General features: G+C 35.6%; 1 non-coding gene and 1 pseudogene across 1 annotated transcript; one reads left to right on the top strand and one right to left on the bottom strand.

The window, feature by feature from the left end:
- Positions 1-16,508: 16,508 nt before the first annotated feature.
- On the bottom strand, positions 16,509-17,191 carry LOC107531131 (GTP-binding protein Di-Ras3-like; annotated as a pseudogene).
- Positions 17,192-39,782: 22,591 nt separating this feature from the next.
- Positions 39,783-39,889, top strand: LOC148090473 (U6 spliceosomal RNA). The gene has a single exon (XR_015713792.1). It is a non-coding gene; the product is annotated as a U6 spliceosomal RNA (small nuclear RNA).
- Positions 39,890-72,089: the final 32,200 nt, after the last annotated feature.

Genomic DNA, 72,089 nt, shown 5'->3' with positions numbered 1-72,089 from the left:
GTTCCAGGAAACAAACAGAACTTACAAAACATCTTGACAATCACAATGAAAACCAACCAAGAGAAGGTAAAATTGAGAGAGTAAATTGAGAACACAAATACTAAAGCAAAAAAGAGAGAAACAGATATTATTGCCAATAGTAAATAAAATAAAATAAAATCATAAAATAAAAATTAAAAAAAAAATAGAAGCTACTGGGATATAAAAGGGCAGAGAAAATATCCTGAAAAGAAAGTAGGGCAAGCAAAAAAAAAAAAAAAAAAAAAATAAGGGCAGAGAGTAGAAATAGGAAAAGGTTTTAAAAATAAAAAGATAAAAATGAAAAGACAAACACAAACCCAAAGACAGCAAGACAGAGACTAAAAGTGAGAGAAAAAGAAAAAAAAAAGTTATACCAATGAAACAAAAAGAGAGAGTGGTAAAGCAAGGGCAGGGAAGGAGGTCTCTAAGAGACATGGAGGAATAATAGAGAAAAGCAACAAACATTGATTATAATGATAATATCCTAGTATTAAAGCAGGCAATACCAAGAAAATCTTGATAATAGAACAAAAAACAGAACAAAAACAAAACAAAACAAAACAAAACAAAAAAATGAGCAAAGGAGACAAAAAATATCCTAAATATCCTTAAAAAAATTATTAAAAAATTAAAATCAATTAAAAAATTTGAAAAAAATATTTTTCCTCTCTTTTCTAAAATAAAATTAAAAATAAATATAACAAATTTAAAAAGTCAACTAGGTGAGTTTTGTCTGGGCAGCTTATGTTGTCTGAAGATTACTGTTTTGTGTGCTGATTTCTGGTCTTCAGGGAGGTACTTGTGTGTCAACCAATGTTAGGAACTATCTAGGTTTGGCACTGGTGGCCTTATGTAGCTGGCTGATCTGAGGTTGTCTGTGGACCACTTCCTCCTATGAGTTATTTTCCTTCCCCGCTTGTGGTTGCCTGGTCTTTCTCCAGAGTCTTCTGAAGAGAGTCTAGGGTGTAGTCTGGCTAGTATATCTTGGGCTACTGTTCCCCTTACTTAGAGATTTCCCTGTCAGGCACTCACTGTGAGAAAGTTAGTCTCTGATTCAAAGCCAATTCTTCTTTTTTTATTTTTATTTATTGATTTCAGAGAGAGGAAGGGAGAGGGAGAGAGTGATAGAAATGTCAATGATGAGAGTCGTCATTGATCGGCTGCTTCCCCCACCCACTGGGGATTGAGCTCTAAACCCCCACATATGCCTTTACTAGGAATCAATCTGCAATCTCCTGGATCCTAGGTTGATGCTCAACCACTGAGCAACACCAGCAGTGAAAGCCAAGTCCTCTGTTTCTACCAAATCCTTCCATTCTAGTTCCCCATACAATGACCTGCTGCAGTTTCAGAATGAATTCAGTCTGTTGCCTTTTCTGTATGGGCAGTTTCAGAGGCTTGAGCTCAGTGGGTTTGATCAAAAGAGACTCTGGTGATCACATTTTTTGCCCAGCCTCCAGAAAGGGTTTTATTCTTTTTCTCCAGTTCCCAAACAACAGTGCCTGAAAGTCTTACCCTTATCTTATCTTGTGAGCTGTTCTCCCTTCCTCCTCTGAACTGTGCCCTGTGTGGGGTATCTGGGTTTTCAGTGAGTTGAAACAGCCTTTTTCCTGTTGGGGGTGACTCTCCTAGCCTGAGGGAGTGGTAGGTGTGCTCTGCCACTCCTTTCCCGGTTCTGGTTGGCTGATCTCACAGGATGCTCAGTTCAAACTTTCCACAATTCATGAACAAATCCCAGCTTTTGCAGGTCTGTCTCCCCAGTGCAAGCCAGGAAAGGTGGATGCCCATCCAGCAATCAAAAATGAACAAAGCAACAAACAGAGAGAAAACTTGCTTTGGGAGTATCTGGCACCCTTGTGATTCTGATCCAAGCAGGAGGGCTTACATTGTCAGCCCCACACAGGTCTCTTGCACAGCTGATCTTCAAAAAGCTTGAGTAGCTCCATGTACTTTATCCTGGCTCTCTTCAGAACATATCAAAATCCCCAATTCAACACACCAGCAGCTCTGGTCTCTCTCTCTCAGTTGGTGGGAGGGCTCTCTTCCCCTTCCCTGTACCACACAGTTCAAGTGATCTCTGGGGATCTACACAGTGCCTTACAGGAAAGCAGAGGGTCCCTTTAGGTCACTCTTGAGTGAAGCTCTCTGGCCACTTTCTATTCAGAAACCACACCCTATGTGACAGCATTTCATGTTGTCAGCACCACAGATGAATTTATCCTGCTTGCACTGCTGCCATTAGGCTTGTTTCACTGGGAAGATGCAGTCCCCTCCTCACAGGCATACTGTTTCCTTGGCTCCCTCTGCCCGATGTGCACAGGCCCTCCTTCCCTTCTCTTCTGCTCCAGGTTTGAGATTCCAGCATTTGGATGCCAGTCCACACTCCCAAGGGGAGGGAGCTTTGCATCCTGTAAATCTCAGGCCTCTCAGCTGAGCACTGGCTTAAGGGAGACTCCTTCTTTTTATGCCCCCTTCTCTTACCAGACTCTATGATGTTTCTTCAGTGGTCCTTACTCGAATTATGTCCACTTTGGCATATTTTCCTTGTTTTGCCAAACTGGGTACACAGTATTTTAGCTGTAAATCCAGTCTGTGGCTGGGAGCAAGGGTGTTCTTCTTCTTGTCAGAGTGCTACCATCTTCCCTTCCTTAATTATGGCTTTTCTATTGGAATTGCTTTCTGAGAGTCTGAGCAAAAAAACTTCACTGTATAAATGAGAGCTGAACTTGTTCAGCTCTGAAGGCTTAGAAAATTTGGTCAGAGACTTTACAGATATCCAAAATATATAAAATTAAAATAGCATTGGGAAATTGTGTCCCCAATGCTGAAAACTCTTAGACTCTAGCCCTCACTAATACTCCTGTTAGGAAGTCTTTACTTGCTAGTGCGTTACAGAAATGGGAAGATTTAATTAGAAAATATCAACTTAAAAATGGCCAAAATGCATTTGTCTTTTGTTACCTAAATTAATATTTTGCATGCAAAAATTAGAAAAAAAAGCCAGCTCTAAAATTAAACTGAATAAATGAATGGTCTGTTGTGTGCACAAGTAAATATTGTATATAACACTATCTCTGGGGATTGTTGTTTTGTGTCTCTTTGTTGTTTGGTTGAATTTGTCTAAAGATGGGGGCATAGCACACTTTTCTATAGGCCTCAGCTGCTTGTGGCATGCTTTACCTCTCAAGGCATCAGCCACCTGAAATGCTTAACTATTGAGAGTTTTGTTCATCTGTAATGTGTCTTTGTTTACAAGTGTTCTTTGTTTACTTTTTTAGGTACTTAATTTGTTTTTCACCTTTTATGAACACAAGGAATCCTTTGTCTGCTGTTTTGGTTTTGCACTGCTCAGACTGAAGGTCATTTGCTGTGCTGGGTTAGTGTGAAATAAAAATGCTAAGGCTAATGTCCCAGTCCATTCGTTGAGGGTACTCATTTATTCACTTTAAAGATTATTTTATTTCTGTTTTTAAATAAGGTAAGATCTCTTCTTATATACAAGGTTTCATGTTATTACATTCTATTCATAAAGAAAACCCTCCAAATATTGTGTTTTTTTTCTCCTACAGCAGCAGTGGTCACATTCACTTTTTAAAGGAAAAAAAAAAAGGTACTTTTGAATAAAGTCACTAGAGGCCAAGGAGTTGCTGCCATCTTGGGCAAGATCATGTTATCCCTGTTACAAAAAAATTGCCAAGAAAATGCCTGAGGAAATAACAATTAGCTTTAAAAATCTCATAAAGTCATTAAGACATAATAAATAGATATAACTAAAATGAAGGATTTTTATAAAAATTTTCAGTAATAATTATATATATCTAAATGTAGTTTTCCAAAGTCTTTAGTAACTTAAAACTTTGGAGTTTTGCTAGATTAAATAGTAAAAATTATTAAATATCTAGGTATTTTTGAATAAAAGAATACTGAAATATTAATTAATTTGAGTTTGTTTTCTTTGGCTTCTTATTACAGAGAATCTAGAGGATGATTTATATCTGTTAACGAATATGTTTTGCATTTTATTTGAAATATATCTTGTAAGAAGGTGAATATATTGGCATTCTGAGGAATGTTAATTACTACTTGTCACCTAAAAATTAAGGTTTCTAAGAGTTAAGAATTCTAACTAATTGGAAAGAAATTGTATGGTTTTCATAAAAGAAGGCATGAGGTATGGAGATGTATTTTTAAGAAAAAGAAATAAACTGAGCTGTTCTAAAGCTGGTTATTTCTGAATAGGTAAGAAGGTTTCTGAAGGTTATAGAAGGGTTGTGAAGAGAAATCTTAAAGGGAAATTATAGGCAATGTGAATAATAAAATTAGATAAATTAAGTTAATAGACATTTTGTTTGGTCCTTTTCCAGTCTGTTACAAGGAAGAAAGTTTTTCCTGTATTTGCCTAGTAGGTAAAAGTTTTATAAATTATTGAAATGATTATATTTATCATGTTATATTAATCAGGTACTTGATTACTTAAAAAAAGCCATCTTTAATGATGGGAACTGAAATTTTGCTATTCTATGTTTGTGTTTAATATCTTTTATTTTTACTTTGAATGAACAAATAGTCTAATACTGTTTCATAATAATAATGAAATATGTCTTTTGGTTAAGTATATTTGATAACTTTCCCAAAGTTTAAATTCTAGGAGGCTTTTTAACTGAGAGATGACTTTGAGTCATTCCAATGGGACCTGGAATTCCTCAAAGATTTATTCTCTCTTCTTATAAAAGAAATGTTTTTTAACTAAATTAGGCTTATTTGATTAACTTAAAATTACATACGAAGCTTTGTCACGTAAAATTTAAAAATAATAATATTAACTATGTTATATTTGTATACATATATTTTATTAAAATGGATGTTTTAGAAATTTCAGTCTCCTCTAGAAAAGAACTTGCAAATATTTAGATCAAAGTTCAAACAAGAAGCTCTCAGGGGTGGCAAGTGTCCAGTCAGAGACACTGGGCAAACCAAGGGTGATGGTTCTCTCTAGGGTCATCTGACAGTGGTACTCTGGATGTTTGTGGTCCATACATTTGCAGTTTATGAATTATTTCCAGTGCTCAATACACACTTTTAATAAGCCATGTGCAACATTTAAAAATCTTACATATTATAGGAAGAAGGAAGATGGCGGCCCCATGAGAAGCAGCAGCACCCCTGCTCCCAGCCATGGACTTGATTTCCTCCTAAAATCCTATGTAACCAGCTTGAAAAAAACAGAGAAACATACCTGAGTGGACGAAGTGTGAGTGGGGAGCACTGAAGAAACATCACAGAGTCTGGTTGATGAAGGAGAAAGCCACACAAGTTCAGGAAGCACAGAGGGTTCCAAACAAGAGGGACCCAAAGAGACTCACTCCAAGACACATCATAATTAAAATGGCAAATGTCAAGGACAAAGAGAAAATATTAAGGGCTGCAAGGGAGAGACAAGCAGTGGCCTACAAGGGAACCCCCATAAGGCTGACAGCTTTCTCAACAGAGACTCTTCAGGCCAGAAGGGAGTTTCATGAAGTTCTGCAAGTAATGAAAAGCAAGAACAAGCAACCAAGATTGCTTTGTCCAGCAAGGCTATCATTTAAATTTGAAGGTGAAATAAAAAGCTTCCCAGACAAAAAAAGGCTAAAAGATTTCAGTACCACCAAACCAGCTTTGCAAGAAATGCTAAAAGGACTGCTTTAAGAAAAAGAAGGAATAGTGAGAGAAAGGTACATCAGCATAATGGGGGGAAATGGCATTAAATAACTTGATATCAATAGTAACCTTAAATGTAAATGGAATAAATGGGCCAATCAAAAGACAAACGGTAGCAGAATGGATAAGAAAACAGGTCCCAAATATATGCTGTCTACAAGAGACCCTCCTGAGAGCAAAAGACTCACACAGGATAACAGTGAAGGGATGGAGTAAAATATTCCATGCAAATGGAAAGGAAAAGGAAGCTGGAGTAGCAATACTTATTTCAGACAAAACAGACTTCAAAATAAAGACCATAACAAGAAACAAAGATGGTCACTAGATATTACTAAAGGGATTAATCCAACAGGAGGAAATAACCCTTATTAACATTTATGCAGCCAATACAGGAGCATCTAAATATATAAAAAATTTCTTGGGAGACTTCAAAGGGGAGATTGACAGCAACACAATCATAGTGGGGGACTTTAACACCGCACTGTAAGCATTGGACAGATCATCAAGACAAAAAATCAACAGGGAAATGCAGACCTTAAATGAATCACTAGACCTAATGGATTTAATTGACATTTATAGAACATTTCACCTGAAAGCAGCAGAATACACATTCTTCTCAAGTGCACATGGAACATTCTCAAAAATATACCACATGTTAGGGCACAAGGCAAGTCTCTACAAATATAAGAAGATTGAAATCATATCAAGCATCTTCTCGGATCACAATGCCATGAAACTAGAAATCAACCACTATAAAAAAACTCAAAAATATTCAAACACATGGAGGCTAAATAGCATGTTATTAAACAATGAATGGGTTACCAAGGAGATCAAGGAAGAAATCAAACACTTCATGGAAAGTAACGAAAATGAACAGACGACAACCCAAAACTTATGGGACATGGCGAAAGCAGTCCTGAGAGAAAAATTCATAGCATTACAGGCCTATCTCAAGAAACAAGAAAAAGATCTAATGAATGATCTAACACAACAACTAAAAGAACTAGAATGAGAACAGCAAGGAAAGCCCCAAGGAAGTAGAAGGAAAGAAATAATAAAAGTCAGAGCAGAGATTAATGACATAGAGATTAAAAAAAAAAATACAAAAAATCAATGAAACCAAGAGCTGGTTCTTTGAAAAGGTAAATAAGATTGATGTACCTTTAGCCAGACTCATTATGAAACAAAGAGAGAGGACCCAAATAAATAACATCAGAAATGAAAGAGGTGATATAACAACTGATCCAACAGAAATACAAAGGGTTGCAAGAAAATATTATGAGCAACTATATGCCAACAAATTGGACAACATAGGGGAAATGGACAAATTCCTAGAAGCATACAACCTTCCAAAGCTGAATCAAGAAGAGGCTGAAAACCTGAATAGGCCCATAACAACTAATGAAATTGAAGCAGTAATAAAAAAAACTCCCAGAAAACAAATGTCGTGGATCAGATGGATTTATAGGAGGGTTTTATCAAACATTCAAAGAAGAATTAACACCTATTCTATTCAAAATATTCCAGAAAATTCAAGAAGAGGGAAAACTCCCAAACTCTTTTCATGAGGCCAGCATCACCCTAATCCCAAAACTAGATAAAGATACTACAAAGAAAGAAAATTACAGGCCAATATCCCCGATGAACATAGATACTAAAATCCTCACTAAAATACTAGCAAACCGTATCCAGCAATACATTAAAAAGATCATACATCATGACCCAGTGGGATTTATTCCAAGGATGCAAGGCTGGTACAACATCCACAAATCAATAAATGTGATATATCACATAAACAAAATGAAGGACAAAAATCATACGATCATATCAATAGACGCAGAAAAAGCATTCAACAAAATCCAGCACCCATTTCTGATAAAAACTCACAGCAAAGTGGGAATAGAGGGATCGTACCTGAACATAATAAAGGCCATATATGACAGACCTACAACCAACATCATACTCAATGGGCAAAAACTAAAACCATTTCCATTAAAAACAGGAACAAGACAGGGATGTCCACATTCACCACTCTTATTCAACACAGTACTGGAAGTCCTCGCCATAGCCATCAGACAGGAAGAAAACATAAAAGGTATCCAAATTGGAAAGGAGAAAGTAAAACTGTCATTATTTGCAGATGACATGATATTGTACATAGAAAACCCTAAAGACTCCATCAAAGTACTACTAGATTTGATAAACAAATTTGGCAAGGTAGCTGGATACAAAATCAACATCCGGAAATCAATGGCATTCTTATACACCAACAATGAACTTTCAGAGAGAGAAACTAAAAAAGCAATACCATTTACCATTGCACCTAAAAAAATAAGATACCTAGGAATAAACTTAACGGCCTGGTATTGGTACAACAACAGGCATACAGATCAATGGAACAGAACAGAGACCCGAGAAATAGACCCACGCCATTATGGCCAGTTAATATTTGACAAAGGAGGCAAGAGTATCCAATGGAGTAAGTACAGTCTCTTTAATAAGTGGTGCTGGGAAAATTGGACAGATACATGCAAAAGAATGAAACTTGACCAACAACTTTCACCATACACAAAAATAAACTCAAAATGGATAAAAGACTTAAATGTAAGTCATGAAACCATAAAAATCCTGGAAGAAAACATAGGCAGTAAAGTCACAGACATCCCATGTAGTGGACTTTTCACTGATACATCTCCTAGGGCAAGAGAAACAAAGGAAAAAATAAACATGTGGGACTACATCAAAGTAAAAAGCTTCTGCAGAGCAAAAGAAAACAGTCTCAGAATACAAAGGAACCCCACGGTCTGGGAAAACATATTTGCCAAAGATGAATCTGATAAGGGGTTAATTTCCAAAGTGTACAAAGAACTCATAGCACTCAGCAAAAGACAAACAACCCAATTAAGTAATGGGCAAAGGACTTAAATAGACACTTCTCCAAAGAGGACATACAGATCGCCAAGAGACACTTGAGAAAATGCTGGATGTCACTAATCATCAGAGAGATGCAAATTAAAACCACAATGAGGTATCACTTCACACCTGTCAGAATGGCTGCCATCAACAAATCAACAAACGACATGTGTTGGCGAGGGTGTGGAGAAAGGGGAACCCTAGTACACTGCTGGTGGGAATGCAGACTGGTGCAACCACTATGGAAAGCAGTATGGATATTTCTCAAAAAATTGAAAATGGAGCTGCCTTTTGACCTAGTGATTCCACTCCTAAGGATGTATCCTAAGAATCCTGAAACATTAATCAGAAAGGATATATGTACCCCTATGTTCATAGCAGCACAGTTTACAATAGCTAAGATCTGGAAACAGCCCAAGTGCCCATCAGTAGATGAGTGGATAAAAGAGCTGTGGGACATTTACATCATGAAATAGTACGCAGCTGTAAAGAAGAAGAATCTTGTACCTTTTGGGACAGTATGGATGGACCTGGAGAATATTATGCTAAGTGAAATAAGCCAGGCAGCGAAAGATAAATATCACATGATCTCGCTTATACGTGGAATCTAAAGAACTTAATAAACTGATGAACAGAATAGATTCAAGGACTTGGAAGCATAGATGAGACTGATGAATGTCAGAGGGATGGAGGAGGGCGGGTTCGTGGAGGGGGAGAGAGTAACCAAAGAATTTGTATGCATATATACACAACCCAAGGACATGGACAATGGTGGGGAGAGGGACTGGGGAGGGGGAAGGAATGGGTGGAAGGGGTCATTGGGGAGAAAAAGGGACATCTGTAATATTTTAAACAGTAATAAAATTTAAAAAAACACACAAAAAAATAAAAAAATTAAAAAACATAATTCCTTCTATAATATTGAAGGAAGAGCATTTTACTGAAGTAAATGAAAGTCAGTAATAAATATTAGTTTAAAAAAAACACACAGAAGGAAATGGAAGGAAAAGAAAAAGAAAGGCAAATGGTAATGTAGGAAACATTTTTCTAAATATCTTAATATAGTCTATTCATTGTATTCAATGCTTTAAGCCTCACTACTATTCTTTGACGTGGATAATATTATCTCCATTTAACAGATGGACATATTCGGCATGAGTTTGTCAAGGATTACACATCTAATAAATAATAAAACTTGAAAGGGAGACTGAACTTTTAATCATTATATTGCTTTAATTTTTTTTAAAAAAGAGTTTAATTTCTCCTTAAGTATTAATCAAATAAAGCAAAACATTTTTTGAGTAAAAAAAACAAACAACTCTTACATATTATTTATTCTTTGTATGTTGAAATTGTGTATTGATCTAAATATATATACACTTTTATATGATGTCATTTTACAGTAATTATTATTTACCAAGAAATATCTGTCTTGGAATGTTATATCTTATAAAAAAAGCAAATTTTTTAATCAATTGTATTATAATCAAATCCCTAACTATGCCACTTTATGTTTTATAATTTATAGGTAGTCATCGTTTTACTTTGATGCATTTGCAGATGTGTTACATCTTTAGAAAATTCATGAAAAGGACTCTGACTTACTCTACATTACAAGTTTCTAAGCAGCTAATATCTTTGAACTGGATGAAGATTTATAGAACTCTAAGGTATAAGTGAATTCATGAAAATACTGGCAAATAATTAGGATAAACAAAAATTGATTATAAGACTAAATGAACTGTGAATAATTATTGTTTTTATGACTCTGACTAAAATATTGTTAATTTTTATATCTTTTTGTCTTTCAAATATAAGGAAAACAAAAAGCAGATTTTCTGCATTATCAATGACTCATTAACAAGGTTAGAGAGACTAATGAATTAGAAACATTCATTTCACAGTATACTCTCAGGAAACAAAGACTTCAAAGACCACAATTCACAACCAAGAGATTTTTATCCATTGGGAAAGACTTTGATTAAAGACTCTCTCTAACAGTGTCAAAAGGGACCTTACTTTATCAGGTGTCTAAAGTTAAATCTACAGTGGAGATCAAAGACTTCTCAAGGATGAGAAGCAGCTGAACACGGAGGCAGACAGCTATCCCAAGTCATCTACAAAGCCTGTATGCTCACAAATTGATGCTGCTGAAACCTTCTTATATCACCTAATTGTTATTGACTGAATGTATATAATATGATTTTATATTGTTACTGTCCTCTGTATGGTTTCCTAGTGAAAACAATACCTGTCTTCCCAGTCCCTCTACTTTATTAGATGTGAAAAATTTAACTTGGTTACCTGCTAACCATTCCCACCTACTAGATAATAATATTCTGATTATCAGCTATGATAATGAAGTTAACTTTTTGTAGCCACCTATTGGTCTTTGCCTACTATCAATATAAGCTTTGGTACACTTTTTTTCTGGTGATATTTATTATAAAGAACCCATCTTGGGCAAATAACTCCAAGACATTTTCTGTTCCTAATTGGTATTACTAGTTTAATACTATTGCTTTTGTTTCTGGTATGTAAATGTTATACTAGATGCAGAAAAACAAAACTTAAGCAGCAAAAAGACTTGGACCATGGTAGCTCAAAAATTAGAAATTATCCAGAATATTTTTTTAACAAAGACATATAAGATCTGACTGCCTTCCATTCACCTGCTTTTTTATTTTGAATAATAATAATAATTCAATTCTGAATGCCATCTAAGGTTATGATCTTGCTCCATCCCCAGTGGTTCACCCTGTTCAGCAAGACAAATGTTGATACTGAGACTTCCTAAGAATGAGCCTTCTTAGCTCTGTGGGACCCATTTATCCAACCAAAATTTTGCTCATCAATGTATCCATTGGATTGATTTATGACAAAAAGAAGATGTGTGGACCAAAAAGGGCCACATGCTAACCTGACTAGCTCAGGGAAGGCCTGTGTGGCACCCTTGCAAACTCAGAGACCTAAAGTAAAAACAAAGGGTGATCTGAAATTAAAACTTTTTTAAAACTAAAAAATAGTTTATTGTGAGTAGTTATGTCACAGGCTAATATCTTCCCTGACAAATCTATCTTTACCTTAATTGAGCCTGTCAATTGTCATTTTGCATCTATGATAACATATTTTTGGAATGTCAAAGTAATTTTCCCTTTTTTGGAACACTCAAAAGCACAGGCAGTGCTCTGTGGAGACCACAAATCCCCTCATTGCTATTGAGTTAATTGTTGACTGTTAACTATCCTGCACCCACATAAGTAAAAGAAGTGTGTGTCCATCATTTTACTTTTTATCCCATCCCAGAGATTTTCCCACTTTGCTTTCTCCTGCTTCCCTAATCTATCACCAATGGATTTTAGGTAACCCACTTATGTCTCCTCTTTTGATTGTAATGTATAAAATTAGGTGTAAAGTTGACATTCTCTGGAGCATTATCTCAATCTGTTGAGATTTTGCTTACTGGCAATTGTCAACAGTGTGGCTCAAATAAACTCACAAAAATTCTTCACAGGCTTGAATGTTTCTTATATTGACAAAATTTATCAAGTTATAGCCTAATATGCTCTGTGTATGCAGAAAAGGATATCTAACCCAACAGTATAAAATGTATCAGGAAAGTCTTTCTGGAAGTAAAAAAAGATTTTGTAAAGACTTGTTAAAAAGAATTTTTTCACAGTCATCCTTGAATTTACTGTATTTCCTAATGTAATATCCTGTAGACAGCAGGTACTTCTGTAATATTCTCAACAATAAAATATATTTTTAAAATGCTTTTTCTAAATAGAGTCAAATATCTTTTAAAAAAACAAAATGTGTCTTTATTAACTTCAGAGAGAGGGAGAGGAAGAGAGAGATATAAATGTCAGTGATGAGAGAGTCATTGATCCTCTGCTTCCTGCATGCCCCCCACTGGAGACTGAGCCTGCAACCCAGGCTTGTGCCCTGACTGGGAACTGAACCAAGATCTCCTGTATCATAGGTCAATTCTCAACTGCTGAGCCATGCCAGCCAGACTAAAAAATACTTTTTTGAGTTAGATCAAATGGTGTTTTCTTTCCCTGAGATTTTTCACTTGGTGTTTGAACTTTGACTTTTATTTGAATAACATTTCTCTCTATGTATAGATTAGTATCAGTACCAGTCTTGTAGGAAATGTCAACTAAGATAAATAAATATCCCACTTGATCTTAATATAGCCCCAATCAACTCAAGAGGTCTGTTGTGCATATATTGATTTGTAATTGATTCCAAACTTTTTGTAGTACAGAGTCTTATACTGGGGAGCTTGGAAACTTTTAAAAACTACAAACAACAATGTTATATCACTACAAACCAATTAGATTGGCTAAATTTGAAACTGGACAACAATGGGTCCAGCCTGTCCATCACCACTTGAGCCAATTAAGCAGAGACAGGGCTGAATCATATATGAGCATTTATTTCAATATTGCCAGCAAATTGGGAGAGCAGCAGGATTTGTCAACATAAAATCTCTGCTGCCCCCCACAAGCCAGGTGCTTATATTGGGTAGAAGAACAAAGATTACATGGGAAAGTAGGAATTAGTGGCATGGGGAATTAGGGAAGGTGGGCTGGGGGTCGCAAAGGACAGGTGCCTCTAGGATTCCATCACTTCGGGAACAAGGTTGTTAATCTTTCCATGACAATAGTTCTCGAAAAAGGAGACTGGACGACATTCCAATGGTTATTCTCATGTCCTGAGGCACACAACTCCCAGCCAGGTTAAAAAGTGCTTTTTCTAATTAGAACAGAATAATCACAATTAACAGAACATGATTAATATTTCTTATAACTATAGTTAACAATCACAGTCAACAGCATGATCAACATCTCTGCCCCTAACAAATACATACAATCCATAATATCATTTGCTGAAAAAAATGTGTACCTACAGGAACTTTGTTGTTTGTGGGAATGTAAACATTACAACTACTTTGGAAGACAATTTAGCAGTTCTTTATGAAGTTAAGCCTCATATTATGATATGACCAAATAATCCCACTCATATGTCTTCACACAAGTGAATTGAAAATTTGTTAATACAAAAACATGAACACACTAAGCTGCTGTTAATAGCAGCTTTCTTATCACCAAAAACTGAGGGACAAAAATCCCACAGGATTCCCAGGTGAATGAGTAAACAAACTGTAATATATCCATACAATGGAATACTATTCTGTAATAAAACAGAGTAAACTATCAAACTGCATAAAACATAAATGAAATTTAATTGCTTATTTTTAATTGAAATGAGATACTCTGAAAATGTTACATACTTTTATTTTATTTGTATGTGATAAACAAAAAAATATGGACAGAAAGTTTTCTGAAAGAAAGGGTGATTAAATCAATTGTTAGAAAAAAACATGGTCTTGGGGAATCAAGGGTTGAAGCCACAGGACTGTAAGCAGTAAATAGTAGCTCTATTTTATTAGATTTATTGGGGGGGGGGGCGTTGTTTAATAGGATCATATAGGTTTCAAATATACATTTCTATAATACAGTATCTGTATATTGCATTGTGTGCCCACTAGCCAAAGTCAAACCAACTTCCATTACCATATATTTGGCCTGCTTTATATTTTATTACACCCTCACCCCCTTCCCTCTGTTACCATCACGCTGATGTGTGTGTTTATGAATTTTAGTTTTATATTCCACATAAGAGTGAAATCATATGGTCCTTAGCTTTTTCTGACTTATTTTGCTTAGCATAATATTCTCAAGTTCCATCCATGTTGTCACAAATGGCAGTATTTCATCTTTTCTTATGGCTGAGTGGTATTCCATTGTGTAAATGTTCCACATCTTCTTTATTCAATCCTTTATCAAAAGACATTTTGTTTGTCTCCATGTTTTATCCACCATGAATAGTGCTTCAATGAACATAGAGGTGCATATATCTTTACAAATAAATGTTTTTGAGTTTTTTGGGTAGGTACCCAGAAGAGGAATTACTGGATCACATAGTAACTATATTCTTAATTTTTTCAGGAACTGCCATACAGTTTTCCATAGTGACTGTACCAGTTTACATTTCCACCAGCAGTGAATGAGGGTCGTTTTTCTCCATAACCTCTCCAGCACTTGTTATTACCATTATTATTGATAATAGACATTCTAACAGGTATTAGTTGGTATCTCACTTCACTAGCTATTAAGAAAATGCAAAACAGTTTTGATTTGCATTTTCTTAATAGCTGGTGAAGTTGGAAATACTTTCATGTATCTGTTGGCCATTTGTATGTCTTCTTGGGAGAAGTGTATGTTCAGGTACTCTGCCCATTTTTTAATTAGGTTGGTGTTGAGTTGTATAAAGTCTGTACATATTTTGCATATTAACCTCTTGTTGGAGCTGCTGTTTGCAAATATCATCTCTTATTTGGTTGGTTGCTTCTTTGTTTTGTTGTTGGTTTCTTTTGCTGTGCGGAACCTTTTTAGTTTGCAATAGTCTTGTTCATTTATTTTTGCCTTTACTTCCCTTGCCTTTAGGGTCAAATTCAAAAAATATTCTCTAAGACCAAAGTCCATGAATTTAGTACCTGTTTTCTTCTATGTAAGTTATTCTTTTGGATCTTATATTTTTAACTTTGATCTGTTTTGAATTTTTGTACATGGGAAAAGTGTAATCTAGTTTTATTTTTTTGCATGTGTCTTTCCAAGTTTCCTATCACCATTTATTGAAGAGGCATTCTTTTGTCCATTGAATGTTTTTGCCTCCTTTGTTAAAAATTATTTGTCAATATACATGTGGTTTTATTTCTGGACTCTCAATTCTGTTTCATTGGTCTTCTGTGTTTGTTTCTCTGCCAATACCATGCTATTTTGATTACTGTAGTTCAGTAGTGTATTTTGAATTCAGTTAGTGTGAAAACTCCAGCTTCATTCTTTTTTTCTCAAAATTGCTTTGGATATTCGGGGTCTTTTGGGGTTCCATACAAATCCAATGATCTTTTTGTTCTATTTTTTTTTTAAATGACATTGAGATTTTAATGGAGATTGCATTGCATCTGTATATTGTTTTGGGTAATATGGCCATTTTAACTGTTAATTATTCCAATCCATGAACATGGAATATCTTTCCATTCCGTTGTATCTTTTCAATTCCTTTAATAATGCTTTGTAGTCTTCAGTATATATGTCCTTCTCATTCTTTGTTAACTTTATTATTTCTAGACATTTTATTCCTTTGGTTGTAATTGTAATAGGAATTGTTTCATTTCTATTATTTTTTTTCACATGCAGGAAAAGCTTTATTAAGTCACAGAACTATTATAGTTTTTATAAACTGCTATGGATTTTTCAACCATTTTTAAATGACATAAGAAATTGATGTATCTTTAGTAAGCACGTTCCACTTTCGTAATTTTCTCTGCCCCCACCCTCAATGCACAGCTATAGAATATTCATTTATTTATCTAATTTAGTACACCTGTCTCAGAGTCATTTAGCAAAGCTTTTGTTGCAGAAACACATTTCACTAAGTACACAATGTGAAGGTTTGGTTGGACGTTTACAGAACTTGAAATGTTTAACAATTAATACATAATAGGGTTATAATAAGGGCAGTGACATCTTTCAATTTTGTTATTCTTCATTCTCTTTTTCAAACATTAGTCTCTGAAGTCCGTCAAGACTTAGTCCCCCTTTTTTCCCTCCTCCAGTGTCAAATGTTATAACAATTTGCATTTTCTTGCCTGAGAAAAAGACAAATTACTAACTTACAAGGAACACATACGTCTAGCTGTTACAACCGAAACTACAGCATTAACATGTACGGGTGACACACTGCACTAGCATTGGTCAATGTTCTCTACACACTGAGAAGGTCCGGCTCTTAGGATCCAGGTTTTACATTATGATGCACTTACCCAACAGCTTCCCCACGATATTGGGCATCTGAGATTTCTTCTGGGTAGGCTGGGCACTGGCGGCGGGCTGCTTTTCCTCCGGGTTCAGCAGCAAGTGAAACATCTCCTGCACATTGATATCCATCATGGCAGAGGTCTCCAGGTAGGTGGAATTCCACTCCATGGCAAAGGCGACAGCATCTGCGGCGCTCAGCTCCCAGCGGTAGATGTCGTCACATTTGTTGCCTATCAGCACGAGAGGGTACTTACCCAGGTTTCTTCCTTTGACCTCGTGGATCAGCTCATAGAAGGGCTTCAGCTTTTCCAGAGTTTGCTTCCTGGTTACAGAGTAGACCAGGAGGAAGGCTTGGCCCCTGGAAATGGTGAGGCTCTGCAAAACCGGGTAGCGGTGACCGCCAGCAGTGTCGGTAATATGCAGCGTGCTGCTCACGCTGAGAGAGCTGCCAGCACATCCTGGTAGGTATCTTCCATAGTTGGCACATACTTTTCACGGAAGTAGCCGCTCACCCATCTCTTCACCAGTGAACTCTTGCCGACATCAGGGGAGCCGAGGATCACTATGCAGAGATCGTTGGGTTTCCTCTGGGGCATGATGAGCAGAGTGGGCTGAGGTCGCAGCAGCTGCAGCAGCTTTTCCTTGAGGCCAAAGCAGGAGTTGCCCATTGTAAGAAATTGGCACGAAGATAGGTGCGCAACTTCTCTGGCACTGAGCCTGAAGTAGGCAAAGCCTCACAAAGAAAGGAGGCCACCAGGTAAAATTCCACCAACTCCTGGCCCACACATACCCTCTCATTTTGATTACTGAAGTTTGTTAGTATATAAGAAAGCAGTGGATTTTTGTACATTGATTCTTATCCTGCAACTTTACTGTATTTGTGTATTTTTTCTAATAGTTTTTTGGTGGAGTCTTTAGGGTTTTCTATGTAAAGAATTGTGTCATCTGCAAAAAGTGACACTTTTACTTCCTCATTCCAATTTGGATGCCTTTCTTTTTCCCCCCTCTTACTTTATTGCTCTGGCTAGAACTTCCAGATCTATGTTGAATAAGAGTGGTGAGAGTGAACATCTTTGTTGTGTTCCTGACCTTACAGGAAAAGCTTTCAGTTTTTTACTATTGAGTGATATCAGCAGAGGCTTTGTTGTATATGACCTTTATTACAATGAGGTACTTTTCATCTATACGCTTTTTATTGAGTGTTTTAATCATAAATGGTTGTTGTATATTATCAAATGTTTCTTCTGCATCTATTGATAACATCATATTTTTATCTTTTATTTGTTAATGTGGTGTACTACATTTATTGATTTGTGTATGTTGAAATATGTTTGTGCTATAATGAACTCTTTTTGATCACAATGTTTTACTTTTTAAATACTGTTGTATTTGATTTGTTAGAATTTTGTTTAGGATTTTCGCACCTCTATTTATCAGAGATATTGGTCTTTACTTTTCCTTGAGTTATTCTTGCCAGGTTTTTTGTTTTTTTAAATCAGGTTTGTGTTGGCTTCATAAAATGTTTTAAGAAGCATTGTCTCTTCTTCAATTTTTGAAAGTGTCTGAGAAGGATAAGCATCAAATGTTTTTTAAAAGCTTGGTAAAATTCACTAGTGTAGCCATCTGTTACTTTTGGGGAGGTTTTTTATTGTTTCAATATCTTTGCTGTTGATATGTCTTATGAGGTATTCCAATTTTTCATTTTTTATTCTAGGAAGGTTATATATTTATCGGAATTTATCCATTTTTTCTAGTTTATTGAATTTGGTGATGTATAGCCTTTCACAGTATTCTAGTATGATCCTTTGTATTTCTGTGATATACGTGGTAATTCCACTTTTATTTCTGATTTTGTGTATTTGAGTCTTTTCTCTTTTTTCCTTAGTGAGTTTAGCCAAGGGTTTGTCAATTTTATTAATCTTTTCAAAGAGACAGCTCTTTGTTGTACTAATTTTTATTTTATTTTTTAAATTAAATATATTGGGGTAACATTGGTTAATAAAATTATATAGGTTTCATGTGTACAATTCTTTCATGCATCAACTGTATATTGTGTTGTGTGTTCACCACCCCAATTCAAGTCTTCCATCACCGTTTATTCCCTGTATACCTTTTTTATACATAATACACTTTGATTTCAGAGAAAGATAGAGGGAGAGAGAGAGAAACATCAATGATGAGAGAGAGTCACTAATCAGCTGCCTCCCGCATGCCCCACATTGGGAGATGGAGCCCACAAACCAGGCATATGCCCTAACCAAGAATCTAACTGTGATCTCCCAAATCATAGGTAAATGCTCAACCACTGAGCCATATGAGCGAGGTTCTATATCCTCTTATACTTCCCCTCATCCCTCTCCCCCTCTGGTAATCACCATACTGTTGTCTCTGTCTATAAGGACTTTTTTTCTTTTCATTTTTTGCTTAATCTCTTCACCTTTTTTACCCAGCCCCACAACCTTGCTACTGTCTGACAGCTGGAAGTCTGTTTTCTATCTATGAGTCTGTTTCCATTTTGTTTATTAGTTCATTTTATTCATTAGATCTGAAGATTTCTGAGGGTGAATTTTGTATCCTGCTACCTTGCAAAATTCATTTATTAAATCTAGTAGTTTTTTGGTGGAGTCTTTAGGGTTTTCTATGTACAATATCATGTCATCTGTAAATAATGACAGTTTTACTTCCTCTTTTCCAATGTGGATGCCTTTTATGTTTTCTTCTTGTCTGATCGCTGTGGCCAAGACTTCCAGTACAATGTTGAATAAGAGTAGTGAAAGTGGACATCCGTATCTTGTTCCTGTTCTTAGGGGAAATGGTTGTAGTTTTTGCACATTGAGTACAATATTGGCTGTAAGTTTGTCATATATGGCCTTTATTATGTTTAGGTATGATCCCTTTATTCTGACTTTGCTGAGAGTTTTTATCAAAAATGGGTGCTGGATTTTGTCAAATGCTTTTTCCATGTCTATTGATATGATCATGTGATTTTTGTCTTTCAATTTGTTTATGTGATGTATCACATTTATTAATTTGTGAATATTGTCTGGAAGAAACTCCAAACACTAATTTGAGAGAATATATGCACCCTTATGTTCATTGCACTCTTATTTACAATAACCAAGATTTGGAAGCAACCCAAGTGTCCATCAGTAGATGAGTGGATAAAAAAACTGTGATGCATTTCCACAATTAAATATTATTTGGATATATTCATTTTGTATATTCTTTTTGTTCTCTAATTTATTTGATTCTGTTCTAATTTTTATTAACTTTCTCAATCTGTTAAAGAAAGAACGTTTACCTGAAAGCTGCAGCTACCTGAAACCTACCTGAAACTTTCAATTTAATGGTGGAAATCTAAATAGATGCTCTCCATTTAGGATAGATTGTCCACTTGCACCACTATTATTGAACATAGTATTAGAAGTTTTTAGCCAGCACGAAGTGACAAGAAATGGTAAATAAAAAGCATATACATTGGAAAATAAATTAAATAGTTCTTATCTACATATAATATAATTGGATGTGTAGAAAATCTCAAGGAATCATCACATTATCAACAACAACAGAAAAGCTCTCTTAAAACCATGAAGATTTCAACAAAGTTGGAGGATAGATAACCAATGCAGAAATTTAACCACATTTTTATGTACTGACAATGAACAAGTAGAAACTGAAATCAATAATATAAATAGGAGAAAAACTTAGATATAATCTAGAAAAACATATAAGCATATGCATTTTGAACATTAGGAAATGTTGATTAAAAAAAATTTAAAGAAGACAATTAAATGGACAGATACACTGTGTTCATGGATTGAATAACTCAGCATAGGCAATATGTTAATTCTCCTCCGATTTACCTATAGCTTTAATGCAATTCTTGTCAAAATCACAAAAAGATTTTTGTAGAAATAGACATACTTATTGTAAAACTTATATAGAACTAACAGTACAGAAGATGGTTAAAACAATTTTTGGGGGAAAAAAAAATGAATAAAGCAAGAAAAAACTCTCTTTACCTGATACTTGTTTACTATATAGCAACAGTAACCAAGACACTGTGGCATATTGTCAGAGGGATAAATACATATATTAATGTCACAGGTTACAGAATACAGAAATAGGCTCATACAAATATGCCCAACAGATCTTTGACAAAGGAGAAAAATCAATTCAATGACAAAACGGTAGCTTTTTCTACAAATGGTGCTAAAGCAATTTGGCATCCATATATAGCAAGTAAACTTCTATCTTACCCTTACACCTATATACAAATGAACTCAAAATGGATAATAGACATGTAAAATGCAAAATTATAAAACTTTTAAATAAAATGTAATAACATCTTGAGACCCAGGGCTAGGCAAAGAGTTCTTAGATTTAACATCAAAAGCATGATCCACAAAAGAAAAAACTGATAAACAAAGCTTCATCAAAAGTAGAATTATTTCCTACATGCAAGCCCAAGTGAAGAGAACAAGACAAGCTACAGAATGGGGTAAATTTTTTTTGCAAGCTGTATTATCTAAAATACATTATAAACCCTCAAATATCAATAGGAAAAAAAAAGAAACAATAAAATTTTAGAAAGACAAATTACATGAATAAACATGTCATTGAAGGGAATTATATGAATAAAAACATATTTAACATAATTAGCCACCAAGGGAAAAATCATTAAAACTAAAATGAGATATCACTATATATCTATCAGGATGGTCAAATATGAAATAGTGATAAAACCAGATGCTGACGAGGATCAAAAAAGCTATTACTCATACATTTTTGGCATAAATAAAAAATGGTACAACAACTCTGGAAAATAATTTGCCAGTGTTTTACAAAACTAAATATATGCTTACCATATAACTGAGATTTTTGCACTCACTTTTGGTCATTTACGCCAGAGAAATCAGAGTAACTTTCACACAATTACTTGTACATGAATGATCAAAGTCTGATTTGTAATAGCAAAACAAAAATGGAAACAACATAAAAGTATTTTTTTAAAACAGGTGTAAAGAATCTCTGGCATATCCATATCATAGAATGTTTCTCAGCCACAAAAAGGAATGGACTCTAGATAAATTCAACATATTTAATGGTATCAAGTAAAAAAGTCAATGACAAATTTTACATATTTTATGATTCCACAGCATTCCTGAAATGATGAAATTATAGAGATGGAGAACATATTAGTGGCTGTCATTCATTAAGGAGAAGATATGGGAGGGAGGTGATTGAAGCTATAAAGTGTAGCATATGGGGTCCTTGTGAAGAAAATGTTCTGTATCTCTAATTTATTTGAAATCTAATTTACATACCATAAAATTTAACATTTTAAAATGTACAATTCAGTAGTTCTAGCACATTCACAAAGTTATGCATCCATCATCACAGAAATTTTAGAACATTTTCATAACCAAAGGAAGAAACATCCTACAGATTAGCAGTTACTTCCTATTTGCCTCTACACACACATCTCACCAAGAACTAGACAACCACTAATCGACTTACTTTTTCTATAGATTTGCCTATTGTGGACATTTTATGCAAATGGAGTCATACAACATGTGGACTTTTGTGTCTAGCTTCTTTCACTGAACATATTTTTAAGGTTCATCCATGTTGTAGCATGTGTGGATACTCCATTACTCTTTATGGTAACTAATATTTCATTGTATGTATTTGCTATCTACCTTCAGTATGGTGGTGATCACATAAATTTACACATGGAAAAATTCCATAGGCCCAATGCCTGAAACATTAAGTGAACAATAAAACATACAACAAAAACAGAATACCAAAATGAGATGTTCAAGAGAATAAGCTCTGCTTCAAACCTCTTCATTTTATTTATCTAGCTATTCCCTTTTAAGCCTTTTTGTTCTATCCTATAAAACTATCTTGTTTTTGTTTGTTTCCTGCATCAGCCCAGGCTTTCAAAATTAAAGCTTTTAATCTCACCTCTGGGGTAAATTAAGCTCTTGGAGTCCAGGATATAAGGTTATTTTTCTCTCTTCAGAAGCTGAAAGAGAAATTATTTTTATTCCTTTAGAGTGAGCCTGCAGTTAAATTCTCCATCTCCAAACTAGTGGTATCCACCAGGATGCAGTAGATAGTAGTAAGAAATCAAGCCTGGCAGGAAAAGTTAGGAGTTGAATAATATAGTGATTGATTAATGGTGTAGTAGAGTAAACATGGCCACAAATTATTTTCATCTTTTACCAACAGATTGTGAAGTCTATTTTCCTAAACTTTGAATCACATGACTTGACCAATAGAATGAAATTGAAATAATAATATGATAATTTTGAATCTAAGCATCAGAAGAACTTGTGGCTTCAGCTTACCCTCCTGGAACACTGTCATCTTGTGAAAAAGCCCTTGGTAGCCTTCTTGAGAATGAGAATTATCACATGAAGAGAAAGGCCTAGGTCTTTCAGTCATCCCAGCCCAGGCCCCAGACATGTAAATGAGGTCATACAGGACCAAACTGACTATAGCTGACTGACCAATCAGCTGATTGCATATAAGTAATTGAGCCTGATCATCACCAAGTACAGCAAAAATGACCAGTTACAACTGTAGCTTGCCCAAATTGCCAACCTACAGAATCAAGCAAAAAATAAATGTTGCTTTAACTTGCTAAGTTTCAGGGTGGCTCGTTATGCAGTAATAGAAAAGTGAGCTATGGAAATCTACATACATATATGAATGTATTTATTCAGGTATAGCATAGTAATGTCACATATGCAATGTATGGAGATTGAGCAAATAAATCAATATTAAGCCTTGGTCTGAAAGAGTACATACAAATAATTTAGCAGGGACTAAAGGTCAGTACTTTAGCCTTTGAAGGGATTACTAAAAACACTGCAAAGCTGTCTCAGGAATTGGGGTATGAGGCAAGTTATCAAAACCAGCTTTCAGGAATGGGGAATGAAGCAGGTACCAAAATATGGGAACTGAAGAACATTATTGGACTTAAACATAGGAACTAGGCAAATACCTAGATATAAATCAGAGATAAATACCTAGATATAAATACCAAGAAAGTAAATCAGAGGCAAAATTGCTTAACTGCTATATTTTCTGGGATACTGGACTCAAACTCCTTTAGATTTAAAGAATTAATTACTATGGAGCGATTAAGAGTTGAGCTTATAGGAAAAGGGAGGTAGGGGAGAATAAAGAATCATTGTCTCAAAGACAAGAAGAGGATGGATGTTGGGCATAAGAAATGAGAAAACAAAACCATATACTGCCAGATAATTTTGAAAAGCATGTGTACAATCATCAATATGGTGAAAAGTAGTCTGTCCAAATACTATCTTCATACTTTCCTGGTACCAATGTCTGATGTCCCCAGTCACAACTGTAATGTTTGCTGTATCTGGGGAAAAGTCCAAGTGGAAGTGCACATACAACATATCAATTATTTAAAAGTTATAAATAAAAAAAATGTTAAGTGAAGTATGTTCTATTTTCCTACTTTGACAAAATAAAAATATATGTAAAACTATGCACTTGAATATGACTAAAAGTTTAGACAATATCAAAGATAACTGAATTCAATTACTGCATATTTATGAGTATTCTTTTGATGAGCTAGCAAAGTTTGATGAGTTATAACATGAAGGTACATAAAATTCACGAATCACATATTTTTCTAAAAATATATTTTTGTTTGTATCATATCATCATTATATATACCTTAAACTTACCTAACATTATATGTCAGTTGTGTCTCAATAAAGCTGGAAAAAAATTGAATTATTTATTTATTTCAACAAAAATTACTAATTTCACTGTGAAATAATTTTCTTAAGAAAATTATTTGAAGATTCAAAAATAAAATATTACTATGTTCACAGTATGTGATATATCAAAATGTAAAATGTAAATCAAGTACAAAATACATTTAAAAGATTTTCATGTTTTCAAAAATGTTTATTTTTCTAATTTTTTTCAAAAGTAACTATTAAACTAAAAGGCAAATTATAATTATAAAATGTATATTTTAAGATAAAATTATTCAATTAAAAGTAAATTTTTAATTTAATTCTAGGAATTTTAATTAAAACTTACTAAATGTTTTACAGAAGTAAATATATAGAGTTTAGCATTCGATGTCCATATATTTGCAATATAAATAATTGGTATCACACTTCACACATAATGTCTGGAGGAGACTATATATATACAAATTTATGTGAATTATTCAATACTGCAAAATTGTCCTCACTTGACATGCACACCTGTTGTAAGTATACTTTGCTGTGCAAGGATGTCTTGCATTCCTACTATCTCATAGCAGAGATTTGGTAAGGTAGTATGTCCTTTCTTTCACATAAGTGTTTTCTCTGTTTCAACCTTCCCATGCTGCACAGCAATATCTGTTTTCAAATTCAGAGGCTGCACAATACCTCCTCAGCATTTGGATGTAATGGGCTTTTGTTTGAGAATAAAAGGCAAGAAAAATAGAGAAAAGAACAGATGTTCGAAACTACAGGTTCTACTGTGCTAGTGTTGAGAGCTGGATCCTAAAAGACAGAGACATCCTTGTGTTTAATAAATTTTTATTTCGTTCTTTTGTAATATGTGAGGCTTAGGACAAGGGTCCTTATTGCCTGGGTTTTAAGGTGATACAAAAAGTTGCTTGGCATTTACTCCTCCAAGCTAAGATAATGTTAATGTATTGCAAGCATATTACTGTGGTATATAAGATTATATAAGTGGTCCAAGGACAAACTTTAAAAATTAATTATATATTTAATTTTACAGTTATGTTATATTTATGGCAAGTAATATTGTTATTTTAATTTTAAGAACAACATTAAATTTAGCCATGGAACAACATTATGTGAAATATTTTTTAAAATAGTCAATCTATAGAATAAAACATATTTTAAGATAAAATTATTCAACTGAAAGTAAATTTTATTATTTACTATTATTTATCATTTATTATTTAAAATATTAAATAATAATGCAAGTGGTATGAAATTATGACATAAATTATGAATATATATTGCAAATGATACAAATGAGAGAAACATTGGTTTAAAATATTGATATCTGAATAATAAAAACCCCTGGAAATATAAAATGGATGATACATTAAAAGTCATCATCAATCATTACAATGTTCTCTCAAACTATTTTAACAGTTACTTAGGAACATGGTGGTTAAAAGCAGAGGCTTAAGAATTAGACCTGCTTTTTCCCTACAATATTGAACAGCTTTTTGACCCTGGGAATGTTGATTAACCTTCTCAAACTTTGATTTTCTCATCTAAGAAATGGTTATAATGCATATATCATGTGAGTGAGGATTGACTGAGATAATGTAGGTAAAAGAAATTAGGTCAGAGCTGGGTGGCATATAAATGGCATTGAATAAATGAGAGTTGTCATTATTATTGTGCTTTTATGTTGTTGTCTTAAGACAGAATTTTGACTGAATGTGGAGGGTATTAAAGATAAAATTCTTGAACTCATGATGGTGAGCCATTCAAAAGGAGCAGTGAAACAGGACAAATAAACAAAGAGCATCCTCTCTTTAAGTCTCCATTAGATTCTGAGCTACTTCTCATTGTTTCTCATTTGGATCCATGTCTCTTAGAGCTATGCTCCACTAAAGGTAAACCTCTGACCAACAGTTTAACATCATTTGGGAACTTTTTAGAAATGCAGATTCTCAGGCCCCACCACAGACCTACAAAATCAGAATTTTCATTAAACAAAAATGTCAATGTAAGTTTTATGCACATTAAATGTTGAGAAACACTATCTTAGAGCACAAACTAAACTGAAGGCTTGCTCATGCTTTATAAATATCTATTACTTAAATTGCACTTTAATCCACCATTATTTACACATAGTCAACATTTTCAGAGTCATAACCAAGGGGAGCTAAAAGTGTATTTGGATTTTTTAAGTAGGCTGTTGAAGTCATGCATATCTTTCAGAGGCTCTTCCATACCCTGTAGCCTCAAAGGACATCCAGAAGCTGACCAGGCCTATTGATTAGATGTTCCTAGCATATATAATATTTCTTTAGATACTTTGTCAGCTCTATATTTTATGGGTATCGGGAGAAATGAACTGATGCAGCCTTAAAGACGCTTGTGCAATGTAAAATTCAATCTTTTAACATACACTAAAAATAGTAAAGTTTCCTGAAACAGCACATCTGCAACACTTTTACAGATGTTATTCTGAATTACCCTCTAAATGTCCCCAGAGTTCAAGTAAAATTGATTTAGAGAAAAGAATTAGTCTGAAAGATGTGAGCACATCATAGTAATTGGATCAACATGCTCCAAAAGCTTTAAGCTACTTTGCCTTCATTTCTTCACTGACATATTTCTTTTGGAATTCTTCAAACCCTACACACACAGATTGATTACAATATGTGAAGCATTTGACCATCAGATCCTTGACAGACAATGTGCTTCAGGGGAGATTTGATAAATGTTGTCAAATTACTAGCAGCTATTCTAATATAAAGAGCTAGCACAAAAAGCATATCCTACTTCGACAGGCTCATAGACTTTAAGAATAGAAACAGGAGAATTTTTGAAAATAAGTTGTGCTGTAAAATTAAGAAATGTTAGCTAATATGGTGTTAATTGTAATTAGCTTTAGATTTGCAATTCCAGCCAGTATCCAAGGGGCTGTGTATTTTCTCTTGGGCATTTAATGCATAATTGAGATTTGCTGCCTTGTAATATCTCTAGCCTGGATAAACTAAAGATGAACAAATCGTGAATGTCCTTTGTGAAATGAGGATAATGATCCCAACTTTGCCTCCTCCTCAAGGTCATCTGTGAAATGAACATACATGAGAGCACTTTGTAAACTGTAAAGCATTATAGAAAGGCAAGGACAAATAATAATAATAAATATAATGATATTTATTTTATGTATATTTATATACATTCATTTATATTTAATTGATTACTTATTATTACTGTTATGATCAGAAGCACTACAAAAAGAGAAAAAATGATACACATCAAACTTCAGCCCTTTTCCTTTTGTCCTATCTCTATTCTTCCCTATTGGCCTCTATCCTCAGGTTCTAAGCCCCCAGGTTTCACATATTTGCCTCAATAAAAGTTCTCACCATCTACCTCAGTTCCTATCCTGCAGGAGCCCATTTCTCAGGCCATGGGAACCCGTATCAATGAGCTAACACTAGAGGAATCCCCACTTCCTCTGCTTAGTTGGTAGATTGAAGAGGTCAGCAAGGAGTAATGGTTTTCTCACTACCAGGACTGAAGTGGGAGATTATTTTTAAAATATTTCTTAAGTGCCTATTAAACTGTAGATATCATAATAAGATTAAAATGGACAAAACTAATGCTGCCATTGAGATTACAGGATATCATAGGTGACAGAAACTATATCTATAAAACATACAAAGTATAATGAACATAATTAAAGTAGTTTAGGGTGCTATGAGAACATATGGTGGGGATGGAGGTACTTGAGGATAACTAGATGTTAGGAAAACTTTAAATAATCAAACTCTATTTACCTAAAACCTGAAGAATGAATAGAAATTAATAACTGCATCAGTGTTCCAGAGAGAAAACAGCTTGTTTGAATCCCTGGAGGCCAGAGAGAGAAAGCTTGCTTTAAGAAATGTAAAAAGGATAAAAATTTGCAGGACCAAAAAATGCTGAGGAGAGAGTTGTATGACAACAGAATAGAGAGACAGCCAAGGACCAAATCAGAAAAATGTAATCCATGTGAATGATATTAAGTTAAATTCTAACTGCTGTAGGAAACTATTACAGGATTTTAGGTACGGAATGGCATGACTTGATTTACACTTTTTAAAGATGCCTCTCAATGGAAAGAAGAATGAATTATAGATGAATATGACTAGATTAGAAAAGCCAAAAGGTCGTTGACATAATTCACATGAAAGATGATGGTACCTTTGAGACTTGGCTATGGGAATAAAAAAAATACACAAATATTAGAGATATTGTCCACTGTTTTGGGGCTGGAGTGTATCCTTCCAAATTTTTTTCTATGAATTTACTTTTAGGTATGTAACTGCAAAAAAATATGGTATTTTTGTAGCTTTTTTACATAAATTATATACCACTTTATATATCATCCATGAAAAAAGAAATAACAGGTATTTTAGATTGCATTTGCTCTTCTAAGCGTCTAGATTAATTTGAGGGAAATATATTTATAATACTCTATCATCTTATCTATAAATAGGGTAGTATATTCTCTTATTAACGTCTTCCTTTATGTTCTTCATATGTTTTTGCATATTTCTTCTTAGGTTTATTTTTAAATACTTTATAGACCTTATTGTTTTTTATGGTGGTAACAGTGGCAGTTTATTTTTTCAGCTTTATTGCTATTATGAATAGGACATTTATCATTATTTTTTTTAATTACTCCTTGCTGGAGTATAGCTAGATTATTGATTAGGTGTATGTTCATCTTTTATCTAGTCTCATAGCCAAATGCTACAACTCACTCTTTTTAAAATGATTCTTTTATTCTAGCTAATCAAATCATCTTCAGAAAGGTGTTCACTCTCTTTTTTCTAATCTTTAAATTTTTCATTTAACTTATAATTTTATTGGCATTGGCAAGACCTCACTGTGCTGACACCTGAGTACTTTACTTAATTTTATCATGTCTTAGTATATAATCAGAAGAAACCCATACCCTTGTCCTTCTTTGGAAGTATTAGGACTACACTAGGCTGTTATATATAGTTTTGAAAATCAAGTTACATTAAAATCCTTATTAGAACACATATTTACTGCAGAGTAATATTCCATTCTGTAAATATACCACAGCTTCCAGAGGCTAGTGGGTTGAGAGGCTGGATGAAAGAAGGTGAGGGGATTAAGTAAAAAAAAGCTTATATAAATATATATAAAACTTTATATATATGATATCCCCAATAAATGTACACACACTTTAAGAGCTGATAGTTGTAGATCTTATTACATTTTGAAAATGAAATGTATTCTGCCTTCATAATTATTCAAAGTGTGTATACATTTTTTTGGTCCACCCCATATATATAACACATAGACACAGACAACAATATGGTGTCAGACGGGGAAAGGAGGGTGGGGATAGGTGGAGTTGGGCAAAGGTAGAGAAAATGTTCACAGAAAGATAGCATTGCTTGGGGGGATGGGAGCACATGCAGAATGCAGATGATGTTTTAAGTTGTACACTTGAAACTTGTATGGTTTTGTGAACCAATGTCAACCCAATAAAGTCAATAACAAAAGAATATATATTTAGATCACATTGAATTTGTAAAATATTTTAAGAAACAATTAACATCATTTTGATGTTGTATCTCCCATGAGCATAGGGTATCTTTATTTTGATTTAGATGTTATTTAATAACTTTAATAACTTTCAATAACTTTTAAATTTTCCCACTAAATTTCTACATGACTTTTGCTGTCTATTTAGAGTATTTCATTTTACTTTTTATTGATTTCAGAGAGAGGAAGGGAGAGGGAGAGAGAGAGAGAAACATCAGTGATTAGAGAGAATCACTTATTGCCTCCTGCAATCCCCTTACTGGGAATCGAGCCTGTAGCCTGGGCATATGCCCTGACTGGGAACCAAACCATGACCTCCAGGTTCATGGGTCGACATTCAACCTCCGAGTGACACTGGTGGGGCTAATTTGTTTTGTTTTATTTGGGCTATTACAAATGACTCTTTTATTTAAATTTTATTCTCAAAATGGTTGTTATTGTAAAAAAATGTAATACATTTCTGCACATTGACGTTACATCCAGAAAACTTTCAAACTACCTTAATTCTAATAACATTTTTTACAATTTTTCTCTCATAGTTTCAATATTTTCATCTCTTAATACTGCATTAGGTGGAATTTTCTTTTTTTGCTCAATTTTAAGCTGGATCCAGTCTCTTATTCTTTTATTTTTTATTATTCAGATTGATAAATGTTATTTTCTATATTAACCATAGGATTTATTTTTAATTGTAATCACATATATAGCCTATATACCATAGCCTTTACTTTTTGTGGTCCTCACTTCATTTTGCAATATTATTTTTAAATATTTATTTTCAATAAGTTAATATTTAATGTACTTTCTCAGTTTCTTTTACTCAACTAATTTTGTTGCCTCTGGTTTTGAGGAAACTAATAATCAACTTCCCTCATATTTTGAGTTTGTTGACTGTTTGGGAATTACTTTTTGTCAAATATCTAATGATTCTTAATAGTGCAGTGTTACTTATAGCTGTCATTCATGCTTTATCTATTTTTGTTTTCTGTTTGTGGCTTTAATTAATCTTTAGTACCGTACAGTTTGTTGTTTTCTTAAACTTTCATTATATTTACTTTACCAATCTCCAAATTCAATCATAACACACTGATTTATTATTCCCACTATTGGACAGTATTTCTAAATTTATATATAACTATGCTATTTGGATTTGGTTCCTCTAGAAAATAGTGTCCTCTGTTTTCAGCTGGGCTTTCATTACTGTTTGCCAAGTTATTCTTTTGCTCTCATGTTACTTTTCTTTTGAATGCCCCACAATAACATTCCATCAAATTTCCATTCTTTCGAAGCCCTTACAATTATCTCTGTTCCTGAACACTCAGTAGATTATCTAACTTCTCACTTTATTAAAGAGATAAAAGCTATGCCAATCATTCAAATGAGTTCTTAGAAATTCTAGTCTTTTATACCTCTGAGTTTCTTGTATCTTCTGTCACATTGACTACATGTCTTTTTTTTCTGCTCTTACAATTTTTTCTCTCATATTTTCTTCTCTCTTATATTTTCAACATGGGTTTTATCAGGTAAAACATGCATACTCTGACCTTATTTTAAAATTTACTATTTCTTGAATAGAGAAATAAACATTTTTTAAAAATCAGAGATGTATAAAGAGAAAACAATAAACAATTATAAGCCAGCCACCCAAATATAATTGGGAACTCATTGTATACCCAAATGTGAATCTTGTTTTTACATTTAACCTTATATATTTTTCTCTATCATTATATATTTCTTGTGCCGTTAGTTATTTTAACAACTTCATAAAGCTTCATGCTTTGAATGCACCATTATTAATATATGGGTAAACTGACTGAGCATTAGTGGAGACTAAATATTTGAAGCTGGTACTGCTTTCTTCCTAGTAACTGTTATCAATCAACTGTTTTTAAATAGTGTCAGTGATTGACATTCAGGTATATATGGACTTTTCCAATACACAAACAACTCCCACCCCTCAAAAAAGAAAGTAATAGAAAGTGACAACCAGTCTCTGAAAAATAATTTACTCAAAAGGAAGAAAGAGATGGCAAAATGATCTGGACTCACAAGAGTACCTATAAATTATAGGAAAGTAGTTATTCCAAATACGGCATACTAGTTATATTATAATATAGCTATGATGTGAAAGTAGGGTGTGAATACTTTCATGGATGGGAAAGAAAGCTTATATTGAATTTAGTAGAGAAAGGTTGTGTATGTATAATTCTTAAAGTACCACAGCATTTCAAGTATCAGGATAGCTTTGCTAAAACATTCTTTTAAGCATATCTAACTTAGGAGGAAAGAGTAATTCATTTTCACTTTTCAGTGGCACTTTGGACACTTGTTCTGAACAGAATAATGGTGATAGTAATGGGCGAACATACTGAGGTATAAGCAAAGAAGTAAGAGTGTCAGTACCTCAGTGGCTCAAGTAAATTAGTAAGCTGTGGTTCTAAGAACAGGAACAACACTATTGAAAGAAAGCCTAAACTATGGCGTGCACCTTAAACAATGAGGTAACAGTACTTGTGGCTCCTGGGAGGATGAAATAACTTGAAGGCAGATTACAGAACAATATGAGCAGAGAGGACTGATTAATAACTGCATCATTACACTGTTGGTAAGTAAGTAAGACAAGAGGAAGGAGAATACCTGAAAATTAGATGAGCAGTAGGAAGCTACTTACAATTCCATGGGTAAGGGTTATTAAAAAATTAAAGATAAGTGTACATGTTTTGTTAGGCATTTCTTATGTACTACCTCAGATTCTCTCAGGCTCACCTTCCTCATGGACTTCTGAAAACTATTTAATCCCAGGTACTACAGTGACTTGATCTGCATGTCCTTCCACCAACTTCTTGCTGGCCAAATCTGACAATATATTTGATGTCACTGTCTCTCACTTCCTATCTTGGGTCTGGTCTACCAAACAAGCTATTTAAATTCTAAAGCACAAACAAGAAGTGCAGGTGAGTAAGTCCCTGGGGGGAAAATTTATAATAATGAGAAGTGGAAGCCAACAGATCAATAATTATCCTATTCTTTCTATGCAGTAACTCCCTTGACCTACAGTAGTTCATAAAGAACCAGTGTAGATAATTCCCTGAGATACATCAGTGAGTAAAGGAATGTAGGCACTATTCACACATATTGGTTCTTTCTCCTTTTCATATTTTAATTCTCTTTTCCTTCACATTTGCTTAAATAATATTATCATGCCTAGCTAAGATGTAAGACATAGCCTCAGGCTCTGCCTTCTGGAGGACTTAAGTAAAACATAAATTACGTCATTTATAACCAAAAGTTGTTGTTCACTGCTAAAGTAATTTAATTGCATTTATTTTATCATTCCCCAATTTTTTTTATTTAAAGAGTTTCTTTATTGATTTTTAGAGAGAGGGGAAGGGAGAAGAACAGAAAGAAATACCCATGTAAGAGTGAAACATAGATCAGCTGCCAACTGCACACTGCCTACTAGGATCAAGCTAACAACCTGGGCATGTGCTCTTACTGAGAATAGAACCAGCAACCTTTCAGTGCATGGGACGATGCCCAACCAACTGAGCCACAGAAGCAGGGCATTTCCTCCACCATTTAAAAAAAAATAAGGATGCTCCTAAAATTTTGCTGTTATTGATAAACTTTTTAAAAAGAATTTAGCATTTTAATGGGTCTATTCCAGTGGTTTTCAACCTTGGCTATACATTTTTTTTTTTTTTTTGGCTGTACATTTTTTAAATTGAATTTATTGAGATGACACTGGTTAACAAAATCATGTAGGTTTCAGGTGCACAATTCCACTACACATCATCAGTATACTGTACTGTGTGTTCACCACCCCAAGTCGAGTCTCCATCTATCACTCTTTATCTCCCATACCTTCATCCACCTCTCCTCTTCTCTCTCCCCATGACAGTCACCACACCATTTTCCATGTCCATGAGTTTTTTCTCTTTTCTTCTTTTTTGCTCTTTTTATCGTTAGCTCTTTATTCTGGTTTACAAAGATTTTTTATGGTAAATTCTTACGATATTTATTGAATGAATATTGGCAGACTTTTTAGCCTCACCAACTCCTTTCCAAATTGATTTCCAGAAAGAGTGAGCCAATTTACATTCCAGAAAAATACAAATATTTAATAAATTACTTATGCTCAGATGGATTTGAGATAAGAATGAGATCACCATAACTATTCTTCTGGATATTTTTTAAAAGGATATGAATGCAGTAGGCATTGTGATATTTCAGTGATATTTAAAGACCTTATACCCTCAGCCACTGGGAGTTATGCTGTCAAACTGCATTCAGTTGTCACCCTTTTACAAGAATTGGCTTAGCTGAAGAGAGTCATGTAACCCAAGTTCATTCTCACTTTTATTTTTTTAAATTTATCTTTATTGTTGAAAGTATTACAGATGTCCCCTTTACCTCTCCCATTGACCCTCCCACCCTACATCCCCCCACTCCCAGGCCATCCCTATACTATTGTCTGTGTCCATCAGTTATACATTTATGCATATAAGTTCTTTGATTAATCTTTCCTCACCCACTCCCCCACCCCCGCCTTCCTTATGGCAGTCCTTAATAAATGTCCAGAAATGTGGATGTATGAACACTTAGTCCCCTGGTCCCAACTTGAAACAATTCTAAAAGAATATATCAGTTTACAGATTTGCCTGATGTGGCAAGTGTCTTCTCTGAGACTCCAATTTCTCCTAACTTTATACTCTGTTCAGTCAAGCATTCATTTCTCTTCCATAGGTTTTGATTGGCAAGAACTCTCCCTATTAAATTTCCTGCACAATAATATCTGTTTCATATCTAATATCTTCTTTTTGGAAATCCTAACCTTTGACAATGTTACCGAGAAAAATAATGGGGAACAGACATTAAGAATGAAATTTTGTATTTGGAACACTGGACATTTGACTGACAATGAGGATTCCCTTATTGATGTAAATGAAACAAATATAGAACATAGCTAAAAGTACCAATGAAACTAATAAGTTTTTTCCCAGTGAGGAAACTTCTGCTTATTGAAAAGCTGGAGTAGCAGGCAAGTCGTTGACCTACCTGCCAGAAACAAAAATAAAAGAGACAACGTATATGAAGGAACAATTTTCAAAACACTGAAATCAGGCAGCAAATGAAAGCAACTCCTTAAGAGATGGAAAACAAACTTGGTCAGTATTGTCACTGCCATGGATTACTGCCATGAGAGAATTAGAATACAGATATAATTCAATGAAAAGAAGAGAAAAAACTAACATTTTAAAAGAAATAAGAAACCTTATGATATCTACCAAATTTAATCAGAAAGAAAAATATAAGAATAATTGGTGTATCAGGAGAATTAAAGGAGAAAAGGGCAGAGAATTTATTTAAATAAATATTAGCTGATAACTTTCCAAACCTGTGAAAGTCCTTAGAAATAAATCCACAATACAATTAGAACCTCTTTCTATCTCAAGCAAAAAGACCTTCTCCAATTCATATTGGAAGAAAACTGTGAAGTCAATGATAGTTTTTTTTATAGTGGTTGATTTCTAGTTTTATGCCATTGTGATCCAAGATGCTTGATATGATTTCAATCTTCTTGAACTTGTAGAGACTTATTTTTTGACCTAACATGTGGTCTATCTTTGAGAATGTTCCAGGTGCACTTGAGAGAAATGTATCTTCTGTTGCTTTGGGAAGAAATGTTCTATATATGTCAATTAAATTCATTAGCTTTAGTGTGTGATTTAAGGACTTTGTTCTCTTGTTTATTTTTTGTCTGGATGATCTATCTAATGATGACAGTGGGTATTAAAGTTTCCTACTATGATTATGTTGCTGTTGATCTCACCCTTAAAGTCCACGAATTTTTAAAAAATATACTTAGGTGCTCCTATGTTGGGCTCACATATGTTTATAAGGGTTATATCCTCCAGTTGGATGGATCCTTTTAGTATTATATAGTGACCTTATTTGTCACTCATTATGGGATTTATTTTGAAGTCTATTTTGTCAGAAACAAGTATTGCTACCCCAGTTTTTTTTCCCCTTCCCACTTGCATGGAATTTTTTTTCCCCATCCTTTCACTTTCAGCCTGAGTGAATCTTTTGTTCTGAGTTGGGTCACTTGTTTACAGCAAAAATATGGGTCATGTTTTGTAATCCATTCAGCTACCCGATGTCTTTTGATTGGAGCATTTAATCCATTTACATTTAAGGTTATTATTGATATGGACTTGTTTAACACCATTTTCCCCCTTTATGTTTATGTGCCTAACTCTATATTTCTGTATGCTGGGAGATTTTTATTTTTTCCTCATATCCAAAAGATAACTTTGCTGGATATATTATTCATGGCTGGCAATTTCTTTCTTTCAACAGTCTAAATATTTGATTCTACACTCTCCTAGCTTGTAGTTTCTGCTGAGAAGTTTGATGATAATCAAATGGAATTTCCTTTATAGGATAGTTTTCTTTTTCCTGGATGCCTTGAGAGTTGTTTCTTTGTCATTAATTTTTCACAGTTTTCATATAATGTGCCTTGGAGAAGTTCTTTTTTGGTTGAGATAATTAGAAGTTTTGTTTGCTTTTAGGATTTGAGGTTCTAACTCTGTACATAAGCTTGGGAACTCTCATCAACTTTTTGTTTGAATAGGTTCCTTATTCCCTTATCCCTCTCTTCTTTTGGTATGCCTATTATTTTTGTGTTGCTCTTTCTGATGGATTCAGTTCTCATAGACCTCTTCTTTTTTTCCTACTCTCACATCTCTCTCTGCTTCCTTCTGCATCATTTCTAGATTTCTGTCTTTAATATCACTAATTCTTTCTTCCATCTAGTCAGCTTTATTTCCTAAGCCTGCTAGTTCATTCATTTTTATTTTTATTGAATTTCTTGGGGGTGACACTGTTTACCAAAATTATACAGGTTTCAGGTGCACAATTCTACAACACATTGTTTGTACTTATCTTTTTTATTGAATTTTTCATCTCCAGAATTTATATTTGGTTCTTTTTAAAAAATGTTTTTATTGACTTTTTTAGAGAGAGAGGAAGGGAGAGGGAGAGGGAGAGAAAGAAACATTGATGTGAGAGAGAAACATTGATCAGTTGCCCCCCATACACACCTTGATTGGGACTGAAACTGCAACCTGAGCATGTTCCTGACCAGGAATCAAACTGGTGACCTTTCAAGGCATGGGATGATGCTCAACAAACTGAGCCAAATTGGCCACATTGGCCAGGGCTATATGGTTCTCCTTAAAAGTTTTGACATCTTTGGTAAAGTACTCATTTTGTTCATTGATTTTATTTATGAGTTCGTTAAACTGCTTATCTGTGTTAATTTGTGTCATTGATATATTTAAAAACTGCAATAACAAATTTTATGTCATTTAAATCACATGTTTTCATGACTGTAAGTTTATTTTCTGCATATTTTAAATTTTCTTTCTGAGCTACCTTTTTACCTTGGTTAATCATGGTATAGTATGGATTGCTTCTCTGTCTAGGCATTTAAGAGTGGCATTTCTCAAGCAGGTTGAGAAGTCTTTCTTTTGTTTTCCAGTAAGTGGCAACATAGCACAAGTTTTTCTGTTTGTTTTGCATTGCTCTGGCTCCTCAAATCTTTGTGGGGCACTGAAAAATGTCCTGTATTCACTGGGGAAGTGGACAATCTTTTCTGTGATCAGATTATGTCCATCTGACAGCATGCAACTTGCAAGGGAATATTGTGAACAATGGGGTTATAAGTCTGCAAAATCCCAGTGCTGTCCTCAGCAACCAGACACTGCTAGCAGGACAGCCACAACGGGTGGAGTGGGGTGAGCTGGAGATGCTTGCTGGTAACTTTGTGGCTTTGTTCTACCAGTAATGGCAATTGCCAGACCTCAGTGTTCTAATATCTGTATCTCCACCAGGCACTGTAATTAGCTGGAACATGCATCTGCTACACAGGGGGAAAATAATTCTGTGGCTCTTGTTCTCAGTGTTGCAGAAAATGTGCCCTACAACTCAACACTTACTGCTACAGCTTCTTTGAGGTATGGCTGGTAGCTCTGGGAGGGTAAGAGGATGTGGGTTCTGGGAAAGTGTATGCATGTGCTGCTGTCAGTGAATGTGATAGGTTATTTTGTGGTAATATGAGAAAAGAATTCCAAATGCACAGGTGTGGAGAAGTTTAAAAGTGACAGTAATATTTTATTATGAATTAAGGGGAATTAATACTCCCTCAGAGATGTAGAGGATGGGTAGGCACAAAAACACTGCCCTGAGGTTACTGTTAATCTTCCATATATCTTCTTGGTTCAGGTAAAGGACAAAGACACATTCAAATCTTCCAACCCAAATTCTTAACTTTTCCCTGGCTTGGATTGGGCCTTCCTCCCATTTAATTCTGCTGAGGTTTCACGTCCTCTATTCAACCAGATTACCTTTCAGATTGCTCCAAGGCTAAGCCTTGGCCCTCTGTTTTCACACCCTGACTTCCATTGCGCATGTCCAAAAGTTTCATTACATCATGAAGTTCTTATTGTGCATGTGCCCAGCAGAGGAATTTCCTCCCCTCCTTCTGGTACCAGGTTTTCACAACTCCTAGAGAGATTACCTGTCCCATTCCCAGGATTAAATCTCTGGGCAGCAGTTCCCTGGTGTGTCTGAATTAGTCTGTTTAACAGTAAAATAGATGTAATTCTGCTCTGCTACCTGTTTCCGCTTCCCAGTTTATTCAGATTACTTAGTTTCCTTTTACTTTTTTCTTTATATTAATAACGCTATCTTCCTTATATCGATAACTAGCTATCTGCACTGACACAGCCAAGCTCCCTGACTTTGATTTTCTGTCTGGCAATGGCAACTGCCTGATAATTGTGGATGCACCTTTGTGCTCCATCTCTGCCCAGGTCACTGAGTTCAGCCACAGCATATACTTACCAGTCCCACAGAAATACACACTCTAACTCTGCTTTTTCTGGCTGGAAGGAGTGTCAGTGCCAACTTGATTTCTCTCCTCTAGAGCTCCAGACTGCTTTTGCAGCTCCTGTATCCATTGTTCTTTGTTCAGTCCTCTCCTCCCTGACTCCCTCCTACTTGTTTCAATTCATGAATCTCTCAGACATGTTTCTGTGTTGAACAGGGAATCCTTTGTTGAGTTATAGCTATTCAAATAGTTGTAATTTCAAAGGGAGAGACCAAGGGGACCTCTCATAATGCCATTTCTCTGACAAGAAAGTAAATCTTAGTTGTTCTTATAAAAAAGTTAACTGTGAGATGATGGATATGTTAACTTGATTTTAGACATTATTTTGTAATGTATACATATATCAAAACTCCCTCAGATATATACATTAGATTTTCAATTGTGACTCAATAAGGCTTGAAAAGAAAGCAAAACAAAAACTAAAAAATCCCTTTTTATAGTGACACCATTTATATTGAATTAGTACCACTCTCATGGCCTCATTTTTATTTGATCACCACTATATCATCTACCTCTACATAAGGTCAAATATTGAAGTATTATAGGTCACTATTCAACCCATAACAGTGTGTGTTTGTATTTATATATCCTACCTGGAAATGTTTATTAATCTACATGGTGATATTTTGTTTAAACCCAGAAAATAAAAGAAATACAAATAACTTATTGAAGTTCTCAAAGTGGAATTTTTAGAGAATAAAGTACTCTAATATTGTTTATTATTAATTTGTTCCCCAAATCAAGTTTGATGTTTGATTTGTATACTTGACTACTTGAGCTGACAGATTATTTTATAATTTTGACAATTTTTTTGACATATGGAGAAGCTTTTTCAAGATAAGGAGATAAAAATTTATAGAAGGAGAAAGGAAATTTGAAAATGGTAGAACATTAATTGTCCTTGAATAAAGCTTTGGGAAGGCACATTAGTAACAATAAGTCAAATTATATTAAAACATTACTATCATGCTCGCTTCGGCAGCACATATACAAAAATTGGAATGATACAGAGAAGATTAGCATGGCCCCTGCACAAGGATGACAATCAAATTCATTAAGTGTTCTATATTTTTTCTCACTTCGCTCGCCCAATTTTACTTTCACTGGGATGTTTTCATTGTGATTGTCAAGACATTTTGTAAGATACTGCTTGTTTCCTGGCAGTTTGGATGTGCACTGTCTTGCCTTGCCAGCACCCTTAGAACAACTTGCATGACGTGGTTGGGGCTGAGACACACAGCCAACATGAAAGGAGAGTCCTCCTAAGAACGGGTAAACAATAATCTAGACCCAATCACAACAGGAGACCTAAAGAATTCACAAAAAGGACGCAAACAAAAGAAACACTCCTAGAGCAAATAGCCCAGAAGTATAAGAAAAACTCACCTCTGGTATCCATATGACATACACTACAAAATTACACCCCACAAAACTAGGAGACAGCAAATATATCTAATATATAGATACAAACACTAAGATTCACCAAAATGGGGGCGACAAAGAAACACCACCAAACTAAAGAAAGGGAGAATCACCAGAAAAAGATCTTGATGAGATAGAGTTAAGTAAGCTAGCAGAAATAGAGTTCAGAGTAATGGTTATAAAGATGCTCAAGGAAATTAATGAGAACAACAAGACACATAAAGGAAAGGTTGAGGAACTTAGGGAAAACATGAAAAAAGAGCTAAATATCACAAATAAAAATCAGGCAGAAATGAAGAATACTATATCTGAAATAAAAAATACTCTGGAAGGTATTAAAAGCAGGCTCAGTGAAGCAGAGGATAGAATAAGTGAAATACAATATAAGGTAGAAAAAAAAATCAGTGGAGCAAAAAGAAAAAAGACTTAAAAAATATGAGGACAGTCTAAGGAAGCTTTGGGACAACATAAAGAGAACAACATCCTCCTCATACGGGTGCCAGAGGGGGAGGAAAGAGAGCAAGGGATAGAGAACTTGGAGGAGGCAACAATGACAGAAAACTTCTTTAAGCTGGTGAGGAAGAAAGCCAGACAAGTTCAGGAAGCACAGAGGGTTCCAAGCAAGAGGAACCGAAAGAGATCCACTCCAAGACACATGAGAATTAAAATGGAAAATATCATGGACAAAGAGAGAATATTAAGGGCTGCAAGAGAGAGACAAGCAGTGACCTACAAGGAAACCCCCATAAGGCTGATAGCTGATTTCTCAGCAGAAACTCTTCAGGCAAGAAGGGAGTGGCATGAAGTTCTCAAAGTAATGAAAATCAAGAACTTGTAACCAAGATTGCTTTATCCAGCAAGGCTATCATTTAAAATTGAAGGTGTAATAAAGAGCTTCCCAGACACAAAAAAAAGGCTAAAGGAGTTCAGTACCACCAAACCAGCATTGCAAGAAATGCTAAAAGGTCTGCTCTAAGAAAAAGAAGAAATATTGAGAGAAAGGTACATCAGCATAAAGGGGGAAATGGCATTAAATAAGTATATCAATACTAACTTAAAATGTAAATGTAATAAATGCTCAAATCAAAAGATATAAGGTAAAAAAAAAAAAGATATAGGGTAGCTGAATGGATAAGAAAACAGGACCCAAATATATGCTGTCTACAGGAGACCCATCTGAGATCAAGAGATTCACACAGGCTAAAAGTGAGGAGATGGAATAAAATATTCCATGCAAATGGAAATGGGGAAAAAAAAGCTGGAGTAGCAATACTTATTTGTGACAAGATAGACTTCAAAAGAAAGACCATAACAAGAGACAAAGATGGTCAGTACATAATACTAAAGGGATCAATCCAATAGGCGGATATAACCTTTATAAATATATATGCACCCAATATAGGAGCACCTAAATATAGAAAATTTCTTGGTGGACTTTAAGAGGGAGATTGACAATAACATAATCATAGTGAGTGACTTTAACACCCAACTGTCAGCATTGGACAGATCATAAAAAAAAAAAAAAAAAAAAAAAAAAATTGAACAGGGAAAAACAGACCTTAAATAATAAACTAGATCTAATGGTTTTAATTGACATTTACAAAAAGTTTCTTCCCAAAGCAGCAGAATACACATTCTTCTCAAGTGCACACGGTACATGCTCAAAAATAGAGCACATGTTAGGGCACAAGGTAAGTCTCTACAAATTCAAGAAGATTTAAATCATATTAAGCATCTTCTCAGATCCCAATGCCATGAAACTAGAAATCAACTAATGTGAAAAAACTTAAAAACATTCAAACACAAAGAGGCTAAATAACATGTTATTAAACAATGAATGGGTTACCAATGAGATTAAGGAAGAAATCAAACATTTCTTGGGGAAAAAATGAAAACGAACAGACAACAACCCCAAATCTATGGGACAGAGTGAAAACAGTCCTGAGAGGAAAGTTCATAGCATTAGAGGCTTACATCAAGAAGCAAGAAAAATCTCTACTGAAACATCTAACACAACAATTAAAAGAAATAGAATGAGAACAGCAAGCAAAGCACTGAGGAAGTAAAAGGAAAGAAACAATAAAGATCAGAGAAGAAATTAATGGCATAGAGACTAAAAAAGAAATATAAAAATCAATAAAGCCAAGAGCTGGTTCTTTGAAAAGATAAATAAGATTGATGCACCTTTAGCCAGGCTCACCAAGAAACAAAGAGAGAGGACCCAAATAAATAAAATCAGAAATGAAAGAGGCTATATAACAACCGACACAACAGAAATACAAAGAATCGTAAGAAAATAGTATGAACAACCATATATCAACAAACTGGATGAAATGGACAAATTCCTAGAAGCATACAATCTTCCAAAGCTGAATCAGGAAAAGGCAGAAAACCTGAATAGACTGATAACAAATAATGAAATTGAAGCAGTAATCAAAAAACTCCCAACAAACAAACTTCCTGGACCAGATGGATTTACAGTAGAGTTTTAAAAAACAGACAAAGAATAATTAACACCTATTCTACTCAAACTATTCCCAAAAATTTAAGAGGAGAAAAAACACCTAAACTCTTTTTATGAAGCCAGCATCACCTCAATCCCAAAACATATAAAAACACTAAAAAGAAAGAAAACAGGAGGCCAATATCCCTGATGAACATAGATACTAAAATCCTCAACAAAATACTAGAAAACTGGTTCCAGAAATATATTAAAAATATCATACAACATGACAAAATGGGATTTAATCTGGGGACACAAGGCAGGTATAACACCCCCAAATCAATAACTATGATACATCACATAAACAAAATGACAGACAAAAATCATATGATCATATCAATATATGCAGAAAAAGCATTCGACAAAATACAGCACCCATTTCAGATAAAAACTCACAGCAAAGTGGAAATAGAGGGTTCATACCTCAGCATAATAAAGGCCATTTATGACAGACCTACAACCAATGGACAAAAACTAAAACCATTTCCATTAAAAATAGGAAAAAGACAGGCATGTCCACTTTCTCCACTTTTATTCAACATAGTACTGGAAGTCCTAGCTACAGCAATCAAACAAGAAGAAAATAAAAGGCATCCAAATTGGAAAGGAGGAAACAAAACTGTCATTATTTGCAGATGACATGATATTGTACATAGAAAGTCCTAAAGACTCCACCAAAAAAGTGCTAGATTTAATAAATGAATTCAGGAAAGTAACAAGATTCAAAATTAACACTCAGAAATCTATGGCATTTCTAAACACCAATAATGAACTCTCAGAAACAGAAACTAAAATCACAATCCCATTTACCACTGCAACTGAAAAAATAAGATACCTAGAAATAAACTTAACCAAAGATGTAAAAGACCTGTACTCGGAAAACTATGGGACCCTGAAAAAAGAAATAGGGGAAGATATAAGCAAATGGAAAAATGTACCATGTACATGGATTGCAAGAATTAATATCATTAAAATGTCCATACTATCCAAAGCAATCTATAAATTCAGTGCAATCCCTATTAAAATACCAACAGCCTATTTCACAGGTCTAGAACAAACACTTCGAAAATTTATATGGAACCAAAAAACACCCTGAATAAACATGGCAATCTTGAGAAAGAAAAACAAAGCTGAAAGGATCACAATACCAGATATCATGTTATATTACAAAGCCACTGTAATCAAAATAGCCTGGTAGTGGTACAAGAAGAGGTATATAGATAAGTGGAAAAGAACAGATAACCCAGAAATTGACCCACAGCATTATGGTCAATTAATATTTGACAAAGGAGGCAAGAACATAAATTGGAGTAAAGACAGTCTTTTCAATAAGTGGTGATGGGAAAATTGTACAGCTACATGCAAAAAAAAAAAAGAAACTAGACCACCAACTTACAGCATACACAATAGTAAATTCAAAATGGGTAAAAGATTAAAATGTAAGACATGAAACCATAAAAATCCTAGAGGAAAACATAGGCAGCAATATCTCAGACATCTCTCATAGCAATATGTTTGCTGATACATCTTCTTGGGCAAGAGAAACAAAGGAGAAAATAAACAAACGGAATTGCATCAAAATAAAAAGCTTCTTCAGAGCAAAAGAAACCATAAACAAAATGAAAAGGTAGCCCACTGTATGGGAGAACATATTTGTTAATGACGCATCTGATAAAGTGTTAATGTCCAAAATATATAAGAAACTCAATACAACTTAAATAAAGGAAGACAAACAATCCAATTAAAAAATGGGCAAACTGCCTAAATAGACATGTCTCCAAAGAGTACATACAGATGGCTAAGAGACATGAAAAAATGTTCAATGTTACTAATCATCAGAGAGATGCAAATTACAATGAGGTATCACTTCATACCTGTAATAATGGCTACCATCAACAAATCAAGAAACCACAATTGCTGGTGAAGGTGTGGGGAAAAGGGCACCCTAGTACACCGCTGGTGGGAATGCAGACTGGTGCAGGCACTATGTAAAGCAGTATGGAGTTTCCTCAAAAGATTAAAATTGACCTGCCACTTGATCCAGTGATCCCACTTCTAGGAATATATCCCAAGAATCTTGAAACACTAATCAGGAAGAATATAGGCATCCCTATGTTCATAGCAGCCCAGTATACAATAGCTAAGATCTGGAAACAGCCCAAGTGCCCATCAGTAGATGAGTGAATAAAAAAGCTGTGGCACATTTACACCATGGAATACTATGCAGGTGTAAAAAAGAAGGATCTTTTATCCTCTGGACAGCATGGAAAGAACTAGAAATTATAATCCTAAGTGAAATAAGCCAGTTAGAGAAAGATAAGTGCCATACGATCTCACTTATATGTGGAATATAGTAAACAAAATTGATGGGGGAAAAAAGGTTGCTGAGGCTATTCAGGGTCTTTTTGGTTTCAAATAAATTTTTGAAATAATTATTCCTGATCTGTGAGATATGTCATTGATATATTAATAGGGATTGAGTTGAGTCTATAGATTGCTTTGTGTGGTATGGATATTTTAATGATATTAATTATTCCAAACATGAACATGGGATATGCTTCTACTTATTTGTATTTCCCTTAATTTATTTTTTCAGTGTCCTATAGTTTTCTGAGCACAGGTCTTTTACCTCCTGGTTTAAGTTTATTCCTAGTTACCTTAATTTTTTGTTGGAATATTAAATAAGATTGTTTTCTTAGATTCTCTTTCTGATAGTTCATTATTGTTTTATAGAAATGCCACAGATTTCAGAATATTAATGTTTTATCCTTCTACTGTGCCAAATTAGTTTTTCAGTTCTAGTAGTTTTTTGGTGGAGTCTTTCGGTTTTTCTCAATACAGTATCATGTCATTTGCAAGTAATGACAGTTTTACTTCCTTTCCAATTTGAATGCCTTCTATTTCTTCTCTGATTACCTTGGCTAGGTCTTCCAGTACTGTGTTGAATAAGATTGGTGAATGCAGACATGTCTGACTTGTTTCTGACCTTAGAGAAATGATTTTATATTTTGTCCATTAAGTATAATATTGGCTGTGGTATAGTCATACTTGGCCTTCGTTATGTTGAGGTATGTTTTCTCTGTTTCCACTTAGTTGAAATATTTTATTATAAATAGGTGCTACATATTATCAAATGCTTTTTCTACATCTATTGATATGATCATGTCATTTTTATATTTCATTTTTTATGTGGTGTATAAGTTTTTTGATTTGCATGCATTGTACAAAACCTGCATCACTGGAATAAATTCCACTTGATCATGGTGTATCGTCTTTTTAATATATTGCTAGATCCAGTTTGCTATTATTTTATTGAGGATTTTAGCATGTATGTTAACCATGGATACTGGCATATAATTTTCTTTCTTTGCAGTGTTTTCATCTACTTTTAGAATTAAGATAATGCTGTTCTCATAAAATGGGCTTGGGAATTTCCCCTTTTCTTGAATTTTTTGGATTAGTTTGAGGACAGGCATTAGTTTTTTGAATATATGGTAAAATTCACCAGTGAAGCCATCTGGTCTAGGACTTTTTGTTTTAATTTATATATTTATATTTTAATTCTTTATTGTTGAAAGTATTACAAATATTCCCCTTATTCACCCATTGATCCGCTCCACGCTGTAGGCCCGGTCCAGACCTTCACCACACTGTCTGTGTCCATCGGTTTTGCATATATGCATATAAGTTCTTAGTTTAATCTCTCCCCACCCACCCACCTACCCCTGCCTTCCCTCTGAGATTTGTCAGTCTATTCCATGCTTCTATGTCTCTGCATCTATTTTGTTCAACAATTTATTTTGTTCATTAGATTCCACATATGAGGAAGATCATGTCTTACTTGTCTTTCTCTAAGCCGCTTATTTCCTTAGATTAATACCCGCCAGTTCCTACCACACTGGCTCAAAGGGTAAGGGATTCTTCTTTTTCACAACTGCAGAGTATTCCATGCTGTAAATGTCAGAGAAGGTGCTTGATATGATTTTAATCTTATTGAATTTGTAGACTTGTTTTGTGTCTTAACATGTGGTCTATCTTTGAGAATGTTCCATGTGCACTTAAGAAGAATGTATATTCTGCAGCTTTGCTGTGAAATGTTCTGTAAATTCAATTAAATCCATCTGATCCAGTGTGTCATTTAGAGTCACTGGTTTGTTGTTGATATTTTGTCTGGAAGATCTATCCAATAAAGTCAATGGGGTATTAAAGTTTTTTATGACTGTATTGCAGCTGATCTCTTCCTTAAAGTCCTCCAGAAGTTTCTTTTATTCCCAGCTGGTATGTCTTTTGTTCTGAGGTCAGTCTCTTATAGACAATATATATTTTGGTCTAGGACTTTTATTTGTTGTAATTTTTTTTTTATTACTGCTTCAATTTCACTAGTTTTTATCTGCCTATTCAGATTCTCTGATTCTTCCATGTTCAGTTTTGGAAGATTGTAGTATGTTTCTAGGAATTTATCAATTTCTTATAGATTCTCCCATTTGTTGGCATATAGTTGTTTGTATCATTTTCTTACAATCCTTTGTATTTCTTTGGTGTCATTTGTTGCTTATTTTATTTCTGATTTTATTTATTTTGGCTCTTTTTTCCTGATGAGTCTGGCTAAATGTTTGTCAATCTTGTTTATCTTTTTTAAGAACCAGTTCTTGATTTCATCAGTCTTTTGTATTGCTTTTTTAAACTCTATTCCGCTTATTTTTGTGCTGATCTTTATTATTTCCTTCCTTCTCACTTTGTGTTATGTTTTTCTTTCCAGTACCTTTAAGCATAAGTTAAATTGTTTATTTGTGTTTTTTCTTGTTTCTTGAGGTAGGCCAGTAATGCCATGAATTTCCTTCTGAGGAATGTTTTTGCTGTGTCTTATAGATTATGCTGTTGTGTTCTCATTTTCATTAGTTTCAAGGTCATTTTGATTTCATTCTTTATCTCATTATTATCTCATTCACTGTTTAATAACATGTTGTTCAGCCTCCACAACATTGTAAGTTTTTCATTTTTTTCCCTGTGGTTGATTTCTAATTTCTTACCATTATGGCCATAGTAGAAGCTTGATATGATTTCAATATCTTCAATTTATTAAGACTTGTTTTGTGTCCTAAAATGTGGTCTATCCTAGAAAATGCGTCATTGGAGTTTGAAAAGAACATATATTCCTCTGCTTTGGGGTGAATTGCTCTGAAGATGTCAATTAAATCTATCTGATCTAGTATGTCATTTAAGGCCACCATTATTTTCTTGATTTTCCATCTGGAAGACCTATCCTTTGATGTCAATCAGGTGTTAAAACCCCTGCTATGACTGTCAGTCGCCCTTTATGCCCATCAAAATTTGCTTTACATATTTAGGTGCTCCTATGTTGTGTGCATAAATGTTAACCAGAGTTATACCCTCTTGCTGGATTACTCCTTTATCACGATGCAGTGTCCTTCTTTATCTCTTACTATAGCTTTTGTTTTAAAGTCTATTTTGTCAGATATAAATATTGCTGTCAGGTTTTTTTCCCATTTCTATTTGCATGAAATATATTTTTCTTTTTACTTTTAGTCTGTGTGTGTCTTTTGTTCTGATGTGGGTCTTTTGTAGAGAACATATATATGGGTCTTGCTTTCTTATCCATTCAGCAAACTTATGTCTTTTGATAGGAGCATTTAAACCATTTACATTTTTAAAATTCATCTTTATTGTTGAAAGTATGAAGTTACCTCAAAAAATTAAAAATATAACTGTCATTTGACCCAATGATCCTACTTCTAGGGATATATCTTAAGAAACCCAAAACACCAATTCGAAAGAATTTATGCACTCTTATGTTAATAGCAACGCAATTTACTATAGCTAAGATATGGGAATAACCCAAGTGCCCATCAGTAGATGAGTGGATAAAAAAGCTGTGGGACATTTACACCATGGAACACTATGCAGCTGTAAAAAAGAAGGATCTCTTATCCATTGGATGGACCTGGAGAGGATTATGCTAAGTGAAATAAACCAGTCAGAAAAGGACAAATACCACATGATCTCACTTATATGAGGAATCTAATCAACAAAATAAACTAATGAACAAGATAGATACAGAGATATAGAACCATGGAACAGTCAGACAAATTTCAGAGGAAGGGTGGAGGTGGAGAGTGGGGGGGAGAGAGAGATTAATGAAAAAACTTAGATGCATATATACATAACCTATGGACACAGGCAATAGTGTGGTGAGGACTTGGGGGTCAGGTGTGGTTGCCTTGTAAAAACTTTCAATGAGGGAGAAAAAGGGGAGACATCTGTAATACTTTCAACAGTAAATAAAAAAGAGAAAGTATTATAGGTGTTCTCTTTTTCCCCCTCATTGATCTCCTCCAACTTGCATCTGCCCCCCTCCAGGGCTTCACCACACTACTGTCTGTGTCCATGGTTATGCATATATCCATATAAATTCTTAGGATAATCTCTCTTCCCCAGCTCTTGGTTTAATCAATCTTTTTTATTGCATTTTTAGACTCCCTTTGAGACCATTTAGGTTTAGTGATTATTGATAGATACATATTTATTGCCATTTTATACTTTTATTTCTGATCCTCTTTTGGGAGGTTTTGTTTTTCTTCTTCTCCTTATACATATCAAACAGGCCCTTTAACATCTCTTGTAATACTGGTTTGTTATTAACAAACTCCTTTATCATTTTTTGTGCAGGAAGCTGTTTATTTCTATTTCAATTTGAAATTATAGACTGAGTGTAGTAGTCTTGGTTGTAGGTTCTTGTTTTTCATCATTTTCAAGATTTCATGCCAAGCTCTTATGGCATGGAATGTTTCTGTTGATAGATCAACTGATAGTCTTGTTGGAGCTCAATTGTAAGTAACTAACTGCTTTTCTCTTGCTGCTTTTAAGATTCTCTCTTTGTCTTTAACATTGGCCATTTTAATTATGTTGTATTTTGTTGTGGGCCTCTTTGGGTTCATTTGTTTGTGACTCTGCATTTCCTGGACTTTTGTTTCTTTTTCCTTCACCAGGTTAAGGAACTTTTTTGGTCATTTTTTCTTCAAATACATTCTCAATCCCTTGGCCTCACTCTTCTCCTTCTGGTGACTCAATGATGCAGAGGTTGTTATATTGCATGCTGTCCCAAAGTTCCCTTAAACTATCCCCATTCTTTTAAATTCTTCTTTCTTTTTGCTGCTTTCATTGGGTGTTCCTTCCTATTTTGTCTTCCAAATCACTGATTCAATACTCTTTTTCATCCAACCTATTTTCTTCCTTCCAGTGTATCCTTGTTGTCAGATATGGTATTATTTCCGACTTTTTTTTTTTAATGGTTTCTACGTTTTTTGTTTTTGTTTTATCATTTTGTAGTTCTCATTAAGTTTCCTGAGCATCCTTATAACCCTTACTTTGAACTTTATATGTGATACAATGCTTGCCCCCGTTCCATTTAGTTCTGTTTCTGGCTATTCTTTCATTTGGGGCCTGTTTCTATGTCTCCACATTTTGGCTGTCTCTTTGGTTCCTATGATTAAGATAGATCTGCTATGATTCCCAGTCTTTGTGGGAGTGGCCTTATGTACTAGGTATCCTGTATGTCTCAGTGGTGCGGTTTCCTTATCTCCTGATCTGGGTGCTCTAGGAATGTCACTTGTGAGAGTTATGTGGCTCTTCCCAATGCAATCAAGACTTGATTGTTGTTGGCCCATTTGTGGATATGATCGACCCTCATCCTGGATGACTGTGAACCTCAAACCCTAACATGGCTGTGAGCTGCTGTTCAGGTTCTGATATAAATAAATAAATAAATAAATAAATAAATAAATAAATAAATAAATAAATAAATAAACAATTATAACAATAGATAAAAGGATAAATGAATAATAAATAAAAACAGAAAAAGGCAAGAAAAATAATAATAATAAAATTAAAAAGAAAATTAGAATAAGAAAAGAGGAAAAAAAAGTAAATGAAGAAATAGAAAAGAATTAATAAAAAATTACAGAACAAAAAAGAAAACAGAAAAATACAGAAAAAAAATTTAAAAGAAAAAAGCAGAATTTTCCTCAACAGAGATTGGTGCCTGCTGTGGATATTCCTTTGGATATGCTATTTGTGAAGTTTCTGGATCCTGCTCTGATGTTCTCTGAAACTGGTCACTTTGTATGTTGGTTCTGGGACTCTTGGGAGGGAATCTGATTCAGACAAAAGTAAGACACTCTCTGTGCCTGGCCCTCAGCCACCTTTTTGAAACTACAAGCAATCCACAGTTTGTAGCTGCTCCTGCTGTGCTTGACTATGCATGGAAAGGACTAAGCTTTATTTCAAGGCCATATTTTTCTAGCTCTGGGTCCCAGGGTGGGTCAAAAAATGTCCCAAAGTACTCAGGGATCTACCTCCACCTGTCTCTTCCTGTAGCCACATGACAAAGTCTGTCAAAGATTTTACCCTGAATTCGACACAGTGGAGCCTCTAATAGTGAGTCAGTTGGGGCCTCTGTGCCCAGATGTTGAGTATTCTGGAAGCCAAGAGGGTGTTTCTATTAGGTCTCCCCAGAAGGGGATGTGCCAGTCAGGTACAGAGAAAAGTGGGAGAATGGCCTCATGTCAAAGGCAGTCACTGACATCCCCTAAGTCTCCCTAAAACCCTGGTATAGAGATCTGGGCAGTCTCAGTGGGTGTCAGAAACTGATTTCTAAGGCTCTGAGTAGATGCCTTTCTCCTTCCTGCCAACTGACCAGCACCACCCCGACACAAGAGATCCACTAGACCAACACTCTCAACAGTTCTTCCTTATTGAGCTAGGGCTCTCGAAAAGGTGTGGCCAGAATTAGGGGCAGAATGAGTTGTGTGGTTCTAGGACAGAAGTTAGTCTTCTGTTACATGCCTCAGTAATACCACTGCTCTTGTGCAGAGCCCTCTTCAAAAGAACAAATTTTGGTCTCTTTGGGTCTGATCAAATCTTCTGGCTTCACCCTGACAACTCTCTTAGACCTCACAAAGTTCTACAAGCACTTGGTAGGTGGTGGCTGGTCTTAGTGTACCCTGGGGCTTTTGTTGAGTGGACTCAGACCCAGAACTTTCACAGAGTTTGAATCTGTATCAGTCTGCTGAACCTCACTGCCTCATACCTGATAACTCACTGAGAACTATTATCATGCAACTAGCATACCACTAGAGGCTCTTTCAGTGACTGAAACTAGCAGATGGCTAGTAGATGGAGGCAGATCTTAAGATGCACTAAGTCCTGCCCGGCTGGGCGTGGCTCAGTGGTTGAGTGTCGACCTAGGATCCAGGCGATCAGGGTTCGATTCCCGGTCAGGGCACATGCCCGGGTTGTGGGCTCAATCAATGACTCTCTCATCATTGATGTTTCTGTCTCTCTCCCCCTTTCCATTCCTCTCTCTGAAATCAATAAAGATATATTTTTTAAAAAAAGATGCACTAAGTCCTTTGATGACTTGCCCCTGGGATTGTTTCTGGTTGAAGCTGTTTGTGGTTCACCCATTGCCCTTCCCACACACATCCACACCCAGCATATGCAGCCAAAAACTGTGGATGAATTTGTAGCTCCAAACAGGTAGCCCATGGCCAGTCATGGGCAGCTTCTGACATTGACATGAACTGGAGTCCCTTCCAAAGGCCTCAGGAGCAACATACCCAGTGGTGGGCTTCAGAACATGTTGGAGCAAAACCAAGTTAGCTCCACAAATGACATATAAATGGAGATCTTGACATGCATGGCACCATGCTTGGGGAAATTCCACTTTGTGTGGTGAGCACCCACATGCAATTAGTGAAAAGTGGTCAGGGTCAACCCTCACACTCAGTGAGCCTGAGGGTTGACTTCATGCATGGAGGGCCTAACAGCAATCAAGACTCATCTATAATAGCAGGGCTCACATGACACACACAAAGAACATTCTTGTAAAACCTTATTCAGGTGATAACGGAGACTGTACTACTGAGGCCCATGGGATGCCTACTACATAAGGCCACCATACAAAAACTGGGAGACATAGATCTACATAATATACAGAAACAAATACTAAGAGGCAGCCAAAATGGGGAGAAAAATAAACATGCCCCAAATGAAAGAATAGAAAAATCCTCAAAGAACTAGAAGATAAGGAGGCAAGTAATCTACTAGATACAGAGTTCAAAAAATTGTTTATGAGGATGCTCAAAAAACTTAAGGGAAGAAAGGATGATCTCAGTGAGAATGTAAACACATAGTGAGCATGAAAAATATATAGAAACCATAAGAAAGAACCATTCATAAATAAAGAATACAATATGTGAAAAAAAGAATACACTACAAACAGAGAATTTAATCAGCAATTTGAAAGAAAAAATAGCAGAAAACTATCACAGTATCAAAGTACAAAAATAAGTAATTGAAGATAATAATCTATGGGACCTTTGGGACAACATAAAGTTTTAAAGTATCCACATCATAGGTGTCACAGAAGAGAGAAAGGAAGGGATTGAGAACATATTTAAAGAAATTATGACTGAAAATTTTGCTAACCCAATCAAGAAAAAGACACACAAGTCAAAGAAGCACAGAGAGTTTCAAACACAATGAACAGAAAGAAGTCCACACCAAGATAATTCAGAGTTAAAATGACAAAGTTTAAAGACAAAGACAAAAGGTTAAAAGGAGCAACAAAAAAACATTTAGTTATTTTCTAGGGAGTTGCCATAAGATTGTCAGCTGTTATCTCAACAGGAACACGTCAGGCCAGAAAAGATTGACCAAAAATATTCTATGTGTTGAAAAGCAAGAACATACAATCAAGACTACTCTATCCAACAAGGCTATCATTTAAAATTAAAGAAGAGATCTGTTTTGGGATCCAAGCCTTAGAAAAGCAGACTTTGGTGTGCATCTCGGTCCTGTCCAAACGCATCCAGCCCCAGTAGTGGAGACCTCAAGCCTGGGGTTGTTGATAGCCCCAAACAGGGTTCTCAGGGCCAGTCACAAACTGGGAATGACATTGGTCGGTATCAGAGACCCTCCAAACAGAATGAGAATCCTAGCAGATCTACCTAACATTTAGCCAAAATGGGGAGTCCAAAAAAAAAAAAGGCCCCAAGTGAAAGAACAAGAGAAGTCTCCAGAAAATGAGCCAAATGAAACAGAGATAAGCAACCTCTCAGATATAGAGTTTAGAATACTGATTGTAAGGATGCTCAACAGCATGAAAAAAGATTTGGAAACTATGAAAAATGACCAGTCAGAAATGAATGAGATAGCAGAAATAAACACTACATTAGAAGGAATAAACAGCAGATTAGAAAAAGCTGAGGATCGGATCAGTGATTAGAAGAGAGGGTAGAAAAAAATCACTCAATCAGAGACCCAAAAACAAAAAAACAATTAAAAAACAGGAGGACAGTCTAAGGGAGCTGTGGGACAGCATAAAACGTAACATATTATAGGAGTGGCAGGGGAGGTTGAAAGTAAGCATGTGTTAGAGAAACTATTTGATGAAATAATGGCAGAAAACTTCCCTAACCTGGTCAAGGAAAAAGTCACACAGGTTCTGGAGGCACAGAGAGTCTCAAGCAAGAAGAATCCAAAGAGGCCCACACCCAGACATATCATAATTAAACTGTCAAAAATCTAAGACAATGAGAGAATCTTAAAGGAACATAGAGAAAGGCAATCTGTTACCTACAAAGGAGCTCCCATAAGGCTGTCATTAGACTTCTCATCGGAAACTCTACAGGCCAGAAAGGAATGGCATGAAGTATTCAAGGTAATGCAAAAGAAGAATCTGAAACCAAGATTACTCTATCCAGTAAGATTATCAATCAAGCTGGATGGTGAAATAAAGAGCTTCCAAGACAAAAAAAGGATAAAAGACTACAAAACCAGCATTACAGGAAATGTTTAAAGGACAGCTATAATTAGACATAGAAATAGAGAATGAGAAACAGCTCTAATGAAACAAAATGTAAGTACAGAAGTATCTTTCAATCATAACCTTAAATGTAAATGGATTAAATGCCCCAATAAAGAGATATAGGGTGGCTGAATGGATAAGAAAGCATGACCCAACTATATGCTGTCCACAGGAGACCCATCTCAGAACAACAGACTCATACGGGATGAGCGTGAAGGGATGGAAAAACATTTTCCATGCAAATGGAAATGAAAAAAAGCTGGGGTAACAATACTCATATCAGACAAAATAGACTTCAAAATGAATATCATAAAGAGAGACAAGGAAGGTAATTACATAATACTAAAGGGATCAATCCAGCAAGAGGATATAACCCTGATAAACATATATGTACCCAATATAGAAGCACCTAAGTTTATAAAAAAACGTCTAGAGGATTTTAAGAGAGAGAGATCGACAGCAATACAGTCATACTAAGGGACTTTAACACCCCAATGACTTCACTGGATAGGTATTTCAGAAAAAAATCAACAAGGAAAAAGTGACCCTAAATGACACACTAGATCAGATGGATTTAATTGATATTTACAGGACATTCTAGCCAAAGCTGTAGAATATACATTCTTCTCAAGTGCACATGGGACATTCTCAAAGATAGACCACATGTTAGGACACAAAACAAGTCTCTATGAGTTCAAGAAGATTAAAATCATATCAAGCATTTTCTCAGATCATGATAGCATGAAACTAGAAATCAACAACAATAAAAACACTAAAAGACATTTAAACCATGGAGGCTGCAAAGCATGTTTTTAAACAATGAATTGGTTACCAAAGAGATTAAGAAAGAAACAAAAATCTACCTGGAAACAAATGAAAATGAACAAACAACTCCAAATCTATGGGACACAGTGAAAGCAGTCCTGAAAAGGAAGTTTATAGCACTATAAGCCTATGTCAAAAAAGGAGAAAAACTTCTAATAGACTCATTAACCCTACAACTCAAAAACTTAGAAAGTGAACAACAAAAAAAGCCTAGAGTAAGTAGAAGGAAAGAAATAATAAAGATTAGAGCAGAAATAATTGACATAGAGACTAAAAAAAAAATACAAAAATCAATGAAACCAGGAGCTGTTTATTTGTCAAGAGAAACAAGATTGATGAACCTTTAGCCAGACTCATCAAGAAACTAAGAGAGGAACCAAATAAACAAAACCAGAGATGAAAGAGGTGAAATAACTAACCCAACAGAAATAAAAAGGATTGTAAGAAAATACTATGAACAACTATATGCCATGAAGCTGGACAACCTGGATGAAATGGACAAATTCCTAGAAAAATATAACCTTCCAAACTCAATTAGGAAGAGTCAGAAAGTTTAAATAGCCCAATAACTGTTCATGAAGTTGAAGCAGTAATCCAAGGGCTCCCAGCACACAAAAGCACTGGTCCAGATAGCTTCACAGGGGAGTGTCACCAAACATTCAAAGAAAATTAACACCTATCCTCCCCAAACTATTTCAAAAAATCCAAGAGGAAGGAACACTTTTTATCTTTTTTAACCTGGCCAGCATTAACCTAATTCCAAAACCAGATAAAGATACTACAAAGAAAAAGAATTACAAGACAATATCCCTGATGAACATAGATGCTAAAATCCTCAGCAAAATATTAGCAAATCGGATCTGGCAATATATTAAAAAGATCATACACCATGACCAAGTGAAATTCATTCCAGGGATGCAAGGCTGGTACAATAGTCACAAACTAAAAAACGTGACGCATCACATAAACAAATTGAAAGACAAAAATCAGATGATCTTATGAATAAATGCAGAAAAAGCATTCAATAAAATCCAACACACATTTTTGATAAAAACTCTCAGCAAAGCGGGAATAGAGGGATGATACCACAACATAATAAAGGCCATATATGACAAATCTACAGCCAGCATCATACTCAATGGGCAAAAACTAAAACCATTTCCCCTAAGAATAGGAACAAGACAGGGGTGTCCACTTTCACCACTTATTCAACATAGTACTGGAAGTCTTAGCCACAGCGATTAGACAAGAAGAAAATATAAAAGGGATCCAAATTGGAAAGGAGGAAACAAAACTATCATTCTTTGCAGATGACATGATATTGTACATAGAGAATCCTAAAGACTTCAACAGAAAACTACGAAATTTAATAAATGAATTCGGTAAGATAGCGAAATATAAAATTAACACCCAAAAACCAATAGCATTTTTATACACCAATATTGAACTCTTAGAAACACAAACTACAAAAACAATCCCATTTACCATTGCAACTAAAAAAATGAGATATCAGGGAATAAACTTAACCAAAGATGTAAAAGACCTTTACTCAGAAAACCACAGGACACTGAAAAAAAAATAAAGGAAGATGTAAACAAATGGAAAAATATACCATGTTCATGGATTGGAAGAATTAACATCATTAAAATGTCCATACTACCTAAAGCAATCTATAAATTCAATGCAATCCCTATTAAAATAGCAACAACATATTTCACAGATCTAGAAAAAACACTTCAAAAATTTATCGGAAACCAAAAAACACCCTGAATAGCCACAGCAATCTTGAAAAAGAAGAACAAAGTTGGAGGGATCACAATACCAGATATCAAGTTATACTACAAAGCCACTGTAATCAAAACAGCCTGGTCTTGGCACAAGAACAGACATATTAATCAGTGGAACAGAACAGAGAACCCAGAAATTGACCCATGCCATTATGGTAATTTAATATTTAACATAGGAGGCAACAACATACAATGGAGTAAAGACAATCTTTTCAATAAATGGTGTTGAAAAAATTGGACAGGTACATGCAAAAAAATGAAACTTGACTACCAACTTACACCATACACAAAAGTAAAGTCAAAATGGATAAAAGACTTAAATATAAGGTATGAAACCATAAAAATCCTAGAGGAAAAGATAGGCAGTAAAATCTCAGACATCTCTCATAGCAATATGTTTGCTGATTCATCTCCAAGAGCAAGAGAAACTAAGGAGAAAATAAACAAATGGGACTGCATCAAAATAAAAAGCTTCTGTACAGCAAAGGAAACCATCAAAACAATACAAAAAGGGAGCCCACAGTATGGGAGAACATACTTGCCAATGACACATCTGATAAAGGGTTAATATCCAAAATGTATAAGAAACTTATTTAACTTAAAAGGAAGGCAAACAATCCAATTAAAAAGTGGGCAATGGACCTAAAAATAGACACTTGTCCAAAGAGGACATACAAATGGCTAAGAGACATATGAAAAAATACTCAACATCACTAATCATCAGAGAGATGCAAATTAAAACCACAATGAGGTATCACTTCACACCTGTCAGAATCGCTACCATCAACAAGTCAATGAATTACAAGTGCTGGGAGGGTGTGGAGAAAAGGGCACCCTTAGCACACTGCTGGGGGGAATGCAGACTTGTGCAGCCACTGTGGAAAGCAGTATGGAGTTTACTCAAAAAATTTAAAATGGACCTGCCATTTGACCCAGTGATCCCACTTCTAGGAATATATCCTAAGGAACCCCAAACACCAATTGCAAACAATTTATGCATCCCTATGTAATCAGTGCAATTCACAATAGCCAAGATTTGGAAATAGCCCAAGTGGCCATCAGTAGATGAGTGGATAAAAAAGCTTTGGCACATTTACAGCATGGAGTACTATGTGGCTGTGAAGAGAAAAGTCCTTTTGGGCTTTAGCACAGCATGGAGGGAACTAGAGAGTATTATGCTAAGTGAAATTTGCCAGTTGGAGAAGGACAAGTACCAAATGATCTGGCTTCAACCTGGAATATAATAAACAAAATAAACTGATGAACAAAGTTGATCCAGTAACATAGAAGCTTGGAACAAACTGAGGGATATCAGAGGGAAGGCGGGGAAGGGGTGTGGGTGGAGAGATTAATCAGGGAACTTGTATATTTATGGGCATGGCCCATGGATGTGGACATTGGTGTGGGGAGGGACTGGGGGTGGGATGGATGTGGGGTGGAGGGCATCAGTAGGGTTAAAAGGGGGCCATCTGTAATGGTCTCAACAATAAAGATAAACATTAAAGTATATCTATATCTATATCTATATCATCTATATCTATATCTATATATCTATATATATATATATAGATATATATATGCTGCCCCCCCAAAAAATAAAATAAAATAAAATAAAATTCAAGAAGAAATAAACAGCTTCCCAGACAAGAAAAGTTCATTAAAACCAAACCAGTTTTATAAGAAATGTTGAAATACTTCTTTAAAAAGAAGGGAAAAAAAAAAGAGAGGAACATAATTAAAAGACTAAAATGACAATAAATGCATACCTATAAATAATCACTGGAAATGTAAATGGTTTATTACAAAGGTAAATGGAATTACTTTGTGTTTTTCTTAGTTTCTCTTTCTGAGAATTCACTATGGTGTATAAAAATGCCATCAATTTCTGGTTGTTAATTCTCTATGCTGATACATTGACAAATTTATTTATTAAATCTAGTAGTTTTTTGGTGGAGTCTTTTTTTTATTAAAAATATATCTTTATTGATTACAGAGAGAGGAAGGGAGAAGGAGAGGGAGAGATAGAAACATCAATGATGAGAGAGTCATCATTGATCGGCTGCCTCCTGCATAACTCCAAGTGGGGATCGAGCCCGCAACTAGGACATGTGCCCTGATCAGGAATTGAACTGTGATCTCCTGGATCTTAGGTCAGTGTTCAATAGCTGAACCATGCCCGGCCAGGCTGATGGAGTGTTTAATAAACTTAACAAAGAGGTAAAAGACCTCTACTCAGAAAAATACCATTTACCATTGCAACTAAAAAAATAAGATGCCTAGGAATAAACCTAACCAAGAATGTAAAAGACCTGTATTCATTCTACCCAGAGCAAACAATAAATTCAATGAAATCCATATTAAAATACCAACAAATTTCAGAGATTTAGAACAGAACAAATACTCCAAAAATTTATATTGAACCTAAAAAGACCCCAAATGGCCACAACAATCTTAAGAAAGAAAAACAAACTTGGGGGAGATCACAATACCAGATATCAAGTTATACTACAAAGCCACTGTATCAAAACAGCCTGGTACTGACACAAGAACAGGCATACAGATCAATGGAACAGAAAAAACAAAAACATCAAAATTGGAAAAGAGGAATTAAAACTGTCATTATTCACAACTTACATGTATTATGTCAGGAACCAGCCTGGAAGAACAAACCTGAGTTCAAGCGGTGGGAATTAAAGAGACAAAGTTATGGGATCAGGAGGGCTGCCCTCTGAGATGTTTTGTATTTCTGCTCAGACACAGACTGGGAATAAACATAGGAATATTAACACTACAGCCAACAACATAATGCCAGAATAGAATAATGAAAATAAACTATGTCTAGAGATAATATTAGAAAACTTATCAAACAGTTCTTTTGCTAAGTCTGCGGGTGAGGTATCTAGAGGAGGAGCAGATTCTATAGCATTTATATCAGCATGTAAGCGAGCACCATCTACAGATACATTATCTTGATTCCATATCCCTATAAGATGGTTTTTAATCCTATCCCACCCCCATTCAGAGTTTCTTAGTAACATCGATCCTTTGAAACTGAGCATGACACTGCAGCAACATTCTAACCTTCACACTTTGAATGTTATCTCCTATAAGTAACACAGCTTCTTCTAACACATTCAACTTATCCTCTAATTTCTTATCATTTTTTTCTTGAGCTCCCAAAGCATCAGATACCTTTTTTGCTAACCCATTAACAAAACTCGCTGTATGTATTTCTTGAGTAAGAGCAATTCCAGCAATAGAAGCTGTAGCAATAATAGAAACTAAAGCAGCAATACTGGCTATCAACAGTCCCAAGAAGCTTTTAGTTCTCTCCAATAGTTCTTTTAACTCTTGCAACACTTCAAGTCCCATGTCCTTGCGTCTTAACCAGAAGCATTACAAACGCAGGTTGGTGCAATACCAACAAATCTAGGTTTGCATTAGCACTAGATACACAATTTGTAAGGTTACAATTTACACAATTAATGGTATAATAATCAGCTAATTTCTTAATCAAAACCTTACCTACTAGTAATACTTAAGAAGGAGGAACACAGGCTAAACCTCCTTTAACAAAATAGTTCCCATTTGGATGATTCTCAGCTTTATGTCTAACTATGACAATGTCCGTGTTTGCTACTAACTTCCATACATTAGGTTGAACTCATCCATGCTCTGTTGTTGGTAGAGTCTCCACAAATCCTCAGCATATTTCCCATTGGGGGATCTCCAGTTCTGCTCAGCTGCTGAGAAACCTTCTGTATCCGAATTTTTAAAATTAAGGGTAAATAAAGAGAGATTAAGTATATTACTAGGAGGATGGCAGGTATATTCCCCCTTCTTTACTTTTGCAATTTGAGCCTTTAAGGTCCTGTGGACTCACTCGATTATTCCCTGGCCCTGAGGATTATAAGGAATGCCTGTGGTATGAGTAATTTGGAAAGCTGCACAAAACTCTGTAAAAATTTTGCTAGCATATGCAGGCCCATTGTCAGTTTTTATAATTTTTGGAATGCCCAAGATGGCAAAACATGATAATACATGACAAATAACCTGTTTTGTATTTCCCCCAGTATGTGCGGTTGCCACTAAAAATCCAGAAAAAGTATCCACTGTGATGTGCACAAATGATTGGCGACCGAATTCAGCTATATGAGTAACACCAATTTGCCAAATATGTCCTGGGAGCAATCCCCGTGGATTAACACCATACTGAGGTACAAGGGGGATATGCTCAGGACAGTTTTGACATCCCTTTACTATTTGTCAGTTGGCTTCACGAGTAACGTTAAATTGTTTTCTTAAACCGGAAGCATTTTGATGATGCAGAGCATGTGAGGCTTGTGCTTGTTCAATAGAGGAAATAACTAAGAAAGTGCCACGAGTCAACATGTCTGCTTGTGCATTTCCTTCTGCTAAAGGTCCAGGGAGAATTGAGTGAGCTCTGATATGTCCCACAAAACAAGGTAAGGTTCGTTGCTGAATCAGTTGCTGTAAAGACAAGAGAGCAGTTATTACTGTAGAGGGATCACTGTCAGTCAGGGTAGCCGTCTCCAAACCTTGAATGATAGATACAATGTATTTAGAATCTGTGTACAAATTAAATTTTACATCTTGCAAGCATTTAAATACTGCAATGACAGCTACTAACTCTACTCTCTGTGCAGAGGTTTCTTTAGTATTCAATGTATAGCCCTGATTATTGATAACATAGCTGGCAATTCCAGACATCAACCCATCAGTAAACACTAGAAGAGCATCAGACAGAGGTTCTTTAGAGGTAGTTTTTGGAAATATCACAGGGTTTTGAATGAATAGCTGTAATAATTTATCTGATTGATAATGGCAGTTGATCTGTCCACTGTAATCTGAAAAAGCAATCTGCCATAAAGTTTCATTTTGCCACAACCACTGTTGCTGCATGGAAGTGTAAGGCACAATAATAGTGGCAGGCTGTTTCCCAAATAACTCTATAGCTCTTTTTCTACCCTGCAATATTAATTGTGCCACTGACATGGCATAAGGTGTGATAACCATTTTTCTGGAGGAATATAAATGAATCCATTCTATTGGAGCTTCTTGCCAAAACAAACCAGTAGGGAAATAATTTGTAGGTAAGATAATTAGTTGCCAGGCTTTTGTGTAATCAATTCTAATTACCTGTTGTTGTGAGATAGCGTTCTCTACCATCTCTAGAGCCTGTTGTTCCTCAATGGTTAATTCTCGAGGACTACGGGGGTCAGGGTTGCCACAGAGTATGTCAAATAGTGGTTTTAATTCACCCATGGTTAAGCCTAAAGAAGGCCTTATCCAATTAATGTCCCCCAAAAGATTTTGGAAATCATTCAAGGTGGATAGACTGTCTGTTCTGAACTGAAATTTTTGTGGCCTTACTTTCCGTCCTTCTATCAATTTCCCTAAGTAATTATAAGGCATGGTCTGTTGAATCTTTTTGGGGGCTATGACAAGGCCAAATCTATTTGGTTGAAGTTCCAACTCTGAGTAAATCACTTTTAAGTTTTCTGGATCATGATGAGCCACTAAAACATCATCCATATAATGGATTACATAGGCTTCTGGATGTATCTTTTGAATCTCTTTAATAGCTATAGCCACAAATTTTTGACACAATGTGGGACTATTTGCCATGCCCTGGGGCAAAACTCTCCAGTGATATCTCTGCATTGGTTCCTTAAAATTGGTTGAAGGAACACTGAAGGCAAATCTTTTACAATCTGCAGGGTATAATGGGATGGTGAAAAAGCAGTCTTTCAAGCCTAATACTATGAAATGGTATCTTGCAGGAATGGCCACCAGAGAGGGCAAACCTGGTTGTAAAGTCCCCATAATTTCCATAGTCTTATTTACTGCTCTTAAATCCTGCAATTGCCTCCACTTTCCAGATTTTTTCTTAATAACAAATATAGGTGTATTCCAAGTACTATTAGATTCCTCAGTGTGCCCCTGAGCTAATTGTTCCTGCACCAATTGCTGGGCTGCTTGAATTTTTTCCTCTGATAAAGGCCACTGCTCCACCCATACAGTATTATCAGATGTCCAGGTAATAGGGTCCGCTGTAAGAGAGGCAGGAATAGCAGTGACCTTTAGGACAAATTTGAATCATAGCTAAGACCTTGTTTTGTCAGTTGGCCTTTGCAGGGAATGGGTTGTTCTATCCCCTGGCCATGTTTGCCCAGTTCCTGCCCTGGTATGTAACCTTGGTCTAACATATGATTAGTTACCTTAGTATTTGGGCTACACAATAACACTCCCATATCTTTGAGAACATCTCGGCCCCACCAATTACATGGCAGAAAAAGCAATACATAAGGTTGAAATTTACCAGACTTTCCCTCTGCATCTCACCATGTAAGAATCTGTGTACTTTGCAGTGGAGATTGAGTCTGTCCAATTCCTTGTAAAGCGGTCATAGCAAGTTGCACAGGCCACTGGGATGGCCAGTATAACTAATTACTGAAACATCAGCTCCTGTATCAAGCAATCCATTAATTTTCTTACCATTAATCAGCAGTTCTCTTTCAGGTCTCTCAGACCCCACTGTTTGAATCCAATAAGCTCTATTGGAAGAGCCAACGCCATGATTTCCCCTATCCTATTGAGATAAAATTCTCCCTATCTTCTTAAAGGGTAATAATATCAATTGTGTGATTTTCATTTCAGGAGTTAATGTAATGATATTAAGAGGGGCTATACACATGACCTTTAACTCCCCTGTATAGTCAGAATCTATGACACCTAGAAAAACTTGAAGTCCCTTCATCGTTAGCCTGCTACATCCTAATAACAGGTCTACAGTGTCTCTTGGCAGAGTCCCATATACCCTTGTGGGTATGGCTTGGGGTCCCATCTCAGGTGTTAATATGTAGCGAGTGGTGGGACTGCACTTCCTGGCATGGCTCTATATAGGTCCTGTATTCCCTGTTTGGTCTCTCGTAATCCTGGGGTGGGTAGACTGAATGGCCCCGATTGTTTGAGGGGGTTGAGGCTGCCCCCTCTTGTAGTTTCCTGACTGCTGTAAGGGTTTGCCATTTATGTCAATTTTTGCCCTGCACATATTAGCCCAATACTTTCCTCTTTTACATTTTGGGCACAATCCTGGTTGTTTTTCTTGTTCATTGCTATTATTCATTTTTCTACATTCCTTACTAAAATGCCCTGACTTGCCACAGCTGTAGCAATTACCTCTTCCTTTTTCTTTATTTCTCTGTTGCTGTTCCACTATTCCTTGAATAGTTGCTCCTTGCAGTGCTGCAGGTAATGTCAACCCTTGTATATATGATGGTCCAATATCGGCACAGAGACGAATATAATCCAATAGTGAACCCTTCTTTTTCCAAGGTCTAATAGTGGATTGACATGCTGAATTTGCATTCTCATAAGCCAACTGTGTTACTAGCAACATTTCTGCCTCTCTGTCAGGCACTAAGCAGTTAACTGCCTGAAGAAATCTGGAAACAAAATCTTGGTCAGGCTCATCAGGTCCCTGCCTTATTTTGGCTAGTTCTTCTGATTTTGTGCCAGGTGTAGGCAATGTATGCCAGGCCTTAGAAGCTAGTGCATTAATTGTATGATAAGCCTCCTGAGGGTAGATTACTTGTGCATCATTGGTTAAGTGAGGCCCTTCTCCTATTAACATCTCATAAGTTATAGGAATATTGTTTGCCCTGTTTCTGTTTTCAGCCTCATGACAACGATCATAAAATTTTGATTTCCATAATAAATTTTCTCCTCCTGTTAAACATGCTTTAGCTATAGATCTCTAATCATTAGGAGTTAAAGCGTCAGTAGCATTGTTTTCTAGGATGGTCAAAGTATACGGAGCAGTGGCCCATATTGAGTTGTAGCCTCTTTTAGCTCCTTTAACATTTTGAATGACAAAGGAGTGTAATATCTTTGCACCTGATTAGGATTATTAGGGTTTGGCTGCTCAGAGACTGGAAAGACAGCTAACCCAGAATTCCACACCTCCTCTCCACTCTCTTGCACTTTCAAGAGCATTCTTTGCAGTGGATATAGGGTATCCTTGATCTGTTTTTCCATACGTGGATAATTTACATTATTTTCTCTGTTATAATTATTCAATTTAGAATTTTCCTGATAATCTCTTTTCCATGGAGAGGCAGGTGAAGCAAAAGGGAAAGTTGGCTTTTGTTCAGAAGTTTGCACCAAAGATTGCACCAACTGCATCAATTGCCTGACAATCTCTGGAGTTACTTCCTTAGTTGTATTAGTCATAGCTAGATAGAGATTATCATCATCATTGTAAGGAGCAGCTGCATCATCTAATTCAGCCTGCTCTTCTGGTGGGAGCTCCTCAGCATCCCATTTGGAATCCTTACCCCCTTCTCTTTGTACATTCCCTCCCCCTTCTAATTTTTCCTCTAATATAGGAGCCTTCTCTTTTTGTTCTGTACTCCCTGTTTTACATTCAAACTCATGACTAGGATCAAGGGAATCACAGACTAGGCTCCAGAGAGAGAATGTATCCATGGGCACCTTTTCTGACCCATGAGCATGATACCAATCTTGTAATTTTCCCCCTACCTTTTCCCATGTTTTTATATTAACTGTACCTTCTTCAGGAAACCAAGGACAGACTATCTCTATGAATTTTAAAAACTTTAAAATATGTTCTTCAGAAACCTTTGATCCTCTTGTTCTTAACATAGAATGTAACATTTGAGCAAAAAGCCTCTGTGTTGAACTAGATTGCCCCATCTTATTTTACTCCTGACTATAAAACAAAAATGCTCCTCTTGCCTCAATTCCTTTTCTGGCGAGCACCACTTACATATAGAGGAGTTCCTCACCTTACCTTAAGTTGCTTCTCAAGTACTCAGGTCCTTGTTCAGGCGCCACTTGTCAGGAACCAGCCTGCAAGACAAACAAACCTGAGTTTGAGCTGTGGGAATTAAAGAGACAAAGTTATGGAATCAGGAGGGCTGCCCTCCAATGAGGTGCAGTGACAAATGGCTTCAATGCCTTTATTATATAGTAAGTAACAAACAATTAGTAATGAGGTGAGGGTGATACAAAGTAGTTCCTTCAAGGCTGCATGAACACTCTTTCAGAGTAAACACCCTGACTCCTGCATGACCCCATACCTTGGTAATTATCTTTATTTTGGCTCATAACAGGTACTTGTGGGGAGGGTTGATTCCCTGACTCCAGACCCTCAGGTGGTGTGGACCATGTCCAGACACATCACCGGCTCCCAACAGTATTATACTTAGAAACTCCTTAAAATTCCTCCAAAAAACTAATAGATTTAATAAATGAGTCTAGGAAGTTTGCAGGATATGAAGTTAAAATCCAGAAATAGATGGAGTTTTTTACACCCATAATAAGCTCTCAGAAAGAGAAACTAAAAAAGCAATCCCATTTACTATTGCAAAAAAAATTAGGAAACCTAAGAATAACCTAAACCAAGGGGGTGAAAGACCTGTATGTGGAAAATTACAGGGTATTGAAAAAGAGATAGAGAAAGATATAAGCAAATGGAAGAATATACTTTGTTTATGGATTGGAAGAACTTACATCATTAAAATGACCATACTACTCAAAATAATCTACAAATTTAATGCAATCCATATTAAATTACCAACAGCATATTTTACAGATCTAGAACAAGTATTCCAAAAATTTAAATGGAACTAAAAAAGACACTGAGTATCCTCAGAAATCTTGAGAAGGAAGAACAAAGTTGGAGGGATCACAAAACCGGATATCCGATTATACTACATAGCCATTGTAATCAAAACAGACTAGTACTGGCATAAGAACAGGGTTATAGATCAATAAAAGAAAACAGAGAGCCCAGAAATCTACTCAAGACATTATGCTCAATTAATATTTAACAAAGGATGTAAGAGCTTACAATGGAGTAAAAACAGTCTCTTCAATAAATGGTGCTGTGAAAATTGGACAGGTACATGCAAAATAATGAAACTAGACTACCAACTTACACCCTACACAAGAATAAACTCAAAATGGATAGAAGACTTAACTGTAAGTTTTGAAACTATACAAATCCTAAAAGAAACCATAGGCCGCAAAATCTCATACATCTCTTGTGGCACTATGTTCGTCAATACATCTCTTAGGGCAAGGGAAACAAAGGAGAATATAAACAAATGGGACTATATCAAAATAAAAAAAGCAAGACAAAACAAAACTGCACAGCAAAAGAAACCATCAACAAAATGAAAAGGGAGCCCACTGTATGGAAGAACATATTTGACAATGATATACATCTGATAAGGTGTTAATTTCCAAAATATATAAAAAAACTCATACAACTTAACAAAAAGAAGAGAAACAATCCATTTTAAAAATGGCCAAAAGACCATAAAGAGACACTTCTCCAGAGGACATACAGATGGACAAGAGACAAATGAAAAAATTCTCAGTCACTAATCATCAGAGAGATGCAAATTAAAAGGACAATGGGGTATCACGTCACACCTATCAGAATGGTTATCATCAACAAATCAACAAAGGGCAAGTGCTGGTTAGGATGTGAAGAAAAAGGAACTGTAGTACACTGTTCTTGGGAATGCAGACTGGTGCAGCCACTATGGAAAACAGTATGCAAGTTCTTCAAAAAATTACCCCTATGTCCCTACCAGCGTAATTTACAATAGCTAAGATCTGGGAATAGCCAAGGTGCCTATCAATAGGTGAGTGGATAAAAATGCTGTGGGACATTTACACCATGGAATACTATGCAGCTATAAAGAAGAAGGATCTCTTTCTGCTTGGGATAACATGGATGGACCTGGAGAATATTATGCTAAGTGAAATAATCCAGGCAGAGAAAGACAAACATCACATGATCTCACTTATATGTAGAATCTAAAGAACTTAGTAAACTGATGAACAAAATAGTTTCAGTGACATGGAGTCATGGATCATGCTGATGAGTCTCAGAGGAAAAGAGGGGGGTGAGTGGGTGGGATGAGGAAAGACTTACTAAAGAATTTATATGCATATATGCATAACCAAAGGACAAAGATAATGTGTGGTGAGGGACTGAGGAGGTGGGTGGGGCAGTGTAGAAGGGCTCAGTTGGGAGAAAAAGGGACATCTGTAATATTTTGAGCAATAAAAAAAACCAAAACTCAACATTGAAAAAATAGTTGAATTTAAAAATGGGCAAAAGTTAAAAAGGAAGGTGGCAGCACTATAACAAGAAGCCCAGCACCCTTTCTCCTAGCCACGGATTGGATTTATTCCTAAATACTGCATAACCAGCTTAGAAAAACAGAGAACAATACCTGAATGGACATATTTTGTGTAAAGAAACACTGAAGAAACATCATAGTCTGGTAAGACAGAAGCTTGTTGAAAGTGGGAGTCCCCCCTGAAGCCAGTGCTGGGTTGAGAGGCCTAGGGTTAGTGGCTGCAAACTTCCTTCCCCTTGGGAGTGTGGACTGGCATCCAAAAGCTGGGATCTCAAACCCAGAGTAGAGGAGAAGGGAAGGACAGCCAATGCATGGCAGGCAGAGGGAGCCAGGGAAACAGAGTGCCTGCAAGGAGAGGACTGCACCTTCCCAGTGAAAAAACATACTTAATAATGGCAGCCTGGACAGGAGACTTTCTCCCCAAATACTGATGGCAGGAAAGGCGGTCCCGCAGCATGTGGCTTCCAAATAGAAAGAGGCCAGAGGGCTGCACTAAGCAGCAACATAAAAAAACTATCTGATTTCCTGTAAGGCATCGTGTAGAACCCCAGAAAGCATATGAATTGTGTGGTATGGGGAAAGGGAAGAGAGCCTTCCCACCACCAGAGAGAGGACCTGAGCTTCCAGCAGGGCAGATGGGGGTCTCCAGCTGCCAGAGCTGCTGGGGGGTGAATCAGAGATTTTTGACCTGCCCTAAGGGGAGCTGGGATAGCACACAAGGAACTGCTCCAGCTTTACTGAGATCAGCTGTGCAGGGGACCTGTGTGTGGCTGACTTTGTGAGCCCTCCAAGGCATGGGGGCAATAAGACCTCTCAGGGTGGGTTCTCTGCCAGTTTGTTGCTTTGTGAGTTTTTGATTGCTGCACAGGCATCCACCTTCCTGGCTTTCATTGGGGAGACAGACCAGCGAAAGCTGGGACTTGTGTCTGCATAGTGGACAGTTTGAAATAAACACCCCATGGTATCAGCCAACCAGATCTGGGAAAGGAGGGGCTGAGTACCCCTACCTCTGCTGTAGTCTAAGAGGACCAGCTCCAACAAGAAAGGGGCTGGTTCAGCTGACTGCAGGGCACAGTCTTGAGAACGAAGGTAGAACAGCTCACAGGAGGACAATATAAGAATAAAAAATCTCAAGGACTACTGCATGGGAATTAGAGGAAAAGTGTAAAATCCCTTCTGGGGGCTTGGCAGACAACTCGCTCACTAGAATATTTTTTAAAAATCAAACCCACTGAGCCCAGGCCACTGAAACTGCCCGTACAGGAAAGACAACAAACAGAATTCAATCTGAAATTGTAGCAGGCCATTGTATGGGGAACTAAAATTGGAGGATATGGTAGAGACTGAGGAGTTGGCTTTGAAGCAGAGACTAACTTCCCCCCAATAATTGCCTTATAGCAAAACTTCTAAGTAAAGGGAGTAATATCGAGATCTACACTAGCCGGACTGAAATCTAGAGACTCTTCAGAAGGCTCTGGAGTAAGACCAGGCAACCAGAAGGGGGACGCAAATTAGCTGACAAATGAAGGTGGTCCACAGAGAACCTCAGACCAGATAAATACTAAATGACACCAGAACCAAACCTAGACAGCTACTGACATTGGCTGACACAGAACTACCACCCAGAAAAACCAAGATCAGCATACAAAACAGTGAGCCTCAGGCAACATAAACTGAACAGAGGAAATTCACCTGATTAACTTTCTTTTAAGAAAAAAGAGAAAAAATATTTTCTTTTAAAATTGTAATTGTTTGTTTTTAATTTTTTCATTATTTAAAAAAAATTTTTTTCTCTTGCTTTGCTTGTTTCTTTCCATTGTTTGGTGTGTGTTTTTTCTATTATCAAGATTTTTTAAAATTCTCTGCTTTATTGCTGGGATATTATCTTTATAATCAATAAGTATATTGCTTTTCTCTATTGTTTCCCCCATATCTCTTATTGCACTCCTTCCCTGCCCTTGCTTTACCTCTATCTCTCTTCTTGTTCCATTATAATAATTTTCTTTTTCTTATTTCTTTTTTTCTTTTATTCTCTGTCTTCCTTCCTTTTTGTTGTTTTCTTTGGGTTTGTCTCTTTATTTCATTTTTATTTTTTATTTTTCAACCTTTTCCTATTCCTACCCATCACCCTAATTTTTTGCTCACCCTTCTTTACTTTCAGAATCTTTACTCTGCCCTTTTAATCTCCCATTAGCTTCTCTATTTTTTACTTTTTGTTTTAGTATTATTATTTTATTATTAGCAATTAAATCCTTTTTTTCTTTAATATTTATGCTCTCCTTTCACTCTCCTAATTCTACTTTCTCATGGGATGTTTTAATTGTGGTTGTCAGGATATTTTGTAAGTTACTGTTTGTTCCTGGCAGTTTGGTAGTGTTTTGTTTTGCCCTGTCAGCACCTACACAACAGCTCAGAAGACGTGGTTGTGGCTGAGTCTCACAGTTAGCCAATCTTAGAGGAGTGTCCACCCAACAATGGGTCAACAACAATCTAGATCCAATCACAATCGGAGAGTCCAAAGAACCCACAAAAGGGACATGCTTAGAGCAAATAGCTTAGAAGTAAAAGGAAAACACACTTCTGGGTTCCACTGCACATACATTACAAAGTCCCAAACCACAAGAGAGGTAGACAGATACAAACACTTAAAGTTACTAAAACAGTGAGAAAAAGAAACAACCCTCAAACTATAGAAAAGTAAAAATTGCAAGAAAAAGACCTTGATTAGATGGAGGTAAGAAAATTATCAGAAATAAAGTTGAGATTAATGGTTATAAAGATACTCAGGAAATTAATGAGAACAAAAAGGCACTTAATAGAAAGGTTCGGGAATTTAACAAAAACATGTAAAAAGAGGTAGATAAGATAAATAAAAACTAGACAAAAATGACGAATGTGGTATTTAATATCAAGAAAAAGGTAGAAGGACTTAAACAAAGGCTCAGTGAAGCAGAGGATAGAATAAGTGAATTAGAATATAACGTAGGAAAAAAAACCAGTCAGAGCAGCAAAAAGAAAAAAAACCCTTAGAAAGCATGAGGACAGTCTAAGGGAGCACTGGGACAACATGAGGCCAAACAACATTCATATCATAGGGGTAACAGAGGAGGAAGAAAATCAGCAAGGGCTAAAGAACTTGGTGGAGGAAACAATGACAGAAAAATCCCTAAGATGATGAGGGAGAAAGCCACACAAGTTCAGGAAGCACAGAGGGTTCCAAACAAGAGGAACTAAGAGACCCACTCCAAGACACATCAGAATTAAAATGGCAAATGTCAAGGACAAAGAGAATATTAAGGGCTGCAAGAGAGAGACAAGCAGTTACCCACAAGGGAACCCTTATAAGGCTGAGAGCAAATTTCTCAACAGAAGCACTTCAGGCCAGAAGGGAGTAGCATGAAATTCTCAATGTAATGAAAAGAAAAGCAAGAACATACAACCAAGACTGCTTTATCCAACATGGCCATCATTTAAATTGAAGGTGAAATAAAGAACTTCCCAGACAAAAGAACGCTAACGGAGTTCAGTACCACCAAACCAGCATTGCAAGGAATGCTGAAAGGACTGCTTTAAGAAGAAGAAATATTCAGAGAGAGGTACATCAGCATAAAGCAGAAAAATGGCATGAAATAAGTATATATCAGT

Source organism: Miniopterus natalensis, chromosome X, assembly GCF_054644295.1.
Source record: "Miniopterus natalensis isolate mMinNat1 chromosome X, mMinNat1.hap1, whole genome shotgun sequence".
In the NCBI taxonomy this organism is placed as follows: domain Eukaryota; kingdom Metazoa; phylum Chordata; class Mammalia; order Chiroptera; family Miniopteridae; genus Miniopterus; species Miniopterus natalensis.
Note: the sequence above shows the minus strand (reverse complement) of the source record. Positions and strands in the feature narration are given on the sequence as shown.